Here is a 52,524-nt window from a genome sequence, read left to right as displayed (position 1 = left end):
ATGACAATTTGTCAATAAATAAGATTTGATTGAAATTAAACTTGGTTTTTTATTAGGGTTCCGTACCCAAAGGGTAAAAACGGGACCCTATTACTAAGACTCGGCTGTCCGTCGTGTCTGTCACCAGGCTGTATCTCATGAACCGTGATAGCTAGACAGTTGAAATTTTCACAGATGATGTATTTCTGTTGCCGCTATAACAACAAATACTAAAAAGTACGGAACCCTCGGTGCGCGAGTTCGACTCGCACTTGGCCGGTTTTTTTGGGTATGTACAATTGGTGAAATCGTAGACTGCAAATCGACCTACATTTAAATAAAAAACGTCATCATTATCATCGAAACAAGCATCACCATATTGATATCAGCGGTGTCAGCATGGTTGCATTTTTATCACCTGTCACTATGCCTGTCACTTTCGCACTTACATACTTGTTTGAACGTGTTAGGCATGGTGACAGGCGATAAAAATGCTACCGTGCTAAGCCCGCAGGTCCGCTTTAGGAGGATATAACCAAACGGAGAAGCCATTAACAGGCGTTCCCCTCCGTCGAAAATAATCGGCCAATGGTCATACACAATGTATGGACTGACGTTTATCTGACATGCCTATTTTTAAGGGGCCCACTGACTATCAGTCCGCCGGACGATATCGGCCTGTCAGTTAGAACAAAAATGTGACAGTTCCGAACAACTGACAGGCCGATATCGTCCGGCGGACTGATAGTCAGTGGGCCCCTACGTTACGTACACATTTGACGTTCCCCTCCCCCGCAAAAATCGGCAGACTTTTTGTACAGAAAATTACAGACGTGGCGTCTCCGTTTGGTTATATCATGTTATATATATCCTCCTAGATATGGGTGACATTTTTAACCAAAAGGTACCACATTGTCGCTTTTCAATAAGGTTGATTTCAAAATGAAGCTGTATGGAAATAGCGCCTTATTGACAACCGACAATAAGTACCCTTTTTATTGAAAATGGCACAATTTAAGGTTCACTTGTTTATTATTAATCGCTGGGTTCACTTCATTAAATTGATGGTTTTTCGAGAGAAAATGCTCAATTTGCAAGAAAACACCCAAATCACCATATTCACCATACACGTGCTTTTAAAATTTTGAGGTTCCTTCAATTTTTCATGGGCCCTATCATCGGATCAGGACCTAGCCGCGTAGCCAATATGCCATTCACTTATGTAGCACTCGAAACGCAACTGCTACTGTCGTAGGCGTATTGTCAAAGTAATTTTTGTAGCTACAGTACTTACTGCCATCTTTCTACTCTGATTAAAACTTTTACAACTTCATTTGATTTTGATCCTTAGACCTTAATGTTCTTTCACTGATATGTGTTAAATTTGTTAAATGTTAAAAAGTGTCGCCATCTACATGGCCTGGCATAGTCCAAAGGTATGGTGGTTTCTTTAAAGATGGCGCTATAAAAATCCCTTCGGCCGCGTATGTAACCGGTGTTTGGTAACCAGTTACCTAAGAAGAAAAAAACCGGCCAAGTGCGAGTCGGACTCACGCACGAAGGGTTCCGTACCATTACGGAAAAAAACAGCAAGAAAAATCACGTTTGTTGTATGGGAGCCCCATTTAAATATTTATATTATTCTGTTTTTAGTATTTGTTGTTATAGCGGCAACGGAAATACATCATCTGTGAACATTTCAACTGTCTAGCTATCATGGTTCATGAGATACAGCCTGGTGACAGACGGACAGCGGAGTCTTAGTAATAGGGTCCCGTTTTTACCCTTTGGGTACGGAACCCTAAAAAATGATCCTCATAGGATACTGGTATCCAAGTGATCTCATAGGATACTGGTATCCGAAGAGAAATGAATATTTGGCATGCTCCCTATGTAAGAAGAAATATGATTTAGCGTGCGCAAATACAGAAACTAAGACTTTTGCTGCTATGAGCACCCAACACAAGTGCCAAGTCGAATGCTGCTGCAGGCAACCTAAATCAGACAACACTAACACACCAGTCCGCCTATCAGCGGCCAGCGGAGCCGTAGCCCCAGCGGACGGGAGTACTGAACCTTTGAAGGTGGAAATTAACACCAAGCAAACAAAACAACCCACATCACCTGCGCTCATTACAGAACCCAACAGCAACCAAGTAGTAGAAGAAGACACGCGACCCGATCCGCTTTCATCCCTAACCGCTGAGATCCAGCTGATGCGTTGGACATGAGTAAGATAAACCTTAATCTGCAAAACATCAACTCAAAGCTGGATAAGTGTAACGAAGGTCTGACGGACCTAGAAAATCGTTTAGTTCAGTCAGACAACCGCATACGAGCTCACGAAGAACGTGAAACTAAAAACGACCTACTCAGGCAAAAAATCTCAGCTCGAAAACCAGCTAAATTCACAAGCACAAGCCAGTTTATACAATGAAATGAAGATAATTGGCGACCTCGAACGATGCTTCGGAGCGACCTCGGATGCGATGCCTGCCCCTGCCGTGCAAATCCTGGACGCCGGCGCCTCGACCTACGTTTCCTAAGAAAATTCTCTCATTTTGTATTTGTTCTCTTTTCCAGTTTATTGTATCACTTCTCTATCCTTATTGCACGATAGTTAACATTTCGCAGTCACTAACACAAACACCGTACACATACACTAACAAGCACACTATGAATAATCCTATCAGCCTCACCACCCACTCATATAAGGTTATAAATACGATCAAAAATACACTTCTATGTTCTCTATCAAACCCAACCCAGATAGCTCGCTGCGCAGACAGTATATGGCAGGAACAAGGTTTTACGAGATTGTATCCATTTTCAATTATTCGATAACGGGTGATTTTAACATTGTATCGGATATCGATCAGGATGATACGCCCTGCCACGTCATGCGAGCTATATATAGATTAAAAATTTAACCTGAAAGTACTAACTTACAACATAAGAAGCCTGCAAAAGAGACCAATTTTTAATATCTTTAACAAGACTTAAACTGGTTTTCGATGTAATTGTCTTAACGGAGTGTTGGCTAAACGATGGATCGATTATACCACAACTAGTTGGATTTCAGTCGTTCCGAACTCACAAATCTACAAACAAAGTAGGTGGTGTTGTAAATACGTTACGTAAATAAATCATGGATGCCACAAGTCTCGGAGCCTACTTTTCGTGAAGCTGATTGCCTACATGTTGCAGTTAAGAATCGATTTGATATTCTGGGCATTTATCGGTCGCCATCGTTCAATGACACCACAATTTTTTCCAACTCGCTTATGTCTGCAGTGCAGTCATTAAAAAGGTTCCCCCTGCGTGATAGTTGCGGCTCATCCGGTGCTTAAGGCATAGAGATAAGAGTCGATATTAAATAGCCTGAAATCAGATAGCTCTCCTGGTCTTGACGGGATTACAAATCGTCTGATAAAGGCCATCAAAAGCTACATTATCACTCCCCTCACACACATTTTCAACCTTAGCTTGTCCGAGGGTATCTTTCCTGAAGTATGGAACGAGGCGGCGGTCATACCACTACACAAAGCAGGGGACAAATCCAATCCTAGTAATTACAGACCAATTTCTTTGCTCGGAGCTCTTTCAAAAATCCTAGAAAAATTGGTCAGTAAGCGCCTGGTTAGTTTCCTGGAAAAAAAATAACAATCTCAAATCGCCAGTTTGGCTTTCGCGAAAAAAGGTCGACTGAAGACAAAGTGGTACTTATGACAAAGCTAATATCAGGATACCTGGACAATAACGAAAGCTGCATCGGTGCCTTCCTGGACCTAATCAAGGCGTTCGACACTGTTTCAATCCCAATCCTACTAAAAAAAACTAGAACTCGTAGGAGTGAGAGGGATCGCCTTGAAATGGTTTAGCAGCTATCTGTCAGGACGAACACAACGAGCGAAGATAGACCAAGACATAAGTAATCCTATGGAAATCGGTTTCGGGGTCCCGCAGGGTAGTGTTTTGGCTCCTATACTATTTAATGTTTACATTAATGACATAGCTTCAAGCAATTTACCAAACGCTGATATAATTTGCTATGCCGACGATACGGCAATTATCTTCCACGATTGGAGCTGGGCAAATGTTGCTGAAGCCGCTGAGAGAGGTCTGGGGGTTGTAGCTGACTGGCTAAATCGCAACTTGCTCACACTCAACACTACAAAAACAAAACTCATCTGTTTTCATAAAACAAAAGCCTCGGCTCCTACTTTTTCACCCAGTATCAAAATTTATACTTTCAAACGAAACCCAATCACCAACATCTTCCTGTTCTTGCCAGCCGATCGACAGGGCTACTTCCATAAAATATCTCGGGGTGGTAATTGACGAAAAGCTGGATTTCAAGAACCACGTAACAACCACAGCAAATCGCGTACGCAAACTTATTTACGTTTTTAAAATTTTAAGAAACTCTGCAAACAGATCATTGCTTAGAACAGTCTACATTAGCATCTGCCAATCCGTACTAGCATACTGCATAACTGTTTGGGGTGGAGCATGCAAAACCCACATGCTTACACTCGAAAGGGCGCAACGAGCCGTTATCAAGGTCTCCCTTCGAAAACCAATTAGATATCCTACCAAACTAGTGTACAGCGATCTAGATGTCCTCAGCGTTCGTGGTATCTTTGTCCTGCGTGTGGTGTCAAGGATTCACGGAGCAGTCTTGAAGTCCCCCAACTACGACTGCATGCTACAAAAACGCACGTTCAAAGTCCCAGTTCTCCCGACTGTATCAGCCTTCGCTCAACGTCTGCCTAACTTCACCCATCCTTTTGTCTATAACAAAGTCAATACTAAAGTCCCTATCAAAAAGCTGACCGTTAGGGAAGTTCAGAAAAAAATATCCTCCTGGCTCAGCTCTCTTTCCTACGAGGACATAGAAGAACTTCTAAAAGTTGACAAATAAATAATTTTCTCTTTTCACACACACACACACACACACACACGCACACGCACACACGCACACACACACACACACACACACACACACACACACACACACACACACACACACACACACACACACACACACGTATACACACACACATTCACTCGCAACAATTCACTTGATCGAGTCACACGCTGATGGATAACTTTAAAATTCCAATAAGTATAATTTAGTTAGTTTCAATATAATTTAAGATAGTTTAAGAATGCTTGTTTCTTAATAATTTATTGTAAAAAATGTGAAATTCTGTTTTCTATGTCTTCTTAGGCTTTAAGTTATGTTAATTAATTGTATAAACTTATTCGAGTCTGGGTTACCTACGAGACAGGCTAAGCCTAGTGTAGGAACCAGAGTAACCTGACTAGTATATTTTCACCTCAGCAGCTCGAACAAGCCTACTTTCGTCACTCCCTGGAGTGAGGAAAGTGCGACTTTCCTCACTCTAGGGAGTGAAACAATGTAGCTTTTTAATTTAGTGAAGGCCATGAACTTCATACTACGGTACGGTACGGTACGGTACGGTACGGTTCGGTACGGTACGGTACGGTACGGTCCGGTCCGGTACGGTCCGGTCCGGTCCGGACTTACTTTTTTTTCTGTTTATTCTGTGTAATTCGAAATACATTTTAACCTTTAATATGTTCTCACTACTGAGGTGAAAAATTATGTGTGCAACACGAGAGAAAAGTTATTTTTCCCCTCACTAGCTCGGAAAGCCGTCTTTTATCCTTTAAAACAAGCGGGGAAAAACGCATTTTATCCACTAGTGGGGAAAGTAATTTGACCTTGGATGGAGCGTGTTTAAGTCACAGTCCTAAAGTTTATGCTTATGTCATCCTAGTTCTGTGGTTTAAGTAGCTTTTGACAGATAACAAAACGTAAAACGCTCATAATAATGGTTCGTTCGATATTAATTATCATTAAATAAATGGTTTGAGAATTTAATAAAAAATACCAAATTTGGCTTTATTTAATGATTTTAAGTCATAAACCTTAAATTCCATAAGAAACATTTGTTTTTTTAAAGGATGTTGAATGTAATTCTGAACGCACAAGTTGAGTCGATGCAATTTCAAAACGCATCGTCAGAAATGTCAACATTGTCAACAAAATTTTTCTCACCGGCTCCGACACGTAAAAATGCACAACTTCCAGAGTTTTCTGTTATAATATCGTATTATCGTAAAAAAAAATAGTGATTCCAGTGACGAAGATGATCTAACGCCTGTGGATGTTGCACTTTCCTCGCTATAGTGAGGGGAAAAGTTTTGTGTTACACACGGGTGCAAATGTATTTTACTTCTTGTGTGTTGAAACACTCGCTACGCTCAGGATTCTATTTTAGAACCACTCGCTACGCTCGTGGTTCAACTATAGAATAATTTCGCTTGCTCGTGTATCAATTCCACACTCGCGGGTAAAATACAACTTTGCACCCTTGTATAACAAATAACTATTACATCTCGTGTTTTTGAGTCCCTCGCAAGAAAAACCAACTTTCCTCTCTTGTTGCACAAAAAACTATTCTATGCCGGGTACATTTTGTCAACTGTGTTTAATTAGGAAAATCTTAACAACCCTGTAAATATTTTTGTGTACCTACAATAAAAAAAAATTGAATTTAAAAAATTTTGAATTTTGATATATTTTTTTCCTTTCACGTAACCGAGTTACAACCTAGGAAAACTTCCTAACGATTACGAGAAAGTACTTTATATTCCTCGTAGGAGTCGTAGGTAACTGCTTGAAAGATAGATAGGTACCATACCCTTTAGGAACATAATGTTGAATTCTCATAATGTTGGATTCTCGAAATGTTGGATTCTCAAAATGTTGAATCTCGAAATGTTGAACTGTAAAAATGTCGAATGCTCGACTAGACGGAGCCCCGCTTTGCGGGGCTCCTATTTTTGGGCGGTTTGCCCTTCGGGCATCTGAAGCTGCCTAACGAACCTAACCTACCTAGCTATTGATTTAGTGTGATATCCGTGAAAACATTACACTGGGGAAAAAAACGTAGGTTGTAGGTTAGGTTTGTTAGGTAGCTTCAGATGCCCGAAGGGCAAATCGCCCAAAAATAGGAGTCCGTCCGTCTAGTTAAGTTGAGAATTCAATATTATGTTCCTAAAGAGATCACTCATAACCATGAGTGATCCCTTCATAAGAGTATTATTTATTCCTTACTGGATACTAGTTACGAACAATCATACAGGTATCAGAAAAGAAAAAAATGTATCACTTGGATACCAGTATTCTATGAGGATCATTTCTTCTTCTTAGGTAACTGGTTACCAAACCGGTTACATACGCGGCCGAAGGGATAAAAATTACTTTGACTGGGTACATGATCTACTTGTAGTGTGATAAAATAATATAATCTATTTAGGAACATATATAGCATTTATTTTTTTTACATTTTCACATTGCTCAATATAAATAAATATAATGTATGTACTGGCTTCTTATAAGCCACTAAAATAACCTCTTAAAAAAACCAGTATCTATTTAAAATGGACTCCGATCTGGCGGCGGACGTTCCGTGGGATATCTTCGATGCTGTCGTAGCATACACAGACCTTTCCATGGCCCGGCTTGCCTGGTCTACCTGGTTTTCCCGGAGTGCCAGGGCTTCCCGGAGTGCCTGGGGTTCCCGGAGTGCCTGGGGTTCCCGGAGTGCCTGGGGTTCCCGGAGTGCCTGGGGTTCCCGGAGTGCCTGGGGTTCCCGGAGTGCCTGGGCTACCCGGAGCGCCTGGGGTTTCCGGAGTGCCTGGGGTTTCCGGAGTGCTTGGGCTACCCGGAGTGCTTGGGGTTTCCGGAGTGCCTGGTATTCCCGGAGTGCCTGGGGTTCCCGGAGTGCCTGGGGTTCCCGGAGTGCCTGGGGTTCCCGGAGTGCCTGGGGTTTCCGGAGTGCTTGGGGTTTCCGGAGTGCCTGGGGTTTCCGGAGTGCCTGGGGTTTCCGGAGTGCCTGGGGTTCCCGGAGTGCCTGGGGTTTCCGGAGTGCCTGGGGTTTCGGGAGTGCCTGGGGTTCCCGGAGTGCCTGGGGTTCCCGGAGTGCCTGGGACTACCGGAGTGCCTGGGGTTCTCGGAGTGCCAGGGGTTTCCGGAGTGCCTGGAGTTTCGGGAGTGCCTGGGGTTCCCGGAGTGCCTGGGGTACCCGGAGTGCCTGGGGTTCCCGGAGTGCCTGGGGTTCCCGGAGTGCCTGGGCTACCCGGAGCGCCTGGGGTTTCTGGAGTGCCTGGGGTTTCCGGAGTGCCTGGGGTTTCCGGTGTGCCTGGGGTTCCCGGAGTGCCTGGGCTACCCGGAGTGCCTGCGGTTCCCGGAGTGCCTGGGGTTTCGGGAGTGCCTGGGGTTCCCGGCGTGCCTGGGGTTCCCGGAGTGCCTGGGGTTCCCGGAGTGCCTGGGGTTCCCGGAGTACCTGGGGTTTTCGGAGTGGCTGGGGTTTCCGGAGTGCCTGGGGTTTCCGGAGTGCCTGGGGTTTCGGGAGTGCCTGGGGTTCCCGGAGTGCCTGGGGTTTCCGGAGTGCCTGGGGTTTCCGGAGTGCCTGGGGTTTCCGGTGTGCCTGGGGTTCCCGGAGTGCCTGGGGTTCCTGGAGTGCCTGGGCCTACCGGAGTGCCTGGGCCTACCGGAGTGCCTGGGGTTCCCGGAGTGCCTGGGGTTCCCGGAGTGCCTGGGGTTCCCGGAGTGCTTGGGCTTCCTGGAATGCCTGGGCCTACCGGAGTGCCTGGGGTTCCCGGAGTGCCTGGGCTTCCCGGAATGCCTGGGCTACCCGGTGTGCCTGGGGTTCCCGGAATGCCTGGGGTTCCCGGAGTGCCTGGGGTTCCCGGAGTGCCTGGGCCTACTGGAGTGCCTGGGCTTCCTGGAGTGCCTGGGCATTCCGGAGTGCCGGGACTACCCGGAGTGCCTGGGGTTCCCGGAGTGCCTGGGGTTCCCGGAGTGCCTGGGGTTCCTGGAGTACCTGGGCTACCCGGAGCGCCTGGGTATCCTGGATGTCCTGATAAGTTTAACGAAGAGTGTTATTGCCGTTTTACATGTTCGCCTTCGGCTTTCATCGACATTTTTAGATAACGTCTTTTGGACAAGGTTCATGAGATCCATGAGGTGAGGTTTGTATTCTGTGAATCTTAAGTTATTCTGTCTGGGTATTACTATAATTTACGTGGAAAAAAGCAATTATTATAATTTACGTGGAGCAAACGAAGGTAATTTTGCCACCACCAAAACATGCTTTAACATATATATATACCCTGGCAAGCTAATTTGTAAGTGGATAAAAGCGTGAAATTCATTCTTTGTATGGGAGATTGAATATTCGCGCCTACATTTTTTTATTTGCCGCCTTTTTCTACTAACAAAGCTTTCTTGCCAGAGTACTTATATAGGTACGTCTACTATTTTTTTTCATCGAAAAAGGCGTTTTTAAAACAGTTGCTCAAAAAGTGCTACTTTACTTAGCTGTTTAGCGTGCGGAAAGTTGGTTTTCGCGAACTAGTGCTTTTTACTTTTCCAATTTCTGTAAATTTATTCTTGTTCCAATTCATGACTACTTATTGATGAGTGTTAATATTAGTTTCCTTTAAACGTCGTAATAAACATAAAAACCTACTGTTAATGTAAGAATACGAAAAATATACATATTTCATATTTTATTACTTACCTCTTCATCATTAGGTATCACGTCTATTTTTTTATATTGAATATTGAAAAACCGTTCTTAATAAGTTGTCTGAATGGAACGGAACGCCTGTCAAAGAAGAGGCGTTTTTTCTTTCTGCTTTAAGTTTCCAAAGGAAACATTCGATATTGTTTTTATAAATGTATAATACACAAATAATCGTAATTAACGATATTTGGGTAATAATAGTACAACGTTTTATATTTACAATTGTTTCTGTATTATAGAACATGCATTAAAAAAAAAACTTTCATTGAAGTGGGTTCTATAATAATAACACCCAGCTAAAAAAACACCTCTTCATAATGTCAATGTCAATGATGTCACAGAATTAATAATATAAATGTTTCGAATTCCTTACTTGTTGTTTTTCTTATTTTTTCGCAACTGCATTAAAAAACATCGTTCGACGTGCGGAAATGTCATTCTTCACTCGTCCCGAGTCTTGCCACGAGCCGTGCGCGCTATCTCGGTACTCGTGGAGTAATGACATACTTTCCGCACTAGCATCGAAATGTACTATTTTATTATTGCTATATCCGTTTTTGATGAGTAAATGTTAAACGTGCTTATGTATGACATGACACAAAAGTGTTGGATATGATATGTCACACTTTTGTGATAATTTTCTGTTAACAGTGTAATTATCCTATAGTAAAATGCGGATATGGCACATTTTTGAGAAATTTGTTTTTTCAAAAACAGATCAGTGTCAATTATAGCATATTTTTATTATTTTAGGAATCGTTAAAAAACGATATTGCTCAAAAATGGATATGGCACAAACGTATTCTCAGCCGACGGTAAGCTAAATTCCTGGTTGGCGATCCAACTTGATTTGTCTTAAGGGGCCCACTGACTATCAGTTCGCCGGACGATATCGGCCTGTCAGTTAGAACAAAAATTTGACAGTTCCGAACAACTGACAGGTCGATATCGTCCGGCGGACTGATAGTCAGTGGGCCTCTTTCATGTATATTCATGGTTATTTAGTTTCTTATTAAAATGGTTAGATTAAGAGTAAAATACTAATGCATGCTGTGTTCGCCTGTAATTGGTGGCGCAATCATAATTTAATAGTATGCAAGTGTGTTAATTTATAAGTTGTTGTTGCCACTGTTTTTGAACCTTAATAAAAAAAAAACGAGATTACACAAATCACCATGTGCCGCGACCGCGATTGTTATGAAATTTTGACAAAGTTAAGGCTAACAACAAGTTTGAGAACAAATCAAATTATTTTATTAAATATTTTGATTTGTGCTTTTTAAAGTAGTCACACTACTATATCCTGCTTCCTCGCGTTATCCCGGCATTTTACCACAGCTCCTGGGAGCCTGGGGTCCGCTTGACAACTAATCCTAAGAATCGACGTAGGCACTAGTTTTTACGAAAGCGACTGCCATCTGACCTTTCAACCCAGAGGGGGAACTAACTAGGCCTTGTTAGGATCAGTCCGGTTTCCTCACGATGTTTTCCTTCACCGAAAAGCGACTGGTAAATATCAAATGATATTTCGTACATAAGTTCCGAAAAACTCATTGGTACAAGCCGGGGTTTGAACCCCGCATGCATGCTGTGTTCGCCTGTAATTGGTGGCGCAATCATAATTTAATAGTATGCAAGTGTGTTAATTTATAAGTTGTTGTTGCCACTGTTTTTGAACCTTAATAAAAAAAAAACGAGATTACACAAATCACCATGTGCCGCGACCGCGATTGTTATGAAATTTTGACAAAGTTAAGGCTAACAACAAGTTTGAGAACAAATCAAATTATTTTATTAAATATTTTGATTTGTGCTTTTTAAAGTAGTCACACTACTATATCCTGCTTCCTCGCGTTATCCCGGCATTTTACCACGGCTCCTGGGAGCCTGGGGTCCGCTTGACAACTAATCCTAAGAATCGACGTAGGCACTAGTTTTTACGAAAGCGACTGCCATCTGACCTTTCAACCCAGAGGGGGAACTAACTAGGCCTTGTTAGGATCAGTCCGGTTTCCTCACGATGTTTTCCTTCACCGAAAAGCGACTGGTAAATATCAAATGATATTTCGTACATAAGTTCCGAAAAACTCATTGGTACAAGCCGGGGTTTGAACCCGCGACCTCCGGATTGAAAGTCGCACGCTCTTACCGCTAGGCCATCAGCGCTTCTTTCACACGTAGTCACACTACTATATATAAATTAAAAACTGTAATAGATGTCATATATTAAAGAAAAAGTGACGAAGCCCTCCAGTGGTGAAGGCCGGATTCGAACCGGCGTCTTTAGCTATCGCGGCTAACGCCATGAACCCCTAGGCCACCCCGCCACGGCGGTGCCCGTCCGAATTTCTCGACTATATGCCATCTTAGTAAGACTAGGCGTCTTTGACCAGCTCTAAGGGCAAGCAGTGCGCGCTTGCACATAAACGAACTCCTTACGGATTTACGAATTCGAACCCAGGACCATCGGCTTCACGGGCAGGGTCACTACCCACTAGGCCATAGTGGTCGTTAAATAAAATAAATAAATAATCCGTTTCCATAGTTTTATCACTTCTCTCACCTGGTTGTCCTGGAGCACCTGGGCCTTGTTGTGGGTTCTGCCCTGGAATGTTTGGTTGTGGGTTCTGCGGGTTTTCTGGGCTCTGCGGTTCTTGGGGCTTCTGCGGTTTTTGTGGGTTCTGCGGTTCTTGTGGCTTCTGTGGTTTTTGTGGGATCTGCGGTTCTTGTGGGCTCTGCGGTTCTTGTGGTTGTGGTGGGTACTGTCCTGGAGTGTGTGGTTTTCGGGGCTGTCCTCCTACTGGAGCACCTGGGCCTTGTTGTGGGTTCTGCCCTGGAATGTTTGGTTGTGGGTTCTGCGGGTTTTCTGGGCTCTGCGGTTCTTGGGGCTTCTGCGGTTTTTGTGGGGTCTGCGGTTCTTGTGGGCTCTGCGGTTCTTGTGGGTACTGTCCTGGAGTGTGTGGTTTTCTAGGCTGTCCTCCTACTGGAGCACCTGGGCCTTGTTGTGGGTTTTGCCCTGGAGTGTTTGGTTGTGGTTCTTGTGGGTTCTGCGGTTTTTCTGGGCTCTGCGGTTCTTGGGGCTTCTGCGGTTTTTGTGGGGTCTGCGGTTCTTGTGGGCTCTGTGGTTCTTGTGGGCTCTGCGGTTTTTGTGGTTCTTGTGGGTACTGTCCTGGAGTGTTTGGTTTTCCGGGCTGTCCTCCTACTGGAGCACCTGGGCCTTGTTGTGGGTTCTGCCCTGGAGTGTTTGGTTGCGGTTTTTGTGGTTTCTGCGGTTTTTGTGGGTTCTGCGGTTCTTGTGGCTTCTGTGGTTTTTGTGGGCTCTGCGGTTCTTGTGGGCTCTGCGGTTCTTGTGGTTGTTGTGGGTAATGTCCTGGCGTGTGTGGTTTTCCGGGCTGTCCACCTACTGGAGCACCTGGGCCTTGTTGTGGGTTCTGCCCTGGAGTGTTTGGTTGTGGTTTTTGTGGGTTCTGCGGTTCTTGTGGCTTCTGTGGTTTTTGTGGGCTCTGCGGTTCTTGTGGGCTCTGCGGTTCTTGTGGGCTCTGCGGTTCTTGTGGGCTCTGCGGTTCTTGTGGGCTCTGCGGTTCTTGTGGTTGTGGTGGGTACTGTCCTGGAGTGTGTGGTTTTCGGGGCTGTCCTCCTACTGGAGCACCTGGGCCTTGTTGTGGGTTCTGCCCTGGAGTGTTTGGTTGTGGTTTTTGTGGTTTCTGCGGTTTTTGTGGGTTCTGCGGTTCTTGTGGCTTCTGTGGTTTTTGTGGGCTCTGCGGTTCTTGTGGACTCTGCGGTTCTTGTGGTTGTGGTGGGTACTGTCCTGGAGTGTGTGGTTTTCGGGGCTGTCCTCCTACTGGAGCACCTGGGCCTTGTTGTGGGTTCTGCCCTGGAGTGTTTGGTTGTGGTTTTTGTGGTTTCTGCGGTTTTTGTGGGTTCTGCGGTTCTTGTGGTTTTTGTGGGCTCTGCGGTTCTTGTGGGCTCTGCGGTTCTTGTGGTTTCTGTGGTTTTTGTGGGCTCTGCGGTTCTTGTGGTTGTGGTGGGTACTGTCCTGGAATGTGTGGTTTTCCGGGTTGTCCTCCTACCGGAGAGCCTCCTGGTTGTCTTCCGTGGTTTCCTGAATGGTATGCATAGAAAGAAAATAAACAGAACAGCCTTTTTCAATGTATTACATCTACACTATGATATTTTTTAGATGATAGAGAAAAAAACTGGCCAAGTGCGAGTCGGACTCGCCCACCAAGTGTTCCGTACAAATTTAAATTTTATTTTATTTTAATTATTTATACAAATTCATAGTGTTCTGATTTTTCTCGGTACTTGTAGGGTAAGACGATATTACTTGCCTTTCAAAGTTCTAGGTCAACAGGAATTACCCTATACATTTTGATTCCCTTGAGAGTGCCGAAATATATTCTGACAAGCCAATTTTGTCAGTGGTAAAAAAGCGTGAAATTCAAAATTGTATGGGAGATTGATCCTTTGCGCCTACATTTTTTAATTTGCCGCCTTTTTCTACTGACAAAGCTTTCTTGCCAAAGTGCTTATATAGGTAAGACTACTATTTTTTTCATCGAAACTATCGGCATTCTTACCTGGGTGACCTGGTTCTCCTGGAGTGCCTGGGCTTCCCGGAGTACCTGGGCTTCCCGGAGTGCCTGGGTGTCCTGGATGTCCTGATAAGTTTAACGAATATTGTTATTGCCGTTTTACATGTTCGCCTTCGGCTTTCATCGACATTCTTTGATGACGTCTTTTGGACAAGGTGCATAAGATCCATACTGACAAAGCTTTCTTGCCAGAGTACTTATATACGTCTACTATTTTTTTCATCGACACTATCGGCATTCTTACCTGGGTGACCTGGTTCTCCTGAAGTGCCTGGGCTTCCCGGAGTGCCTGGGGTTCCCGGAGTGCCTGGGTGTCCTGGATATCCTGATAAGTTTAACGAAGACTGTTATTGCCGTTTTACATGTTCGCCTTCGGCTTTCATCGACATTTTTTGATGACGTCTTTTGGACAAGGTGCATGAGATCCATACTGACAAAGCTTTCTTGCCAGAGTACTTATATATGTCTACTATTTTTTTCATCGAAACTATCGGCATTCTTACCTGGGTGACCTGGTTCTCCTGGATTGCCTGGGCTACCCGGAGTGCCTGGGCTTCCCGGACCGCTTGGGTGTCCTGGATATCCTGATAAGTTTAACGAACATTGTTATTGCCGTGCCGTTTTACATGTTCGCCCTCGGCTTTCATTGACATTTTTTGATGACGTCTTTTGGACAAGTTTCTTTAGAAATTTGTATGGGAGATTGATCCTGCGCGCCTACATTTTTAATTTGCCGCCTTTTTTTACTTCAAAGCGTTCTTGCCAGAGTACTTATATAGGTACGTCAACTATTTTTTTCATCGAAACTATCGGCATTCTTACCTGGGTGACCTGGTTCTCCTGGAGCGCCTGGGCTACCCGGAGTGCCTGGGCTACCCGGAGTGCCTGGGCTTCCCGGAGTGCCTGGGTGTCCTGAATGTCATGATAAGTTTAACGAAGATTGTTATTGCCGTTTTACATGTTCGCCTTCGGATTTTGGACAAGGTTCATGAAATCCATGAGGTGAGGTTTGTATGTTGTGAATGATGTGAATCTAAAGTAATTCGGTCTGTTTCTACCTATTTCTTTATTTTACTTGAAAAAGTGGAAATCATTAACACTCATTTTTTGTTTGCTTTCTAATGTAATATTCGTAACAATAAAGCATCTGACACATTTCGAATTGTATTTTTTTAACGTAAGCTAAATTCCTAGTTAGCGATCCAACTTGATTTGTCTTAATGTATATTCATGGTTACTTAGTTGTTTTTTGGTATTGGTCACTTAAAAAAATTCGAAATAACAAATCATCATGAGAAACAAATTTTGTTATTGCCGTTTGACACAGGCTTTCATCGACATTTTTGATTACATCTTTTGGTCAAGTTTCAAAATTCAAAATTTGTATGGGAGATTGATGCTGTGCGCCTACATTTTTTTATTTGCCGCCTTTTTCTACTAACAAAGCTTTCTTGCCAGAGTACTTATATCGTTACGTCTACTATTTTTTTCATCGAAACTGTCAGCATTCTTACCTGGGTGACCTGGTTCTCCTGGAGTGCCTGGGCTTCCCGGAGTGCCTGGATAGCCTGGTTGTCCTGGTTCACCTGGCTCGCCTGGTTGTTCTGGAGTACCGGGGCCTCCTGGGTGTCCTGGATATCCAGATAAGTTTAACAAATTTTGTTATTACCGTTTTATCAACATTTTTGATTACATCTATTTTAGTCAAGTTTCATGATATCCATGGAGTGAGGTGAGGATTCTATGAATATTATGTTATTTTGTCTGGGTATTTCTATAATTTACGTGAAAAAAGGAAATTCTAAACAATAATTTTTGTTTGCATAATAGGGAATGTCGATTGTCATATCCGGTACAAAGTAGGTATGTGACACATTTTCAATAATAATAATTATGATTTACTTAATTAATTTAATTTTAATGTTAATTTTAACTTAGCTATAATTTTATAATTTTATTATTTAATGTAATGTCCCAATGTAATGTGATATGATCCTAAGTTGGTCGAAATAAATGATTTTATTTATTTATTTATAAGTTTTAAATAACAGTTTCGCGGACGGTTAGTGACGTCATGTGTCATAGGCCATAGGAAACAAATGACTATGCGAATGCTATAGCATTCGTGTTTACATAAGTAATTGGATTTGTGTTTCATATTTCATCTCGATACATATTTACAATTCTGCACTGACTACAAGTTTGTTTGACCCAGTGGTGGATTGGAAGAGAATGCTTTAAGGCATTAAGTCCGCCATTTGTACAATTTTATAACGTGCAATAAAGTTTAAATAAAATAAAATAAATAAGTAATCCGTTTCCATAGCTTTAGACCTTGTCTCTCACCTGGAGCACCTGGGCCTCCTGGATGTCCTGGAGCACCTGGGCCTCCTGGATGACCTAGAGCATCTGGGCTTCCTGGTTGGCCTGGAGCACCTGAGCCTCCTGGTTGTCCTGGAGTGCTTGGTATTCCTCCGTGGTGTCTTGGTTTCCCTGGTTTTCCTCCGTGGTGTCTTGGTTTCCCTGGTTTTCCTCCGTGGTGTCCTGAATGTAATGCGTACAAGGAAAATAATGATAACAGCCTTTTCAATGTATTACTACTATTACATCTACACTATGATATTTTTTAGATCATAGCTACAGTGAAGAACATATTATTTTCCACTACAGAGGCTGGGAATGGGATTTGTGTTTCACACACATATATATATACATGTATATATATGTCGGAGCGTGACTCCAGAAGGACACATTGCAGCGTTACATTTCAGTTTTAGACGCCTGTATACAATCGATTAGCAAAGTTTTGCTATGTATTACTTAGTTGATAATGTAATTTATCGAGTTACGTAGAGAGTAACGCCATCTATTGGCATTCTTGTTGAAATAAGATTAGGTACAGGCTTCGGAACGACAAGTGGTTTAGCTTGCGTGAAGTTAGGTACGAGTTGGCAGTTTTGTTGGTAACTGGTCAGGCAAGTTGGCCTACATTCATTTTGGTTGGAGCGATTAGGCTCCGCCGCTCCGCGGCATTCATTTCAAGATTCTCGATCGGACCGTGCTAGATATCGGACGTTAGCCAGCCTCTTGCCTAAACTCACCGCGTTCCTGAAAGCTTATACCTGAAGGATTATTCTGAAAGCTTATAGATTCCAACATTATTTAATCATTTAGCTAAGTGTTTTATCCCGAGTGTTAATTTGATTTCTTATGAGTCATTAGAGGTTTACTATTGTAAAAATTTGAAAATAAGTGTTGTTTTGAAAAGATGTGTCCCGCCGAGTTTGTTGCCGGTCCCATATAGGGTTAAATCTTCTCGGGTCAAGAGGTGTACGGTTGGAACCGGAATAGCTTTGTTTGACGTTCATAATCGCATTGTAATATGCCTACCTACTTAAATAAAGATTTGAACGTTACAAGTGATTTTGTTATTTCAAATTAAATTGTCTTTCATTGCAAGCGTGACTAGTTATTTTTATTATTTAGTACGAAAGTATAGTAGGCACTAGGTTGACGAGTCCGTAGTATTATTTCAAACACTGGTAGCAGTGGTAGCATACTATTTAGCTGTGTAGGCATACATCGATGTACTGCGCCCACTACTGCCACCGCTATAGGCCACCACACGCCCCCATCTACGACATATATATATATTCCTGTAATCTCACTTTTTTGTGTGGCAATAAACGTCTTTTGGATAAGGTTCATGAGATTCATGAGGTGAGGTTTGTATGTTGTGAATCTAAAGTTATTCTGTCTGTTTCTACCTATTACTTCATTTTGAAGAAGTGGAAATCATTAACACTCCTTTTTTGTTTGCTTTCTAATGTAATATTCGTAACAATAAAGCATATGTGACACATTTCCAATTGTATTTTTTTAACGTAAGTTAAATTCCTATTTAGCGATCCAACTTGATTTGTCTTAATGTATATTCATGGTTACTTATTTGTTTTTGGTATTGGTCACTTTAAAAAAATCGAAATAACAAATCATCATGAGAAACAAATTTTGTTATTGCTGTTGGACACAGGCTTTTATCGACATTTTTGATTACATCTTTTGGTCAAGTTTCATGAGATCCATGAAGTGAGGTTTGTATTCTGTGAATCTTAAGTTATTCTGTCTGGGTATTTCTATAACTTACGTGGAAAAAAGCAATTATTATAATTTACGTGGAGCAAACGAAGGTAATGTTGCCACCACCAAAACATGCTTTAACATTGCCATTAAAAAAAAAAATATGTACCCTGGCAAGTTCATTTTGTCGGTGGGAAAAAGCCTGAAATTCAAAATTTGTATGGGAGATTGATCATGCGCGCCTACATTTTTTAATTTGCCGCCTTTTCTACTGACAAAGCTTTCTTGCCAGAGTACTTATATAGGTATGACTACTATTTTTTTCATCGAAACTATCGGCATTCTTACCTGGGTGACCTGGTTCTCCTGGAGTGCCTGGGCTTCCCGGAGTGCCTGGGCTACCCGGAGTGCCTGGGCTACCCGGAGTGCCTGGGCTACCCGGAGTGCCTGGGCTACCCGGAGTGCCTGGGCTTCCCGGAGTGCCTGGGTGTCCTGGATGTCCTGATAAGTTTAACGAAGATTGTTATTGCCGTTTTACATGTTCGCCTTCGGCTTTCATCGATATTATTTGATGACGTCTTTTGGACAAGGTTCATGAGATCCATGAGTTCAGGTTTGTATGTTGTGAATGATGTGAATCTAAAGTTATTCTGTCTGTTTCTACGTCTTTCCTTATTTTACTTGAAAAAGTGGAAATCATTAACACTCATTTTTACTTAGTTGTTTTTTAGTATTGGTCACTTAAAAAAATTCGAAATAACAAATCATCATGAGAAACAAATCTTGTTATTGCCGTTTGACACAGACTTTTATCGACATTTTTGATTACATCTTTTGGTCAAGTTTCAAAATTCAAAATTTGTATGGGAGATTGATGCTGCGCGCCTACATTTTTTTAATTTGCAGCCTTTTTCTACTGACAAAGCTTTCTTGCCAGAGTACTTATATCGGTACGTCTACTATTTTTTTCATCGAAACTGTCAGCATTCTTACCTGGGTGACCTGGTTCTCCTGGAGTGCCTGGGCTTCCCGGAGTGCCTGGATAGCCTGGTTGTCCTGGTTCACATGGCTCGTCTGGTTGCTCTGGAGTACCGGGGCCTCCTGGGTGTCCTGGATATCCAGATAAGTTTAACAATTTTTTTTATTACCGTTTTATCAACATTTTTGATTACATCTATTTTGGTCAAGTTTCATGATATCCATAGAGTGAGGTGAGGATTCTATGAATATTATGTTATTTTGTCTGGGGATCATTTACGTGAAAAAAGTTAATTCTAAACAATAATTTTTGTTTGCATTCTAATGTATGTACTAATAGGAAATGTCGATTGTCATATACGTTACAAAGTAGGTATGTGACACATTTTCAATTGTATTTTTTAACTGACTGAAAAAAAAACATATATTTACCTCTATCAAAATTACAATGTGCAAAACTACCCACATATAAAAATAATGAATCAAAAACTATAAGTTTTAAGGCTAGTTATACATGCAAAATAACAGTTTCGCGGACGGTTAGTGACGTCATGTGTCATAGGCCAAAGGAACCAAATGACTATGCGAATGCTATAGCATTCGTGTCTGCGAATGTATTAACCTTATGGTTTATTGTTTACATAAGTAACTGGATTTGTGTTTCATATTTAATCTCGATACATATTTACAATTCTGCACTGACTACAAGTTTGTTTGACCCAGTGGTGGATTGGAAGAGAATGCTTTAAGGCATTAAGTCCGCCATTTGTACAATTTTATAACGTGCAATAAAGTTTAAATAAAATAAAATAAATAAGTAATCCGTTTCCATAGCTTTATTTCATTTTAGACCTTGTCTCTCACCTGGAGCACCTGGGCCTCCTGGATGTCCTGGAGCACCTGGGCCTCCTGGATGTCCTGGAGCACCTGGGCCTCCTGGATGACCTAGAGCATCTGGGCTTCCTGGTTGGCCTGGAGCACCTGAGTCTCCTGGTTGTCCTAGAGTGCTTGGTATTACTCCGTGGTGTCTTGGTTTCCCTGGTTTTCCTCCGTGGTGTCTTGGTTTCCCTGGTTTTCCTCCGTGGTGTCCTGAATGTAATGCGTACAAGGAAAAGAATGATAACAGCCTTTTTCAATGTACCTATATTACTACTATTACATCTACACTATGATATTTTTTAGATCATAGCTACAGTGAATAACATATTATTTTCCACTACAGAGGCTGGGAATGGGATTTGTGTTTCACATATATATATATATTCCTGTAATCTCACTTTTTTGTGTGGCAATAAACGTCTTTTGGATAAGGTTCATGAGATTCATGAGGTGAGGTTTGTATGTTGTGAATCTAAAGTTATTCTGTCTGTTTCTACCTATTACTTCATTTTGAAAAAGTGGAAATCATTAACACTCCTTTTTTGTTTGCTTTCTAATGTAACATTCGTAACAATAAAGCATATGTGACACATTTCCAATTGTATTTTTTTAACGTAAGTTAAATTCCTAGTTAGCGATCCAACTTGATTTGTCTTAATGTATATTCATGGTTACTTATTTGTTTTTGGTATTGGTCACTTTAAAAAAATCGAAATAAAAAATCATCATGAGAAACAAATTTTGTTATTGCCGTTGGACACAGGCTTTCATCGACATTTTTGATTACATCTTTTGGTCAAGTTTCATGAGATCCATGAAGTGAGGTTTGTATTCTGTGAATCTTAAGTTATTATGTCTGGGTATTTCTATAACTTACGTGGAAAAAAGCAATTATTATAATTTACGTGGAGCAAACGAAGGTAATGTTGCCACCACCAAAACATGCTTTAACATTGCCATTAAAAAAAAATGTACCTTGGCAAGTTAATTTTGTCGGTGGGAAAAAGCCTGAAATTCAAAATTTGTATGGGAGATTGATCATGCGCGCCTACATTTTTTAATTTGCCGCCTTTTCTACTGACAAAGCTTTCTTGCCAGAGTACTTATACCTATATAGGTATGTCTACTATTTTTTTCATCGAAACTATCGGCATTCTTACCTGGGTGACCTGGTTCTCCTGGAGTGCCTGGGCTTCCCGGAGTGCCTGGGCTACCCGGAGTGCCTGGGCTACCCGGAGTGCCTGGGCTTCCCGGAGTGCCTGGGCTTCCTGGAGTGCCTGGGTGTCCTGGATGTCCTGATAAGTTTAACGAAGATTGTTATTGCCGCTTTACATGTTCGCCTTCGGCTTTTATCGACATTATTTGATGACGTCTTTTGGACAAGGTTCATGAGATCCATGAGTTGAGGTTTGTATGTTGTGAATGATGTGAATCTAAAGTTATTCTGTCTGTTTCTACGTCTTTCCTTATTTTACTTGAAAAAGTGGAAATCATTAACACTCATTTTTTGTTTTCTTAATGTATATTCATGGTTACTTAGTTGTTTTTTAGTATTGGTCACTTAAAAAAATTCGAAATAACAAATCATCATGAGAAACAAATTTTGTTATTGCCGTTTGACACAGGCTTTTATCGACATTTTTGAATACATCTTTTGGTCAAGTTTCAAAATTCAAAATTTGTATGGGAGATTGATGCTGCGCGCCTACATTTTTTTAATTTGCAGCCTTTTTCTACTGACAAAGCTTTCTTGCCAGAGTACTTATATAGGTACGTCTATTATTTTTTTCATCGAAACTATCGGCATTCTTACCTGGGTGACCTGGTTCTCCTGGAGTGCCTGGGCTTCCCGGAGTGCCTGGATAGCCTGGTTGTCCTGGTTCACCTGGCTCGCCTGGTTGTTCTGGAGTACCGGGGCCTCCTGGGTGTCCTGGATATCCAGATAAGTTTAACAATTTTTTTTATTACCGTTTTATCAACATTTTTGATTACATCTATTTTGGTCAAGTTTCATGATATCCATGGAGTGAGGTGAGGATTCTATGAATATTATGTTATTTTGTCTGGGTATTTCTATCATTTACGTGAAAAAAGTTAATTATAAACAATAATTTTTGGTTGCATTCTAATGTATGTACTAATGGGGATGAATGTTGCTCACGTCCGCAGGAAGCACCTATCAATACCCTGCACGTGTCCCCTGGGTGGTGCTAAACGAGCGACAACCACAAAGGCGAAATAGGCGAAATCAGTATCTGCTCATACTGTACATAATTTTTGCCTATGTGACTATATCGCCATACGATTAAATTAAATAGGAAATGTCGATTGTCATATCCGTTACAAAGTAGGTATGTGACACATTTTCAATTGTATTTTTTACCTGACTGAAAAAAAAACATATATTTAACTCTATCAAAATTACAATGTGCAAAACTACCCACATATAAAAATAATGAATCAAAAACTATAAGTTTTAAGGCTAGTTATACATGCAAAATAACAGTTTCGCGGACGGTTAGTGACGTCATGTGTCATAGGCCAATGGAAACAAATGACTATGCGAATGCTATAGCATTCGTGTCTGCGAATGTATTAACCTTATGGTTTATTGTTTACATAAGTAACTGGATTTGTGTTTCATATTTCATCTCGATACATATTTACAATTCTGCACTGACTACAAGTTTGTTTGACCCAGTGGTGGATTGGAAGAGAATGCTTTAAGGCATAAAGTCCGCCATTTGTACAATTTTATAACGTGCAATAAAGTTTAAATGAAATAAAATAAATAAGTAATCCGTTTCCATAGCTTTATTTCATTTTAGACCTTGTCTCTCACCTGGAGCACCTGGGCCTCCTGGATGTCCTGGAGCACCTGGGCCTCCTGGATGACCTAGAGCATCTGGGCTTCCTGGTTGGCCTGGAGCACCTGAGTCTCCTGGTTGTCCTAGAGTGCTTGGTATTACTCCGTGGTGTCTTGGTTTCCCTGGTTTTCCTCCGTGGTGTCTTGGTTTCCCTGGTTTTCCTCCGTGGTGTCCTGAATGTAATGCGTACAAGGAAAAGAATGATAACAGCCTTTTTCAATGTATTACTACTATTACATCTACACTATGATATTTTTTAGATCATAGCTACAGTGAATAACATATTATTTTCCACTACAGCGGCTGGGAATGGGATTTGTGTTTCACATATATATATATATATATATATATTCCTGTAATCTCACTTTTTTGTGTGGCAATAAACGTCTTTTGGATAAGGTTCATGAGATTCATGAGGTGAGGTTTGTATGTTGTGAATCTAAAGTTATTCTGTCTGTTTCTACCTATTACTTCACTTTGAAGAAGTGGAAATCATTAACACTCCTTTTTTGTTTGCTTTCTAATGTAATATTCGTAACAATAAAGCATATGTGACACATTTCCAATTGTATTTTTTTAACGTAAGTTAAATTCCTAGTTAGCGATCCAACTTGATTTGTCTTAATGTATATTCATGGTTACTTATTTGTTTTTAGTATTGGTCACTTGTAGCCGTAAAGGCTACTTTTGTATAACTATATTTTGAAAACCCATAGTAACCCAGGTAAATTAAATCCTGCGTCACGGCTTCCACCAAAATGTCACCCCCCCAACTATTACTATAAGACTACTCTTATGCTAAATCTTATGCTAACCACCTCTTAAGAATTTACCCCTAAAATTTGGCCATGTGATCGTCTAGATAGTAGTTAGAACCCCTCGAAGTGTACCGCGGAACCCTAGATTCTTTAATGAGTATCGACTAAATTTTGGACTCTGGTATTATTCTATTATTACCTATATTTTAAGAAATAAATATTTATGGTACTGAAGATATATTATTATGAAACTAAAGAATAATTCAAAGAATATTTTAATAGTTACAGTAGTAGAAATAGTAGTTTGTGTAGCTTGGGAGGAAATTGACATATTTACGGTGAGGCCGCACATCGAATCCTGAATGAAGCAAATGATTCCATAATTGAAAACTGAGCGTAGCGAAGCATTCTAAAATAGTATTCCGAGCGTAGTGATGAAATTAATATTACAATTTTGTTAAATCTATTTGTGTAATGTAAATGCTGTTAAAGGCTTACTACATATAACGTTATTTAGGTAATTGCAGCATATATGGTTAATATGAGGTTAAAATTGTTGTTAGTAAAATGAGTTTAAAAATGTTTTTGGTGAAGTCCCGCTACGCCTATTAAGCCTTCGGGATAACATACGAAGCAGCACTCCCAGGATAAGCCCATTTACACCCTAGCTTTTTAGGAAAAGTTATAATTATACTATCACCTTCTAAACGATGTGTGAGTTCACACGTACTGCTTCGCATGCTCGATGCGGGTCAGAAGGCCTTATCCCGTTTTAAAACATCATTCGGGTCACCTATCCTAACATTGTAGCCAGACGGGCTAAGACCAACGCTTCGCAACCTAAGCATTCCTAGATGATCTGATGAAAGAAGCGCCAAGTATCATCAGTCAATCAAAATTACTTCTTTTTTATGTTCAAAAGCTAGGGATACTAATCCCTTTTCCCAATTTCCAGAACTAAAAGTATAGACTAAATTTCTAATCTTTTAGATGTATAAACGAAGCACCAATGTTATTTGCCATATTTTATGAGACTGAAATATCAAGTTGAGCATTATTCCACTCAAATTCCCATTGGACTGCTCTTGCCTGCCAAGGGGTCCCTAAAACAAACCATTCTTCTATCCCAGAACGATCTGTATGCCTAAACCCATCTTGATATTTTAAGAATTTATTTTGTAAATACCTTAGAAACCTGATTGCAAAATTCAGTACCTCGTCTTTACTCCAAAAACCAGAAATTTAATAGATAAAAATAAATATTTCATAGGAATTTAATTTATTTTCCCCAGATAAATTAAAAGTTAGAAAGATTTAGGCAAAAGAATCCTTTACCTTTTAAATACACATATTTTAGGTTAATGAAGCCATATTTTTAAGTCTTTAAAAGAAGAATTTATATCAACCATATCAGAGTCTTAGACCAATCATAAAAGAGACCCTACACACAAATACCTACAGACAAATAGTGTATGACTCTACCCTATTTATAGTCCTACCCTCTGGCCCTACTCTATGTACACCCAAAGCACAGATCGCACTTACCATTGACCTAGTGCCTTGGAATATACACAAGTGTATCCCTACTAGAAGCTGGAAAGTTCGGTAGACCAAACCGAGATTAGCAAAACTAATGGTCCGTATATTTGACTCCCCCTCCTATGCTCGCAAGCCAAAGAATTAGGAGGTAAGTCGCCCTATTCCGTGTCTATCAGTGGATCGGAACCCTTTGCACACATCAGCACCAACCACATGAGAAGTCCTGCCGCAACTAAGACTAAGTATATAATAATAATCACGACAGAATCCTTCCCCGCAATCAGCACTAGCATGCGCCAGAGCACCGAAATATATAAATATATTTAATAGGGGACCAGATCCCAATTACTGCCGACTTTAGTGAGCTCAGATTACTCCGAATGGCACGCACGTGATGCCCTCACTTCCATCTAACAGCTGGGCTTTGAGACCTGGGAGATAGTTCATCTCTTATGTTGGTAAAGAAGAGATGCCAGGCCCTCTCAAGCCTGGAACTAAAAGACTCCTAACCACCCATCACCTTTAACACCGCCAGGCGTGATGAATGTTTAGTTGGACAAACTGTCAGTCCAAGCAATGATCTGGCTTCAAAAATAGCAAAAGACCCCATAGAAAAGACACTAAAATAACTAAGAGTAATTTTACTAGTATAATTTCTCACAAAACAAACAAACTAAATAAAGAAGTGAAATTCCCTTAGACACCATTATCCAAGCTTAACATTACGAAAATTACTTCTCGCAAAATTAAACCTAGACACAATTCCAAGTACCTGCTATGCAACGATATTGTCCCTGCATAACGTGGCGGCACTTAGAACAATACAGTGTAGAAAATTTCACTTCACGGCACTCAACACTACACACAACACATCAGTAAAGAATCTCCACTATAGTCCAAGTTTAGCGTTACGACGATATTGTCCCCGTAAAACCAAACACAGACCAATTCCAAGTCCTTGCTATGCAACGATATTGTCCCTGCATAACGTGGCGGCACTCGGAACAACTCAGTATCGAAAACTTTACAATAAAATAAACCCCATACATAGCAGCAAAGAATCTCCACAATAGTCTAGGTTCAGCGTTACGACGATATTGTCCCCGTAAAACCAAACGCAGACACAAATTCTAAGTTTAAATTTACCAAGATAATTCCAAGTAAAAACAAACACAGAAAAAGTAGCAGAGAAACTTCGCTTACCAGTACGAAAATTACGCCCAAAAGCCAGAGTCACGACTAGTCCGATGGTTGAAGAATGAATGAATCCCCCCGTGCCCGCTCCAGCTATTTATACCCGAATTACTGGCGACTTACCGGCGACATAATGACGACATAACGGCGACTTAATAGCGACAGGCGACTTAACGGCGACTGGCGACATAACAGCGACATAATAGCGACATAACGGCGACATACTGGCGACTTATTAAGATAAACGTTATCCAAAAAGTACCAGGATACCAGAACCGAGAAAGAGGTTGTTCGCCCCATGGCACGTAACGATGCTCGACTCAAGGAGAACGTCATATGTCCAATTGCGCTTACTAAACCTTATGGCCTATACATTAATGTTTACTATCACTAAATGTCGATTCCACCGATATCTATCCCTTTCACGCATGCGGTGATTGAAAAGGACCGAGACATTTACAACGACATCCACATTTCACGCACACATAGATAGCGGTTCAGTTTGAGAAGCCCGAACAAATAATAACAGAAGGAGCGTTCTGAAATCCATTACGTATGAATCTGACGTATTATTTTACTTTGACATTTTTAGTTTATTTCCGAATTCTTCGCTCACTTCGACGTGTTTTACGTTTATTAATAACAAATATGTTTAAAACAAATTCCGGAAATTAAGATTTAACTATCTTTTACACGTAAGTTTTACGATCAGAATGTAGTATCCAAAACGTTATTGCATGTCATATTGTACCAGGAGCAAAAAAAGGGTTAATTTAACGAGAACACTAGTGTTAAATAGTAAAGCATGAAATTAAGTGCTTCAAGTTTCATCTGTCAGAATATTTAGTGGAATTATGAATGAAATATGCGACTGAAGAGGATTTCAGTATTACAAAGGTATATTTTCCCATCTTCTATGTTTTTGTAATGAAAAATGAGCTTAATACTAGGCTATAGGGATACGACCAGTCACAACTTTAAAAAAATCGAAATAACAAATCATCATGAGAAACAAATTTTGTTATTGCCGTTGGACACAGGCTTTCATCGACATTTTTGATTACATCTTTTGGTCAAGTTTCATGAGATCCATGAAGTGAGGTTTGTATTCTGTGAATCTTAAGTTATTATGTCTGGGTACTTCTATAATTTACGTGGAGCAAACGAAGGTAATGTTGCCACCACCAAAACATGCTTTAACATTGCCATAAAAATATATATATATATATATTGTGTGTGCGTGTTCATATATATATGAACACGCACACACAATCACTCAAAACATACACGTACACATGTTATGCAAGCCATATCTAGTTTGTATAAAATGCTTTTTTAATCCCTTCTTTTTTTGTGTTTCCACTTAGTTATTGCATGTTAATTGTACTTTTGTGGACATCTGTTATTGGCTATGTTTTCTGTTCACTATGATTTGTATTACTTTTTGTATTGCTGTTGATGCCCCAAATAAATAAAATAAAATAAATAAATAAAATATACCCTGGCAAGTTAATTTTGTCGGTGGAAAAAAACGTGTAATTCAAAATTTGTATGGGAGATCGATCCTGCGCGCCTACATTTTTTAATTTGCCGCCTTTTTCTACTGACAAGGCTTTCTTATCAGAGTACTTATATAGGTATGTCTACTATTTTTTTCATCGAAACTATCGGCATTCTTACCTGGGTGACCTGGTTCTCCTGGAGTGCCTGGGCTACCCGGAGTGCCTGGGCTACCCGGAGTGCCTGGGCTTCCCGGAGTGCCTGGGCTTCCCGGAGTGCCTGGGCTTCCCGGAGTGCCTGGGTATCCTGGATGTCCTAAAAAGTTTAACGTAGATTTTTATTGCCGTTTTCATGTTCGCTTTCGGCTTTCATCGACATTATTTGATGATGTCTTTTGGACAAGGTTCATGAGATCCATGAGTTGAGGTTTGTATGTTGTGAATGATGTGAATCTAAAGTTATTCTGTCTGTTTCTACCTATTTCCTTATTTTACTTGAAAAAGTGGAAATCATTAACACTCATTGTTTGTTTTCTTTCTAAGGTAATATTCGTAACAATAAAGCATGTGACACATTTTGAATTGTATTTTTTTAACGTAAGCTAAATTCCTAGTTGACGATCCAACTTAATTTGTCTTAATGTATATTCATGGTTACTTAGTTGTTTTTTGGTATTGGTCACTTAAAAAAATTCGAAAAAACAAATCATCATGAGAAACAAATTTTGTTATTGCCGTTTGACACAGGCTTTTATCGACATTTTTGATTACATCTTTTGGTCAAGTTTCAAAATTCAAAATTTGTATGGGAGATTGATGCTGCGCGCCAAAATTTTTTTAATTTGCAGCCTTTTTCTACTGACAAAGCTTTCTTGCCAGAGTACTTATATCGGTACGTCTACTATTTTTTCATCGAAACTGTCAGCATTCTTACCTGGGTGACCTGGTTCTCCTGGAATGCCTGGGCTTCCCGGAGTGCCTGGATAGCCTGGTTGTCCTGGTTCACCTGGCTCGCCTGGTTGTTCTGGGGTACCGGGGCCTCCTGGGTGTCCTGGATATCCAGATCAGTTTAACAAATTTAAAAAATATGTACCCTGGCAAGTTAACTTTGTCGGTGGGAAAAAGCCAGAAATTCAAAATTTGTATGGGAGATTGATCATGCGCGCCTACTTTTTTGAATTTGCCGCCTTTTCTACTGACAAAGCTTTCTTGCCAGAGTACTTATATAGGTATGTCTACTATTTTTTTCATCGAAACTATCGGCATTCTTACCTGGGTGACCTGATTCTCCTGGAGTGCCTGGGCTACCCGGAGTGCCTGGGCTACCCGGAGTGCCTGGGCTACCCGGAGTGCCTGGGCTTCCCGGGCTGCCTGGGCTTCCTGGAGTGCCTGGGTGTCCTGGATATCCTGATAAGTTTAACGAAGATTGTTATTGCCGTTTTACATGTTCGCCTTCGGCTTTCATCGACATTATTTGATGACGTCTTTTGGACAAGGTTCATGAGATCCATGAGTTGAGGTTTGTATGTTGTGAATGATGTGAATCTAAAGTTATTCTGTCTGTTTCTACCTATTTCCTTATTTTACTTGAAAAAGTGGAAATCATTAACACTCATTATTTGTTTTCTTAATGTATATTCATGGTTACTTAGTTGTTTTTTAGTATTGGTCACTTAAAATAATTCGAAATAACAAATCATCATGAGAAACAAATTTTGTTATTGCCGTTTGACACAGGCTTGTATCGACATATTTGATTACATCTTTTGGTCAAGTTTCAAAATTCAAAATTTGTATGGGAGATTGATGCTGCGCGCCTACATTTTTTAATTTGCAGCCTTTTTCTACTGACAAAGCTTTCTTGCCAGAGTACTTATATCGGTACGTCTACTATTTTTTCATCGAAACTGTCAGCATTCTTACCTGGGTGACCTGGTTCTCCTGGAGTGCCTGGGCTTCCCGGAGTGCCTGGATAGCCTGGTTGTCCTGGTTCACCTGGCTCGCCTGGTTGTTCTGGAGTACCGGGGCCTCCTGGGTGTCCTGGATATCCAGATAAGTTTAACAAATTTAAAAAATATTAACCCTGGCAAGTTAACTTTGTCGGTGGGAAAAAGCCTGAAATTCAAAATTTGTATAGGAGATTGATCAGGCGCGCCTACTTTTTTGAATTTGCCGCCTTTTCTACTGACAAAGCTTTCTTGCCAGAGTACTTATATAGGTATGTCTACTATTTTTTTCATCGAAACTATCGGCATTCTTACCTGGGTGACCTGATTCTCCTGGAGTGCCTGGGCTACCCGGAGTGCCTGGGCTACCCGGAGTGCCTGGGCTACCCGGAGTGCCTGGGCTTCCCGGGCTGCCTGGGCTTCCTGGAGTACCTGGGTGTCCTGGATATCCTGATAAGTTTAACGAAGATTGTTATTGCCGTTTTACATGTTCGCCTTCGGCTTTCATCGACATTATTTGATGACGTCTTTTGGACAAGGTTCATGAGATCCATGAGTTGAGGTTTGTATGTTGTGAATGATGTGAATCCAAAGTTATTCTGTCTGTTTCTACCTATTTCCTTATTTTACTTGAAAAAGTGGAAATCATTAACACTCATTTTTTGTTTTCTTTCTAAGGTAATATTCGTAACAATAAAGCATGTGACACATTTTGAATTGTATTTTTTTAACGTAAGCTAAATTCCTAGTTGACGATCCAACTTGATTTGTCTTAATGTATATTCATGGTTACTTAGTTGTTTTTTGGTATTGGTCACTTAAAAAAATTCGAAATAACAAATCATCATGAGAAACAAATTTTGTTATTGCCGTTTGACACAGGCTTTTATTGACATTTTTGATTACATCTTTTGGTCAAGTTTCAAAATTCAAAATTTGTATGGGAGATTGATGCTGCGCGCCAAAAATGTTTTAATTTGCAGCCTATTTCTACTAACAAAGCTTTCTTGCCAGAGTACTTATATCGGTACGTCTACTATTTTGTCATCGAAACTGTCAGCATTCTTACCTGGGTGACCTGGTTCTCCTGGAGTGCCTGGGCTTCCCGGAGTGCCTGGATAGCCTGGTTGTCCTGGTTCACCTGGCTCGCCTGGTTGTTCTGGAGTACCGGGGCCTCCTGGGTGTCCTGGATATCCAGATAATTTTAACAAATTTAAAAAATATGTATCCTGGCAAGTTAACTTTGTCGTTGGGAAAAAGCTGAAATTCAAAATTTGTATGGGAGATTGATCATGCGCGCCTACTTTTTTTAATTTGCCGCCTTTTCTACTGACAAAGCTTTCTTGCCAGAGTACTTATATAGGTATGTCTACTATTTTTTTCATCGAAACTATCGGCATTCTTACCTGGGTGACCTGGTTCTCCTGGAGTGCCTGGGCTTCCCGGAGTGCCTGGGCTACCCGGAGTGCCTGGGCTACCCGGAGTGCCTGGGCTTCCCGGGGTGCCTGGGCTTCCTGGAGTGCCTGGGTGTCCTGGATATCCTGATAAGTTTAACGAAGATTGTTATTGCCGTTTTACATGTTCGCCTTCGGCTTTCATCGACATTATTTGATGACGTCTTTTGGACAAGGTTTATGAGATCCATGAGTTGAGGTTTGTATGTTGTGAATGATGTGAATCTAAAGTCATTCTGTCTGTTTCTACCTATTTCCTTATTTTACTTGAAAAAGTGGAAATCATTAACACTCATTTTTTGTTTTCTTAATGTATATTCATGGTTACTTAGTTGTTTTTTAGTATTGGTGTGGCGCATCACTCAGACTGCATGCGCACACCACTACTCGTGAACCCGTCCAGGCGACAGCGGGGCGAAGAAGACGCGCGGAGGGAACCACCGCGGACCGGCTCCCAGATCGCGACGCGGAGCCACAGAGCGCATCCGATCGCCTTCGACGCCGAACCTGTGCCGCTCTGCTCCGCCGCTCGCGCTTACGCTATCGCAACCTATCGCTTGTTCGCTATCCTATAAATTCATAGCGCTTTGTAGAAATTAAGATTATAGTTTTATACGTGGAGTTCGCGTTTGATTTAACGATCACATAGATAAGAACCCACATTGGTGACCCGAGAGTGCATACGGACCGCGGGAAGTTTTATCGTCGCGTTATAATTATGGGCGGAAATGGTAACGACGCGGGCGCGACGGGCGAGTCTCCGCCGCCGCCGCGAGCGGCGGACGATTTTGCTGATGCACAAGTTGGCGCACCGGTAGCCATTAACCGCGTGGCAATTCGTTTGCCGCCATTTTGGCCGGACGATCCCGAGGTCTGGTTTGGACAAGCAGAGGCGCAGTTTCACGTGTCAGGTATTAAGGACGACGCCACGAAATTTTATTGCGTCGTCGCACAACTCGATCACAGGTACGCCAAAGAGATTAAAGGTATTATTAAGAATCCCCCAGCTACTGATAAGTACCCAAAGTTAAAGGCTGAATTAACTAAGTACCTGTGTGTTTCCCGTCAGCAACAGATTACCCAGGTGCTGTCTAATGAGGAATTGGGGGATCGCAAGCCCTCGCAATTTCTGCACCATTTACAACATTTGGCTGACGGCGGAATGAATGACGAGTTTATGAAAAGTATGTGGATGAAAAGGTTACCGACACACGTTCAACCTATTTTAATTTCGCAGGCCTCAGCCAGTTTGGAGGAGCTAGCAGATCTCGCCGACAGAATTTGCGAGGCCACGTCACCGTCGCCGCCATTACACGTTGCGGCCGCGACGTCCGATTTTGGAGGGTTGTTGAAACGCATCGACGACCTGACACGTGCACAGTCCGAGATGACTAAGCAAATTGCGCAAATGTCCATGCATCAAGGCCGAGGACGCTCAACATCTCGTCGAGGAGGCAACGCGAGATCGAGGAGCAGGGGTCGGAGCCGAAGTAGAACTGCAGGTACGTGTTGGTATCATTCTATTTTTGGTGAAAAAGCGAAGAAATGCACTACCCCCTGCAATTACTCGTCGGGAAATGCAAGCGGCTCTCAGTAAACGCGGCGACTGATTGCCGCGCCACAAGCCGCCTCTTCATAACCGACAAAAGGTCTAAATTGCAGTTCCTTATTGATACCGGTTCCGACCTCTGCGTGGTACCACGTGGGAATTGGCCCGATGGCAAACCGACTGAGTATAGCCTCACCGCTGCCAACGGCACTCCTATTCAGACATACGGGACCGTCACGCTGCACCTTGACCTGGGCCTACGGCGAGACTTCGTGTGGAACTTCGTGGTAGCTAGCGTTGGCAAGCCGATCATCGGAGCTGATCTCCTGGCGCACTATGGGTTGCTCGTGGACTGTCAGGACGGTAGATTGATGGACAAGCTCACCACTCTCTCCACAGCAGCCATACGGATGAAATGCGACATCTCCAGCATCAAGACGATTTCCGGTGACAGCGAGTACCACACCCTGCTTGCAAAGTACTCGCAACTTACCAAACCGTCAGGCATCACACGTCAAGTGAAGCATAATACCGTTCATTTTATCCGTACCTCACCAGGGCCTCCAGTATTTTCCAGACCACGCCGCCTGGCTCCCGATAGGCTGAAGGTGGCTAAAGAGCAGTTCGAAGAGATGGTTAGAGACGGCACCGCTCGTCGCTCCGATTCACCCTGGGCTTCTGCGCTTCACCTCGCTCCAAAGAAGGACGGATGGAGACCTTGCGGGGACTACCGCGCGCTTAACGCGCGAACAATTCCGGACAGGTACCCCATTAGGCATATCGAAGACTACGCTCACAGTTTGGCAGGCTGCACTATTTTCTCTAAAATTGACCTAGTCAAAGCTTATAACCAGATCCCGGTTTTTCATGAAGACATTGCCAAAACTGCCATAACCACACCGTTCGGACTTTTCGAGTTTCCTTTTATGTCTTTTGGCCTAAGAAATGCAGGACAGACCTTCCAGCGTTTCCTCGACGAAGTACTTCGCGACATGGATTGCTGCTACTCTTACATCGATGACATTTTGATATATTCCAGAAGCCACAGCGAGCACCTGGAGCACCTTGAGCAGGTTTTCAAACGCCTGGCAGAGTACGGCCTGCTCATCAACGAGAGGAAATGCGAGTTCGGTCAGCGCGAGGTAACCTTCCTGGGTTTTCACATATCGGAGCAAGGTACGCGCCCTCTGGACACAAGGATCGAAGTCATTCGAGATTTCCCTCCTCCGAAGACTGTAAGCGGCCTACGCAGGTTCTTAGGCATATTAAATTTTTATAGGCGTTTCATCCCACACGCTGCTGAAGAGCAAGCACCACTTCACGATCTGCTAGCTGGTCCAAAGGTCAAGGGCTCGCATCCAATCAGTTGGACTCCTGAACTTCTCCAAGTCTTCGCCAGCTGCAAAGCAAGTATCGTTAGATGTACCCTTCTCGCTCACCCAGTAATGAATGCACAGCTGGCTCTCGTCTGTGATGCATCAAACTCGGCCTTGGGCTCGGTGCTTCAGCAATTGGTGGACAAAGAATGGCAGCCTCTCGCATTTTTCTCCATGAAGATGAACAAGGCACAGTCTCGTTACAGCGCGTACGACAGGGAACTTCTGGCAGTGTACGAAAGCGTCAAGAATTTCAGGTTCATGGTTGAAGGCAGGCATTTTGTGATCTACACCGACCATAAACCAATCACATACGCTTTCCAGCAGAGAGACCGTCACTGTTCGCCTCGCCAGTTAAATCAGCTCGATTTCATCTCACAATTCACCACCGATATCAGACACATATCCGGTAAGGATAACATTACAGCAGATGCCCTCTCTCGCATCGAGGCCATTTCGAAGCCACCAGACGTGGAGACCCTGGCCCGTTTGCAGAAAGCAGATCCTGAGATGCAAGAGCTCCTGGATCCCAACAACTCCTCCATCGCTCTCAAGGAAGTTCAAGTACCAGGGTCACTCATCACGTTGGTCTGCGACGTCTCACAGTCCAGGCCTCGTCCCTACGTACCACGCGAGCTACGACGGCAGGTTTTCGACGCCATACACTGTCTGAGTCATCCAGGTGTAAGGACAACAACCAAGCTGGTCACGGAAAGGTATATCTGGCCCAACGCACGGAAAGATTGCCGTGCCTGGACCCAAGCCTGCATCCCGTGCCAAACAGCGAAAGTACAGCGTCACACCTCTTCCCCACTCGGTCAGTTCGCACTTCCTGGTGAGAGATTCAGTCACGTGCACATTGACCTCATAGGACCTCTCCCACCTTCACACGACTTCAGATACTGTTTCACAGCTGTGGACAGGTTCACACGCTGGCCCGAAGTTCTGCCACTTCATGACATCACTGCCGAGACGGTGGCAAAGGCACTATGTGAAACATGGGTCTCGAGATTTGGTTGCCCGCAGGTTGTCACAACTGATCAAGGACGCCAGTTTAATTCTCGACTTTTTCAGGCGTTGACGCGCCTCTGTGGCGTACATCTGCGCCACACAACGGCCTACCACCCAGCGGCGAACGGGATCGTGGAACGTCTCCACCGCACCCTCAAGGCCGCCATCATGGCCCACGACGAGAAGAGCTGGACTGACGTGCTCCCCGTCGTGTTGCTGGGGCTGCGGACGGCTTGGAAGGAGGACCTGCGGTGCTCGGCTGCGGAGATGGTTTATGGTGAGCCATTACGGATCCCGGGTGAGTTTTTCAATTCTAACACACACCCTCACAACATGTTGCAGCCATTTGACTTCGTGTCAAGGCTTAAAGAGCACATTTCTCACCTTAAACCGCAGCCGGCATCTCATCACACACCAAAATCAATTTTTGTACACGAGGACCTCAAAACAGCATCATATGTTTTCATTCGCAAGGATGCCGTCCGCCGTTCCTTGGAAAAGCCTTACACTGGACCACACAAAGTACTCTCAAGAACTGATAAAACAATCACAGTAGAATCAAATAGAGGACCTGTGACAGTCTCTATAGACAGAGTAAAGCCAGCTTACACTTTAGCTGAGCATCAGCAAGCTGCTGTCCCGTCTTCCGATGCTAAGCAGGAAGACCCTGTTAGGAAAACACGTTCTGGTCGCATTGTCAGATTTCCTAATTTGTTTTCCACAGATGGACGTTAGCACTCCCAGGGGGGTGATGTGGCGCATCACTCAGACTGCATGCGCACACCACTACTCGTGAACCCGTCCAGGCGACAGCGGGGCGAAGAAGACGCGCGGAGGGAACCACCGCGGACCGGCTCCCAGATCGCGACGCGGAGCCACAGAGCGCATCCGATCGCCTTCGACGCCGAACCTGTGCCGCTCTGCTCCGCCGCTCGCGCTTACGCTATCGCAACCTATCGCTTGTTCGCTATCCTATAAATTCATAGCGCTTTGTAGAAATTAAGATTATAGTTTTATACGTGGAGTTCGCGTTTGATTTAACGATCACATAGATAAGAACCCACATTGGTCACTTAAAAAAATTCGAAATAACAAATCATCATGAGAAACAAATTTTGTTATTGCCGTTTGACACAGGCTTGTATCGACATTTTTGATTACATCTTTTGGTCAAGTTTCAAAATTCAAAATTTGTATGGGAGATTGATGCTGCGCGCCTACATTTTTTAATTTGCAGCCTTTTCCTACTGACAAAGCTTTCTTGCCAGAGTACTTATATCGGTACGTCTACTATTTTTTCATCGAAACTGTCAGCATTCTTACCTGGGTGACCTGGTTCTCCTGGAGTGCCTGGGCTTCCCGGAGTGCCTGGATAGCCTGGTTGTCCTGGTTCACCTGGCTTGCCTGGTTGTTCTGGAGTACCGGGGCCTCCTGGGTGTCCTGGATATCCAGATAAGTTTAACAAATTTTGTTATTACCGTTTTATCAACATTTTTGATTACATCTATTTTAGTCAAGTTTCATGATATCCATGGAGTGAGGTGAGGATTCTATGAATATTATGTTATTATGTCTGGGTATTTCTATAATTTACGTGAAAAAAAAAGGAAATTCTAAACAATATTTTTCTGCATTTTAATGTACTAATGGGGAATGTCGATTGTCATATCCGTTACAAAGTAGGTATGTGACACATTTTAATTGTATTTTTTTAACTGACTGAAGAAAAAACATATATTTACCTCTATCAAAATTACAATGTGCAAAACTACCCACATGTAAAAATAATGAATCAAAATCTATAAGTTTTAAGGCTATTTATACATGCAAAATAGGTCCATGAGGCTAGTTATAACTGTTTTCAATTAACAGTTTCGCGGACGGTTAGTGACGTCATGTGTCATAGGCCAAAGAAACAAATGACTATGCGAATGCTATAGCATTCGTGTCTGCGAATGTATTAACCTTATGGTTTATTGTTTACATAAGTAACTGGATTTGTGTTTCATATTTCATCTCGATATTTACAATTCTGCACTGACTACAAATTTGTTTGACCCAGTGGTTGATTGGTAGATAATGCTTTAAGGCGTTAATTCCGCCATTTGTACAATTTTATATCGTGCAATAAAGTTTAAATAAAATAAAATAAATAAGTAATTCGTTTTCATAGTTTTATTTCATTTTAGACCTTGTCTCTCACCTGGAGCACCTGGGCCTCCTGGATGTCCTGGAGCACCTGGGCCTCCTGGATGTCCTGGAGCACCTGGGCCTCCTGGATGTCCTGGAGCACCTGGGCCTCCTGGATGTCCTGGAGCACCTGGGCCTCCTGGATGTCCTGGAGCGCCTGGGCTTCCTGGTTGGCCTGGAGCACCTGAGCCTCCTGGCTGTTGTGGTTCTTGTGGGTTTTGCGGTGTTTGTGGGCTCTGCGGTTCTTGTGGGCTCTGCGGTTCTTGTGGGCTCTGCGGTTCTTGTGGGCTCTGCGGTTCTTGTGGGCTCTGCGGTTCTTGTGGGCTCTGTGGTTGGCCTGGAGCACCTGAGCCTGCTGGTTGTCCTGGAGTGCTTGGTATTCCTCCGTGGTGTCTTGGTTTCCCTGGTTTTCCTCCGTGGTGTCTTGGTTTCCCTGGTTTACTTCCGTGGTGTCCTGAATGTAATGCGTACAAGGAAAATAATGATAACAGCCTTTTTTAATGTATTACTACTATTACATTACATTATGATATTTTTTAGATCATATTAGCTACAGTGAAGAACATATTATTTTCCACTACAGAGGCTGGGAATGGGATTTGTGTTTCATATATACCTATATATATTCCTGTAATCTCTCTTTTTTTTGTGTGGTAATAAATGTTTTCTTATTCTTATATTTCATCTTAATATTTACTATTGTGCACACACTACGAGTTTCTGTTTGACCCAATGGTTGACTGGTAAATACTCAATATTTTAAAGAATGATTGAAGGCATTAAGTTCGCCATTTGTACAATTTTTTATCTTGCAATAAAGTTTAAGTTTACTTTAGGGGAACGTAGTTGGGTGAGAAAAAGGTACCGTTGACGGGTAGACTTAGACTGATTTATTAAATCATAATCAAGTGTTTTATACATCTCTAATCTACGGCGGTACAGACCTTATCTTAACTAAATCAGCGCGTGCTCAAACCTATACTAAGTTATCGACACGCGCCGATAATATTTTGCTGACCGCCATAAAAATAAATAAGTAATCCGTTTCCATAGTTTTATTTCAGTCTAGACCTTGTCTCTCACCTGGAGCACCTGGGCCTCCTGGATGTCCTGGAGCACCTGGGCCTCCTGGATGTCCTGGAGCACCTGGGCCTCCTGGATGTCCTGGAGCACCTGGGCCTCCTGGATGTCCTGGAGCGCCTGGGCTTCCTGGTTGGCCTGGAGCACCTGAGCCTCCTGGCTGTTGTGGTTCTTGTGGGTTTTGTGGTGTTTGTGGGCTCTGCGGTTCTTGTGGGCTCTGCGGTTCTTGTGGGCTCTGCGGTTCTTGTGGGCTCTGTGGTTCTTGTGGGCTCTGTGGTTGGCCTGGAGCACCTGAGCCTCCTGGTTGTCCTGGAGTGCTTGGTTTTCCTCTGTGGTGTCTTGGTTTGTGGTGGTGGTGTCCTGAATATTATGAAATAAGATATTTTTCGAGCAAGTGTGATAATAAATAAATAATCCTAGCCTATTGTAGTTTTTTCTTGCGATAATTTTTTTTGTTATTTTAATTCTTACCGAATATTATTACTATATACATATACATACCTAGAATCCTAGATGCATAGATGCTGCCTTCGCGGCCGCTATACTTATCTTTTATTTCGAGTACTTACTTGTTTTTAGGGTTCCGTACCCAAAGGGTAAAAACGGGACCCTATTACTAAGACTCCGCTGTCCGTCTGTCTGTCTGTCACAAGGCTGTATCTCATGAACCGTGATAGCTAGACAGTTATATTTTTCACAGATGATGTATTTCTGTTGCCGCTATAACAACAAATACTAAAAAGTACGGAACCCTTGGTGCGCGAGTCCGACTCGCACTTGGCCGGTTTTTTTTTCCTGCCACTCCCTGCACCACTTTCACCGTCTACGTCTACACATACCTTTATGTTGTGAAGTTTTGCTTGATTCTTCGGATAAAGAGCTGCTTGAAGAGCTGCTGGTAGACTGGTGAGTCCTGCGGTACCCTGCAATCGAAACATGTTTTTATTAAGTAACATTTGATTTGATTTTATTAAGTATAACATTCAGAGTAGGTTTCCTTACGTCCATAGAATTTATTTATTGCCATGCCAAATGTTAATGCGGAATGAACTCGGAGCCAAGGTTTTTTCGAGAGACTGCAGCGGTTGTTCCAAGCCTTTTCAATATGACCCATGTGACTTATTAGGAAGATTAATTAGGAAATTTTGGTAATGTTAAGTATTGTTAACTAACACGTTAAGTACCGATACCTACTGCACCAACAGAATATATGCGTTAATTCTGTTACCTATAAATATCCCACGGGTGTTAGTACCGGGTTCGGGATCATTAGTTAGACTAAGTATACGCTGTATGTATGGTGTATTAAAGGGGTCGGCAAACTTTTGAGAAGAGCCAAAGATGTGGAAATCACCAGTTTTAGCAATCTCAAAGAGCCGTAATAATTATTTGTGCAACAAGAGAGGAAAGTTGGTTTTTCTTGAGAGTGTTGATTTTGAGTCCTGAGAAAAAGAATCTTCAGCGTAGCGTGGGACTCAAAAACACGAGATGTAAAATAACTTTGCTCTCGTGTTGCACATATAATTTTTCACCTCAGTAGTGAGAACATATTAAAGGTTAAAATGTATTTCGAATTTGTAATAGACCCCGAAGTATGAAGTGGCAGTTCATGGCCTTGACTAAATTAAAAAGCTACTTTGTTTCACTCCCTGGAGTGAGGAAAATCGCACTTTCGTCACTCCCTGGTGTGAGGAAAGTCGCTCTTTCGTCACTCCAGGGAGTGAAGAAAGTAGGCTTGTTCGAGCTGCTGAGGTGAAAATGTTATGTTTTTGGTCGTCAGATTTGTTGGCCGTATATTGCAATAATATTTTATAGCTATAGATAGGTTATAACTTATAACAATTTATACGGAGCTCAAAAAATACTTCCATATTAGGGAATGCAAAACCGGTTTTTATTTGTATGAAAATTAGGTTAATATTCGGTTCTTAACCGATTATTCCATACAATTTAAATTCGGTTTTGCATTCCCTATTTCATATTTATTTCTATACCTAGGAAGAAATCCGTTATTAATAATTAATTTTATTTATTTATTTATTTAATCTTTATTGCACAAAAGAAAAACCTTACATTACAAAAGGCGGACTTAATGCCATAAGGCATTCTCTACCAGTCAACCTTAAGGCTAAGCAGAGAGATTGTGGGCGGTGCTACAAATACAACAGCAAAAATAAAAATAAAAATAACATATAATCACATATATACAAATATAATATACATATATATACTAAGATATTACTGTTCCATCAGACTACAACATAGGACCAAAAGAGTATTGGCTTGGCAAACAACCAACTGTGATGACACTATTGCAATTGGCATTATACATTACGCGCACTGTGTATAGAGTTGAACTGACCATTCATATCGGCGCGTCAATCTATTGAATTTATCTGGAATTGAAACCATTACGCACGCTTCGGCGCGGGGCGTTCGGCTCGCGTGATGAGTGATACATGAAGTAATGGTTGATTTTTCCGCGTGATACGTAATGGCATATTACGCGTTCGAGAGATATCTCATTTGTGATATTACGAGCATTACTTACACATGTCTACTACTAAGAACAGAAGTAACGAGATTATGGAAAATGCCTGCCACAGTAATCCCGATAGTAATAGGAGCCACCGGTATTGTAGCCAAAAACTTACACAGATATATAGACAAACTAGATGCACAAATAAACATACACATTTTAAAAAAGCAAGCAGCCATCGATACAACTACTATTTTATCTAAAGTACTAGGAAATACTATATATATTGGGGAAGCCGATGCTCCTCTTCCTTGAGTGTCTCAAGGCGGGACATCGACTTAATACCGACTTTTAAAGTCGAGAAATGAAAAACTTTAAACATACTTATATAATTTTCGCATTTTTTTTTATTGTGTACACTTACACTCAGTCTTGGAATGCGGCACAAGTTGCATGGTAACAATGCCATCCTGTTCGAACGTCACCACGTCGTATTCTTCGTCGCCTGTCAATTTAATATAAATTAAACACCAATTTAATTAATAATAATAATAAAATGTTAGTGTTAGGTGACCCAAACCCAAACACACCACTGTGCCCGCCTACAACGATAGCGCAAGACCTCCCCCAACCGGTTTTCTCGGCGCGCGCGCAGCGAGCGACGCGGCGCGCGGCAGCGGCAGTACGCAATACACGGTCGTCGTGAACGCTGCTCGCACTATTAGTGCTTGAGAAAGGAGACCTAGGCTCTCCGAAACATGTCGCGCGAGTGACTAAAACAAGTGAGTCTAAACCGTAAAATGATTTAATGTTAGTATGTCTCACAACAGTTTAAATTCGAATAATAAAATGCTTTATTGTGCACACTACATAAAAAAGATACAGAAATTGAGAAAATATATAAATTATCGCTAAACAGCGATCTCTTCCAGACAACCTTCTGATAGTGAAATGGCGAACGAAGCGAAATTAACGCCACATTAGGTAGTTTTATTGTGTGAATATGTGTAGGGATGGTAGTGTGAATATGTGTAGGGATGGTAGTGTGAATATGTGTAGGGATGGTAGTGTGAATATGTGTAGGGATGGTAGTGTGAATATGTGTAGGGATGGTAGTGTGAATATGTGTAGGGATGGTAGTGTGAATATGTGTAGGGATGGTAGTGTGAATATGTGTAGGGATGGTAGTGTGAATATGTGTAGGGATGGTAGTGTGAATATGTGTAGGGATGGTAGTATGAATATGTGTAGGGATGGTAGTGTGAAAATGTGTAGGGATGGTAGTGTGAATATGTGTAGGGATGGTAGTGTGAATATGTGTAGGGATGGTAGTGTGAATATGTGGTGAGTATCGGCAAAGAGGATATAAGATAGAGCGGTACTGTCATAGTAAATTTTGTAACCACTGTAAATTCACTGCCATCTATCGACATACTTTAAAACTAAAAATGAAGATTTATAAAAATACGTTAAAATGTATTTAAATATGGATAAATGATTTTTTTATTTGCATTAATTATTTTTATATTATTTAGACCCATGTTGTTTCACTGATATGCGTTAAAATTATAAATAACAAACGAAACCGGCAACGCCCTCTATACGAGAGTAGGCCAAAACTAGTGGCGACATCTGATCGAGAATCAAATTTTCGTGATTTTCGAGGCACGTTTTTTCCTTTGACTGTATCCATCTATTACGGAGTTATATCTATCTTTGGTATCGGTATAAGATTTAAATTAAATGTTTTTATTTATTTTATAGTGTATTTTTTGTGATACTTACTCGGCAGTTTTATGTCGACCAGCTTGTGCTTTGCTGTGAAAAAAACCAAAATATATGTTCAAATCAAAGTGTGCATACTAAATAGGTATTCATATCGAATAGTTTAAACTTATATTTAATTTAATCAGAAATCAGAAATTAGAAATATTTATTTGCTTAGATACAGTAATGGGATTTTACATATTTATAAATGTACTGTGTATCTTGCCTGCATGCAAGCGTGCAAATCAAATCAATCTTAAAAATAATAAAAATAAATAACATATCAATGAAGCTTAATACAAATTAATAATTAAAATGTCCATTAATTAATAATTAAGGCTGTATATATTGTAATTCTTATATTGTAAGGATTTCAAACACAATGCTTGTATTGTTTCTGAATAAACTAAATCTGAATCTGAATCTATCAAATTCTTAATAAGATATTGGCTGCTTGTGTAGGTTATGTGCAGAACACATAAAACTCATGTTCACAGTTGTTGAAAACATGCGTTAGGATGAAAACATCAATTAATGGGGCTGGCAACTGTCAAAGGGAAAATGGCCCCCGCATATTTAGGTTTCCCCTCTTCCTAGTTTTTTTATATATATGGGATTTGGCTCAAAGGGATAAAATCAAAAGGCCTCCTTGACAGCCTGATACGACGCGACGTTGAACATTTCCTTTTCATTTCTCATGCTCTGAAAGAGGGTCATTGTTATTCTAAAAGGTGTGCAGAAAATGATACGTGTCTGCACTAGAGCATTTTACGATCGAAGTACGATTTTTTAATTCTTTTTTTACGATAAGCAATTGAAATTTGAGTTTAAATAGATTTGTTATACAATTTCCATTCTGATATTTCACTCTCCATTCTATAAATAACGATACTTTTGTCTGAATTGTTAATTGAAAGTACCCTCAGGAAATACTTTAAAAATGTATACTTAGTCATGTTAAAAAAAACATGCATTTTACTTTCCTTGTATTCGAAATGAAAAGTAGTGTTTAACTCGGGTGAAAGGCATCATTTCTGCCTCAGACTATTGGCATTCTCACTGCGTTCGAGTGCCAAACTACCTCGGCAGGAATGAGTGCCTTTCATCTCTTGGTTAACAATCTACTATTACTTGATCCATTTTCGCTCTCATTGGTTTCCCCTTCCCATACCGAACTCTATTCAAATAGGTTTAAACTTTCACAGAAGCTCCACTAACGCCCCCAATAATGCCGTAATATTTTTTTTATCTTAAAGGACATTCTTACACAGATTGACTAAGTCCCACGGTAAGCCCAAGGCGGCTTGTGTTATGGGTACTCGGACAACGATATATATAATATATAAATACTTAAATACATAGTAAAGCCTAACCAGGAATACAATGATCACGCGCCATGTTGCGGAATTTCACTGGAACTATTTTTTTCATACTATACTGAACTGAGAATGAACAGCGCCCTCTTGCCTATATTACTGGTCAGGCTTTAAACACCCATGACTCAGGAATAAAAAAAAATCTGTGCTCATCACACAAATAAATGCCCTTACCGGGATTCGAACCCAGGACCATCGGCTTCACAGGCAGGGTTACCCACTGGGCCAGACCGGTCGTCAAACCGGTCGTTATTATTCATGGTAAGAGGCCGTAGTCGATTTTGGAGCAAAAATGTAAAATTGATAGATTTAGTCGTTGAAATTATACACGTTTTGTTAAGTAATATCTAAATAACAAGTATTGATTTATATTAGCACGTCTTCTCATCTTGCCTTTTAATAATGAGGTCGCGAGCCTGCGTCACCGGTAATGCATGAAGAGAAGGGGCAGTTTTTAAAAAATCATCAAAAAATCATGGTGGTAAATTATACAAATTGATGTATAAGAATAGTTTCAGCAAATGTTGTAGATTGTTTAAGTATCAAAATTACGTTGAATTTAAGTCGATTTTCAGAGAAATTGTCACTTGTTTTGAAGTAATTTCTGGAGAAAATTGATTTCGTCTAACTTTCATTTACACTACTTCAAAGTTATAATAATAAAAATGTAGTCTGATAAACGTTAAGTACAGGATATGTGTAATACAAAATTGCCATGTTTAGCCGTCCAAACTTTACGAAATTTACAAATAAGAGCGACAAAATCAGTGCTTTACGCGCGTTTACCTAAACGTCCATCAGAAAAGCAAACATTACTAATTTAGTGAGTCTGTTTTCAAAAAAATTATCTGATAAAAGATAAGATAAGAAGACGTGCTAATAGAAACCAGTACTTGTTATTTCAATTAGGTAACAAAAGGTGTAAAATTTCACGGACTAAATGTATCAATTTTACATTTTTGCGACTAAAATCGACACTGGCCTCGTAATATGGGGCATATTCTTTGAGAAGGGACCTTATTGTCGATGGCGCTTACGCCGCACAGCGTCGCGCGGCATTGTATTTATATCGGAGCATCGTTAATAATGGCGTAAGCGCCATCGACAATTAGGTCCCTTTTTATAGAAAATACCACATATTGCTGTCAATATCGCCAGTGTCCTGTATATAACGTTGTACCTACCTATTTCTACTACGTCAGCCTCGAGTTCCTTCTCCACAGTTTCGGAGCTCTCTGAACTCTCTAAAAACAAATTATCAAATGATTAGTGCTTTAAGAAATAATTTGTTGTTAGATTGACAGAAGTTGCCTTCCGAATGCACATGTCGAAGCCAGGTAGTATGAAAGGTTACCATTAGTACGGGGCTTAAACCTGTTTAAAATGTGTATTATCTTATAGGCGGTCATACGTGCGACTTTCTTCACTCCAGGGAGTGAAACAAAGTAGCTTTTTAATTTAGTGAAGGACATGAACTGCCACTTCACTTCATACTTTTATTACAATTTTTTTTCTCTATATTATTCTGTGTAATTCGAAATACATTTTAACCTTTAAAATGTTCTCACTACTGAGGTGAAAAATTATGTGTGCAACACGAGAGCAAAGTTATTTTACATCTCGTGTTTTTGAGTCTCTCGCTACGCTCAACTCAAGATTCTAACTTAGAATCACTCGCTTCGCTCATGATTCAATTATAGAATCTTTTGCTTTCTCGGGACTCAAAATAAACGCAAGAAAAACCAACTTTCCTCTCTTGTTGCACAAATAACTATTACCTATACTACTTGTAGCGACGCTACGAAATCGCTGAGTGAGCCACGCCTGGCCAAACTATAAGTACAATGAGTAAAATTCTTGGGTAACTCACCGCTGTTTTGCTCAGATTGCGATTTCTGGCTTTTCTGTCTCATTTCCACGTCAGTCTCGCCGGTGTTTTCGTGCTTGATGGACCGTTCGGATTGATCTGTGGAGATGAAAGTTGCTATACTACACAGAAAGGAACCCTATGTCGCGACTCTGTCCGTCCGTCTGTCACGTCTATCTATCTTCTATACATATAATAAAGCGAAACAGGGTCGAAAGTCTGTAATGGAAGATATTCGAAAAAAAAATAGCTGAGGATACTAAGAATCGATAACAGAACACGTTCTAACAGTTTTTAGAATTTTTGTCTGTTTGTCTATTTATCTATTTATCTGTTTGTCTGTTTATCTGTTTGTCTGTTTATTTGACCACGCATCAAATGAAAACGGCTGAACGGATTTTGATGCAAACTTTACTAATCTGCCGAAAAAATCCACGGCTAGGTTATAGGCTATAAAAATTAGAGAAATTTCAACCCTAAGGGGGTTAGAAAGGGGATGTAAGTTTGTATGGGGTTCAAGATTTATTTTAAGCTAGCAATTTGAAACTTCTGCCAGGAACAGATTTCAATGACCAATCGCCTCCCGGGCGAAAACTCGTATAATGGTTAACGGCTATGTATGATGAACCCTCGTGGACGTCAGCTGCCGCTCCGTTGGTGGGTTGAGGAATGGTTATAATGGATATATTAACCATCCCTACTGATATCTTTTGCTGCATGTTTTAATGTTATGCTCATGTAGAATATATAACCACCAACACTACCATAATGTATAGGTAGTGATAACTCGTGTACACTCAGCGTCAAATACTTTGTAGCAACCAAAGTAGTCAAATAGTTCGGTTCACCATATATATAGTATGGCGTACCAAACTATTTGGCCACTGTCTGCTACAGAGTATTTGACGCTGAGTGTAGATAGATATAGATATTTACCATCGGATGATTCTTGTTGTGATTTTTTCGCTGACTTGGAGTTCTTGTTGACGATGGACTCTTCTTTGCCTTTTTTTATCAACGACGAAGATTGCTCTGAAAAATATAATAATGTTACTCAGTCGAATTTCATAGCGTCGGAAGCACTCGTCTTCTGTGATAATTTTAAATCGCAGAAATGTTATAAAACTATTTTGTTTAGTGGACCAGATGTATGTTCAAATTGCATTTTCATTTACGTTTACGTACAGTCAATATTAAATATCGACACGGACAAATAGCCAAAATATCTACACACTACCTTAATGTAAATAAGGTTGTGTTGATACAGGATTTAGTTAGGTAAGTGTGTACTTATGTATATATACCATCGAATGATTCCTGTTGTGCTTGTTTAGCTGATTTGGAACTCTTCTTGTCGACGATGGACTCTCCATTGCCTTTTTTTACCAACGACGATGATTTCTCTGAGAAATACAATACTGTTAATGTTACTCAATTGAAGTGATAAAACTATTTTGTTTAGTGGAGACGATGTAAAATTTGTTCAAACTGCATTCTCAGTTACGTACAGTTAAGGTATTAAAATCGACACGGACAAAGAGCCAAAATATTTGCACACTGCCTTAATGTAAATAATTTAAATAAGGTCACTTGAGGTAAGGTAGGCTTAACTTAGGTAAGGTAAGGTGGTGTTGATACAGGATTTAGTTAGGTAAGTGTAATTATATATAATATACCATCGGATGATTCCTGTTGTGCTTGTTTCGCTGATTTGGAACTCTTCTTGTCGACGATGGACTCTCCATTTCCTTTTTTTACCAACGACGATGATTTCTCTGAAAAATACAATAATGTTAATGTTACTCAATTGAAGTGATTAAACTATTTTGTTTAGTGGAGACGATGTAAAATTTGTTTAAACTGCATTCTCAGTTACGTACAGTTAAGGTATTAAAATCGACACCGACAAAGAGCCAAAATATGCACTGCCTTAATGTAAATAATTTAAATACGGTAACTTGAGGTAAGGTGATGTTGATACAGGATTTAGTTATGTGTATTTATCTATATATAATATACCATCGGATGATTCCTGTTGTGCTTGTTTCGCTGATTTGGAACTCTTCTTGTCGACGATGGACTCTCCATTGCCTTTTTTGACCAACGACGAAGATTGCTCTGAAAAATATAATAATGTTCGTTACTCAGTTGAATTTCGTAGTGTCGGAAGCACTCGTCTACCGCGATAATTTTAAACCCCGAAGTGTTATAAAACTACTATTTTGTTTAGTGGACCAGATGTATGTTCAAATTGCATTTTCATTTACGTGCAGTCAATATTAAATATCGACACGGACAAATAGCCAAAATATGTACACACTGCTTTAATGTAAATAATTTAAATAAGGTAACTTGAGGTAAGGTAGGCTTAACTTAGGTAAGGTAAGGTGGTGTTGATACAGGATTTAGTTAGGTAAGTGTGTACTTATGTATATATACCATCGGATGATTCCTGTTGTGCTTGTTTAGCTGATTTGGAACTCTTCTTGTCGACGATGGACTCTCCATTGCCTTTTTTTACCAACGACGATGATTTCTCTGAAAAATACAATAATGTTAATGTTACTCAATTGAAGTGATTAAACTATTTTGTTTAGTGGAGACGATGTAAAATTTGTTCAAACTGCATTCTCAGTTACGTACAGTTAAGGTATTAAAATCGACACCGACAAAGAGCCAAAATATGCACTGCCTTAATGTAAATAATTTAAATACGGTAACTTGAGGTAAGGTGATGTTGATACAGGATTTAGTTATGTGTATTTATCTATATATAATATACCATCGGATGATTCCTGTTGTGCTTGTTTCGCTGATTTGGAACTCTTCTTGTCGACGATGGACTCTCCATTGCCTTTTTTGACCAACGACGAAGATTGCTCTGAAAAATATAATAATGTTCGTTACTCAGTTGAATTTCGTAGTGTCGGAAGCACTCGTCTTCCGCGATAATTTTAAACCCCAGAAGTGTTATAAAACTACTATTTTGTTTAGTGGACCAGATGTATGTTCAAATTGCATTTTCATTTACGTGCAGTCAATATTAAATATCGACACGGACAAATAGCCAAAATATGTACACACTGCTTTAATGTAAATAATTTAAATAAGGTAACTTGAGGTAAGGTAGGCTTAACTTAGGTAAGGTAAGGTGGTGTTGATACAGGATTTAGTTAGGTAAGTGTAATTATATATAATATACCATCGGATGATTCCTGTTGTGCTTGTTTCGCTGATTTGGAACTCTTCTTGTCAACGATGGACTCTCCATTGCCTTTTTTTACCAACGACGATGATTTCTCTGAAAAATACAATAATGTTAATGTTACTCAATTGAAGTGATTAAACTATTTTGTTTAGTGGAGACGATGTAAAATTTGTTCAAACTGCATTCTCAGTTACGTACAGTTAAGGTATTAAAATCGACACTGACAAAGAGCCAAAATATGCACTGCCTTAATGTAAATAATTTAAATACGGTAACTTGAGGTAAGGTGATGTTGATACAGGATTTAGTTCTACCCCAGAAGTGTTATAAAACTACTATTTTGTTTAGTGGACGAGATGTATGTTCAAATTGCATTTTCATTTACGTGCAGTCAATATTAAATATCGACACGGACAAATAGCTAAAATATGTACACACTGCTTTAATGTAAATTATTTAAATAAGGTAACTTGAGGTAAGGTAGGCTTAACTTAGGTAAGGTAAGGTGGTGTTGATGTTGATACAGGATTTAGCTAGGTAAGTGTAATTATATATAATATACCATCGGATGATTCCTGTTGTGCTTGTTTCGCTGATTTGGAACTCCTCTCGTCGACGATGGACTCTCCATTGCCTTTTTTTACCAACGACGATGATTGCTCTGAAAAATACAATACCTAATGTTAATTTCATAGTATTGGAGGCACTCATTTTCCGCGACAATTTTAAATATCACATGATCCTTCATGTCTGAGGACAGCACTTTATTGAAGTAGTGTTGTGGTTCATGCTAGACAATTATTTTAAAAATTAAACTATTTTTCAATTAATAGTTTATCAATCTATAATATCACCTACTTTTGACATGAACATTAGAAAAGGTTTGATAATTACAGCCAAAACCACAAAACTAAGCAAGAAAGGCTGACCACTGGTGCATGGCTGAGCACTGGTACCTTTACTATGTACAGTCAAGGTATTAAATATCGACAAAATATGTACACACTACCTAGCCAGGTAGCAGTGACGTCAGCGACGTCATAATGACGTAATAATGACGTCATTATGAAGTCATAATGACGTCGCTGACGTCATAATGACGTATAAATGCTACCTGGAACCATAGATACAGGTTTTATAGTTATGTGTATTCCTACATACCATCGGATGATTCTTGTTGTGTTTGTTTAGCTGACTTGGCGCTGTTATTGCTGACGATGGACTCTCCATTGCCTTTTTTTACGAATGACGACGCGGATTCCTCTGAAAAATACAATACTATTATGTACTCAACTCATTTAAATTTCATAGTATCGGAAGCATTGTATAATTTGCCACTCTTGTGGATAAAATGCTACTATCTAATCTGTTTTTGATGAATAAGGAGAGCTTTTCGAGCTGGTATGGTGAAAAAATTATTTATCTTTTATAATAGGTACGATTTTTTATAATTTGCGTTGGGCCGCGCGTTCTTGGCAACGTATTTAGAAATAATTTCATCGCATCGGGTACTACCAAATGAAATAATCTAAAGTGCTATGATTATTGCTCACTCTCTTTCAAATTTTAATGCATTGAGTGCCTGATTTACAATCTCATGCGTGGTTTTTAGGGTTCCGTACCCAAAGGGTAAAAACGGGACCCTATTACTAAGACCCCGCTGTCCGTCTGTCTGTCCGTCTGTCCGTCTGTCACCAGGCTGTATCTCATGAAGCGTGATAGCTAGACAGTTGAAATTTTCACACATGATGTATTTCTGTTGCCGCTATAACAACAAATACTAAAAACAGAATAATATAAATATTTAAATGGGGCTCCCATACAACAAACGTGTTTTTTTTGCTGTTTTTTCCGTAATGGTACGGAACCCTTCGTGCGCGAGTCCGACTCGCTTTTGACAGGTTTTTTCTTATTCTAATATCCTCTCCATACGTTACCGATTGCATTGGCGCATTTGATCATTCGATTTAATTCGTTGGTCTTATAATAAGATACCTCGGCAGAAATTAGTGCCTTTCATCCCTTGTATAATAAGTTATTATACTTAGCCGGCAATTATCTAAAATCACATGCCATGTGTTGCAACGTTTGTAGAAGCCTTACTGATTGTTAACCAAGGGATTAAAGGCACTCATTTCTGCTGAGGTATTTTGGCGCTCGAACGCAGTAAGAGCGCCAATAGTCCGAGGCAGAAATGATGCCTTTCACCCGAGTTTTTCATTTTGAATACGAGGAAATTAAAATGCATGTGTTTCTTTAAATATAGTATTTCTTGAGGGTACTTTCAATTAACAATTCAGGTAAAAGTATCGTTATTTATGGACTGGAGTCAAATATCAGAATAAAAATTGTATAACAAATCCATTTAAACTCAAATTTCAATTGCTTATCGTATAAAAAAAACCGGCTAAGTGCGAGTCGGACTCGCGCACCGAGGGTTCCGTATTTTTTAGTATTTGTTGTTATAGCGGCAACAGAAACACATCATCTGTGAAAATTTCAACTGTCTAGCTATCACGGTTTCTGAGATACAGCCTGGTGACAGACAGACGGACAGCGGAGTCTTAGTAATAGAGTCCCGTTTTTACCCTTTGGGTACGGAACCCTAATTAAATAAATCGTACTTCGAACGTAAAATGCTCTAGTGCAATTTTCTGCACACCTTTTAGAACAACCCAGGTAGCAAAATGACGTAAATTGACGTCAGCGACATCATAATGACGGCATTATTACGTCATTATGACGTCGCTGACGTCATTTGACGTCATTTTGCTACCTGGGAACAATGACCCTCTTTCAGAGCATGAGAAATGAAAAAAATTAAGTACGTTTGCAGGCACATGACTAAAACTGTGGGTTACCTTCAGACTTCTTCTCAGCCTTGCTCTTGTGCTGAGATGAAGACTTTATCACTGAGGAAGCCCCGGAACCATCCTTGGGAGAATCTTCACTGCAGTTTGCTGTAGGCACAATATACATATTGTTATAAAATAATTACTACATCTAGACATACAACAACAGACTTCTGTATGTTTTTTTTTTTTTTTTATGATGAATAGGCAGGCGTTTGACCACGATCCCACCTGATGGTAAGTGATGATGTGGTCTACGGTGGAGCACGCTTACCTATGAGATACCTATTAACTCTTGCCTTGAAGAGCTCCAAATTGTACTCATGCGGAAACACAGACTCGGGCAGGGCGTTCCACTCCTTGGCAGTTCGCATA

At 40.8% G+C, this 52,524-nt stretch overlaps 2 protein-coding genes across 2 annotated transcripts; both read right to left on the bottom strand.

The window, feature by feature from the left end:
* Positions 1 to 7,446: 7,446 nt before the first annotated feature.
* On the bottom strand, positions 7,447 to 17,195 carry LOC134752994 (collagen alpha-1(IV) chain-like). The gene is made up of 11 exons (XM_063688754.1): positions 17,190 to 17,195; positions 16,637 to 16,744; positions 15,715 to 15,831; positions 15,023 to 15,112; positions 14,704 to 14,784; positions 14,445 to 14,525; positions 14,186 to 14,266; positions 13,053 to 13,636; positions 12,670 to 12,767; positions 12,169 to 12,348; positions 7,447 to 8,936 (listed from the first exon to the last, which is right to left on the bottom strand). Exons 1-11 carry the CDS (start codon positions 17,193 to 17,195, stop codon positions 7,447 to 7,449), a joined length of 2,916 nt encoding a protein of 971 aa, XP_063544824.1.
* A 1,058-nt stretch (positions 17,196 to 18,253) lies between these two features.
* LOC134752993 (collagen alpha-3(IV) chain-like) lies at positions 18,254 to 29,037 on the bottom strand (the record flags this gene model as incomplete). The annotated part of the gene is made up of 10 exons (XM_063688753.1): positions 18,254 to 18,342; positions 18,629 to 18,785; positions 19,274 to 19,390; positions 20,123 to 20,203; positions 21,298 to 21,432; positions 21,951 to 22,067; positions 22,324 to 22,337; positions 22,980 to 23,177; positions 28,176 to 28,310; positions 28,929 to 29,037. Coding segments are annotated over 10 exons (1,152 nt in total), but the record flags the coding sequence as incomplete, so codon positions are not given.
* Between the last annotated feature and the right edge of the window lie 23,487 nt (positions 29,038 to 52,524).

This window comes from Cydia strobilella, chromosome 26 (assembly GCF_947568885.1).
Source record: "Cydia strobilella chromosome 26, ilCydStro3.1, whole genome shotgun sequence".
NCBI lineage: Eukaryota > Metazoa > Arthropoda > Insecta > Lepidoptera > Tortricidae > Cydia > Cydia strobilella.
This window is presented reverse-complemented; position numbering and strand designations above follow the sequence as displayed.

Excerpts from the sequence above, each read along its gene's own strand:
- LOC134752994 (XM_063688754.1), bottom strand. Across the intron at positions 13,637-14,185 it reads AGGAGAACCAGGTCACCCAG|TACCCACCACAACCACAAGA; the intron begins GTAAGAATGCCG and ends ATTCCAGGACAG. Across the intron at positions 8,937-12,168 it reads AGGTGCTCCAGGACAACCAG|GACATCCAGGATACCCAGGC; the intron begins GTGAGAGAAGTG and ends TAAACTTATCAG.